Below are 62,998 nucleotides of genomic sequence, written 5' to 3'. Positions count from 1 at the left end.
TCTGTGTGAATGTGTTCTAGTATATTGTAGTAGGTCTATCTGTCTGTTTGTTTTTATGTCAGTACAAAAGATTAAGAGTGTGTGCAACTGTCAGTTGTCCCCTTGCTGGTCAGCTCATGAATAATTTGGCAAAGATAAAAATAAACTTGAATAATGTTACAAAAACGTAGGAAAAGCGTCAATGTACCCCAAGAAAGCTTCAGATTTCAGAGGTCTGAATATTTTGCCGTCATTTGTGTTTTTTGCGAGTCTCACAACAGCTTTATGTCTCTCTAAAAATGTGTTTGCAACGCAAGAAAACAAGCTACTGAAATAGGTGATGAATGTGACACGACAGCAGTGGAAAACTGAAATCACAAACAGATATTGACACAAATGAAAGCATCTCTGGTGAGTGTCCAATAGGCTGTTTTGCATATTGATCCAATGTATAGAATAATGGTGTGCAATAATTCAGAGTCAGACCAAGTCAAGAACGAAGGATACAAACTATGAAATGTACAAAATTCCATTGTTTGCATTTGGAAGAAGAAAAAAAGAAAGCGGTCTGGGTATAATTGTTGTGATTTATGTGATTGATTTTGTGCCTTTACTTGTCTCAACTTAGACAGAACTCAACCTCAACTTATGCCGCCCCTTGTTACACTGAATTCCAGCTACCTTACACTCGGTTGGAGGAGAGTCAACGTACAGGAGGATAGTGCCAAATATTGTGCTTTGCAATTAAAAAAAGAATGTATGCTGTTTGATTCGTTATTGCTTCCACAAACCATCCATAATGCTGTGTTGCCAAACTCCACCTCTTGAAGCAGTAATCAGTATTTTACATTTATATAACACACTTTCTCTTACCCTCTGTATCTCATAACATGAGCACACCTACAGCTGATATGTATAATTGTTATGTGAGTCTATAAGGCAATCCAAGGCTTGTCATGTACTGTATGTTACCTTTTTTGTCATCGTCTATTTTTGGGTATCTGAAATGGTGATGAGAGTTTTATGTGACTGTTACACTCTATCTTTATGTTTTCATAGACAATGTCACTTGCTTGTTGAGTTGCAGTTGCGTGCAAATCATTTAACAAGTGTCAGTAAGATCAATGTACCTTCTCAATCACAAGTTATTGCTTTTAACTGTTTTCTGTTTTTTTTTTCTTTTTTAATTTAAAAAAAAAAAGATTCCAAAAAAATCACAAAAGCCTTGCTTTGGTTTTTAAGGGATATTTGTGTGTTTTTGCATCAATAAACACAAACGGCCATTCCCATTTGCACATGAAATTTAATGAAGATGTAATTATACATTTCTGATAATTTAATAGGGATGCCAAACCAACCACGAGGCCTAGAATATATAAATGGTATTTAATAGCATTGATGGGTTAAGAGCATTTACAACATGTAATTTGCATTCTAGAGCTGTTTGTGAAGGATTATTTGTGGATCTTTATTTTCTATTTGTGTTATGTATGATGTATCAGCGTATAGGTTTTTGTTTTGTTTTTTTTTTTTGTTTTTGTCATACACTCTCCTGCAATAGAATTTGGGTATAAAATGCAATGCACTCCTTTTGATTGAAAATGTTTGTCTGCTTATACAAAATCTACAGTACTTGATTATATTGATATCACATCAATAAAAACCTTTCTTGTACTCTGGTGTCTGTCCTTTAATTTCTACCAAATGTTTGGCTGTGTTAATAAGACATTGTCAGATCTCTTATTGTTAGAGTCAGTTTTAATATACTGTGTGTAATTATATCATAAGTAGATGCAATGATCCATAGTCATTTCTCTATGTAAAGGTAGTGGCATGTCACAGGGATCCTAAACTCCTTTCCTGGAGGGCTAATGTCCTGCGGGTTTAGATATTTCCCTGTCTGACATAACTGGATCTATTTAATATGAATCACAATAGCCCTCCAAGACCTTGGGTCGAAATCCACGGCCAGATGTAGTTTGACAAGCCGATGCAGGTAAGAGGATGAACACTAGAGGGGGATATGGAGCTATTGTTTATACTGTTAAAAGCCTCAGATGGTTCTTTAATAGATTTGACCAGCAGTAAACTTTAAGCCTCATTGATGTCTCTCTCTCTCTCTCTCTCTCTCTCTCTCTCTCTCTCTCTCTCTCTCTCTCTATAGATAGATAGATAGATAGATAGATAGATAGATAGATAGATAGACATAGACATTCATATTAAACTTTTTTCTTTTTCAAAATGTGTAGATTCAATAATGAGCACCAACAATCTATAGTAAACACTTGAAGCTATTTGAAACGGTTTTAGAGGCAACATCTAAATTTATTTTTAAAACCAAAAAAAAAAACCAAAAAAAAAAAAAAAAAACATGGGCGCAGGGATGTTATTAGGATTATGTTGTTCTAACTTTCTGGAACTGTCGTCACCATGGTGAGCTGTCATCATTCCCTCGGATTCTTCTTACGTCGATTGACGCCAGACCACCATGTTACATTTGGTGATCACGGAAAACTGACTAATCTCGTTAAATTTCCCGATTTTAACACGTATGGTCATAAAGAAATGTCGTTGCTGATTAAAGCAAACAAATCGAACCAAAAATCGTTCATGGAATATGTCCAAAACGTATTTTTTTTTAGCTGTCGGTAAAGTACTGAAGTACAAAACTATGTAGTATTTGGTTAAAATTATTTATGAGACTCGTACTCAAATAGTTAGCATTGATTCATACATTATTGTGTTCTTTAATTGTTTGTCTTATGTAAAGTATTTTGTTCGTGCTCCTTGTGCTTACTTATATTCCTAAAAAATACACGGCACTACACTAGTTTCCCTTACTATATTGGTTCCGTTCCGTATTTCCGTAACACATATTTCCTACAATCCCTAAACATCTCGAGGAAGAACCGAAGTGACTCCTCCCCACCAACAGAGCCCGACCTCCAACGAGAATCCAAGCTGCCACATTGAAGAGGAACAAAAAGGCGACCTGACAGCGGTGTCTGCACTCCCTCCACTTTCTCCGGGGTAGTCACGGGATTTCAATGTTTAGCCTGCTCTTTGTAAGTATTTTAATGGAAGAAAAATATATCCAAACTAACTGCTTATTTGTTGTTCTGATGGTGTACGATTATAATAGTACGTACTAGTATCCGATATAGAAGTTTTGTTTAAATTTTTAAGATGATTTCTACAATTCAGTTCTACCAAAGTTGCATGGGGGTTTCGTCTGAGAAGACAAACCAGTATGTAGCTTAGCTTGCTTGCAAAAGAAAGCTTTAACAGCACGAATGCCCTCTACATCTATTGTTTAAATCTTCAGTAGGCATGGATGTTATTTGACTCTATATTCGTTTAGTCTGTATTAGCCACCTTGGAGTGAATTAACAGCAACATTTCGAGTTAACTATCTAACGTATGGGTACTAAACGTTCCTGGTAAAGGCAGGCGAAGTGCGAAGCTGAGCTAACTTGCTAGCAAATGTAGCCTTGCTAGCTTGCTACTGTGGCTGTTGCCCAACAGAATAAGACATTTTAAAACTAGCGACTTTGTTTTATTTATGCTTTATTGTGAATTAAATCACACTAGCTGACAATTATTTCTACAGTATTGTCCAAGCTCATCGTCGTCTGGAGTTTAATATGAGAGTTAACGTTACCCGTAGCTGTACAATGAGCTTGTGTATCTGTGCAGGCAATGTTAGCATGCCTGTCGCACAATATCTAGCTTAAGGATCTAGCTTAAGGTTGTTCAGTGCTTGAGTTAACGTTATAAAAAAAATGTTGTAGCTATCGTTCACGGGACCAGTACCATGGTTATGTGTTTTAAGATTACTCTGGGTTTTGGTGGTGGTGTCTACCATCGTGAGTAGTTTTGAAAAGGGTGGCTAGAGGTAACCAGATGGCGACTGAGCTAGCTAACAGCCTTCCGCCCTTTGTGACCAGTTTTGACCCACGCCGTGGTTGAACTATGGATTTGAAGCCATATATCCGGCAACTATCTTAAGTAGATAATTAAATTGGCCTAGAAAACATTTTATCGTCAAAAGTTATTTTTGTGCTATTTAAACTCGGCCCCTATTGTCATCTAGTTTAACTCTTTTAATTCGACAGGCTTCCATGGAAATATCTTGCTAACGCTGAGGTTAGGTTAGGTGGGTCTGTAATTTATCCTTGTCTGGTTTCCTAAAACGGAAAGCGCCCGTCCATTTAGCCATGTGGGCTGAAGTGAAATGGGGAAATGCACTTTGGGAGGAAGTTGACTTGAGCAGCTGTGACACTAAAGGCCGCGGCACATTCCCATGCGTCTCAGTTTTCAATTTATGACCTCTCAATGATTTCAGTTTCCTTGCCGGTTGTAAATTCTAGTGGACCGCTAGTACAATAGAGTCGCTTTGAACATCCTTGCAAACATGGGCGGATGAGTCAATGAGTAACTGGTGTAACAGGTAAGCTAATTATACATTCCTGCTTATGAGTCACTGCAAGGTGACCTGTCTTACTTAAAGAGACTATAGAAGGTAAGGTATATTGTTGCAGGTGTCAGAACAAACATAAGGCATGGAGTCTTTATCGAATACCTGTTGTTCTTTTGTTTGGATTTAATCTAAGCAACAAATACTCAAGTTTGTTTAATTAAAGGGCAGATTTTCACACCTTATGTCCAATGACAGCTTTAGTCTTCATTCTCAAATTTTACTGTACGTCTTGGTTATTCATAATGGTGACCTGCTTTATCATATAGAGAATAAATTCATGATGTGCTTGCAAGTCTTGACATAGCATTTAGCTAAGCAGTCCCCTTACAGTTCATCCTGCATCTATAGGCAGTCATTCTTGACATACCACACTGCAAGGCAAATACTTAGTACATGTAGGTATAGCCTTTAAGCGATTTGTTTAATCTTAAATAGGCATAGACATAATAAATCTCTGTTGTAAGACAAACTCCTTAGTAGTCTTTTAGCTTCACTTTATCATCCTTTTAGTGTGTTTTATGTTTGAAACAAGATCACTTGCAAGGCTGACCGCATTAGCAATGTACTGTCCTTCTAAGTTTAAATTTGGTATGTAGGGGTTACATTATGATAATTGGTATAAATCTAGCTCTGTGTCTGCATTGTGTTTAACAGTAATGAAAGGGTTGTATACTGGCAGCACAAAAATACACTTTGACAAGAAGGGAAGTTCTCAGCCTTGGTTACTGTAACTGTGAAAGGTGAACCCAGTGTACTGCAACATGATGCCAAATTATCAAGGCGGGTTACTGGGGGAGAAGAACACCTATGTTGTTGCCTGCTGGCATTGAGCCCATCTAGCTATGGGGTTCCCTGTGAGTGTTGAAAGGTAGGCTTGAGGAGGCTTTAACTGATCTGGCCAATTTAAAATGTAGTTATTTGCCTGGTCACTTGTCTGTGGTAAAAATGCAACACATGCTGTGTTTTTTAAACTGTGGGTAAGCTTGCTAAGATCTCTGGCTCCATATAAATTGTGTTGAAATCAGGCCAATGCTTGGAGTATATGCCCAGTCTTGTCTCTTGAAGCCATTAAGTAAAAGGCTGTGTATAATTATGCAGTCGTAGCCATGGGCACTGTTTGTGTGCATCTCGTGTGTTTCTTGTGCAGTGCGTTGGGTAATGAATTGGGCCCTGGTCGCACGGTGTTCGTTTACAGTTGTTGCCACAGCGTTCAAATAAAGCAAAGACGCAGGTCCTCTGGCACTGGCAGTGTGTGACAGCCTGACATTTCTTGTTGATGCTGCTGCAAGGCTGCCTGCTGATAGGAACAGGTAGGAATAGGATCTTGCTTTATTTCTGTGTATACCCTCGTTGTCTTCCTCCATCTGGTAGAGCTGTAGTTAGCAGGGAAAACTTTTTTCATATTCAGAAGGTGTTTGAGAGTTGTAACAGCTGTGGTCCATAAAGTGCTGGGTTATCACACAAAAACAACCATGCTGTGTTTTTCCCAATTGCTTCTGCTCTCCCATGCTTTTCAGGATAGCTTTTTCCCTCTCACTTCTTTAATCAGCTTATTAAATACTTGAAATCTGTCTGTTTCTCACAACATGACTCCAAATCTGCATGTTCAATGTGGGCATAATCCTTAAGAAGAAAAAAAATTTCCACAGGCTAATCTGAGATCACACATTAGTTTTAGTCTTCTGGTAAGGGAGTTGGCTTAGTGGGTTTAAAATGTCCCATCAGTTTTGAACCTTGACCGTAAACATGCACATCTAGTTCCTCTTCTTTGCTTTGTGAATTTTTTAAAAGAGCACCATTGCTCTGCTGTGATCTCTTCACAAGGGACATAAGAATGCCCAGCTGAAGCACTTGTTGCTACCACAGAGGTAATTGTTGATATGGCAACAGACATCGCCTGATGCTGCTGTCAGAAGGCAAAGTTTGTTTCCAAATGTCAGAAGAATTGATGTTGCAGTGTGACTGCACCTCCTGGCAAAAATGTGAGCAGACATTCTCTCGTCTGGGTCTGCCCGTTGCCATGCTTTGGTCTCTTCAGTTTTACACTGCCAGAGAAATTGGCATGTTTTTAGAAAATTTTAAAATAAACATTCCCCTTATTTACTCTTCTATATACCACTAATATCAACCATAACATGGATCTACAGTCCACAAACTAACAAGTTCAATTTTCCTCCTTCAATAACAGATCAGTAAAAACCAGTTAATGGCAGGCACCTGCAGGCACTACTCAAGTCTATCTATACTGCAGTGTTGCTCAGTGACAGCTGTTCCACACATGCACACTATAAGGGAAAACAGCCATTTTTAAAACACAAGGAAGATGTGCTCTGATGATTGCTGAGCAAAAATAGAAAAGAACCAATGACAGCAGTTTAATTTTACTGCCTCATGTCTATTCAAAGTACATACAGATTGTACAGTACTCCTTAACGCAACAGTGGAATAAAAACTTTCTATTTCAACAGAAGCCTTGCGTGTCAACTGCTAGTTATCTGGGGCATGTAACCTATGCATCTCCGCTGATGGCATAAATTCTCTACTTGAAACAGGTTTTGCTTCAACAGACCAAATAACTTAAAGATGCAGCAGCACAAACATGACATGGAGGTCTGCCACTGTTGTGCTTTTCGAGGATGCAAGTGTATGCAAGTGCAAGATGATGTGAAAGACGTCTGGGGGCCGCTGTGAATTCTTTAAGGTTTTATCCACCCAAAACTCTTTTACCGTGTAAACAAGAGGCCAGAAAACAAAACATTTGCGTTTTACTCTTTGTGTTGTGGCGTAGACCTGGCCACCCCTTAGCAAAACCTGTTGTTGCACGTCATTAAAGACAAAAACTTATAGTGGAATGGAGTAATGTGTCTCCAATGGCCTAATGTTTCAGTAGTTATGTTGCATGTCATGAACAAGGTGGAAGAAGGTTGGGGAAAGATTTTTCATGTTATCTGGAACAGCATGGTTGGCTGGGTTTTGTTTGGATGTGGAAAGATCAACAGGTGTGAACCAGAAAGCTGCAAAGCTTTTGCAGGAGTAGTTTTGTTTGCTTTTTTCTTTTTCACTTGTCAGACATTTTGTGAATGTTTCTAGTCATTTTCTGCTAGCTTTATATTTTATATTATTGCACATACATTGCACATGCTATTGAGATTATGCAGGCAGGAATAAAATCATGACTTTTGGATAACACTGAGATGTATCTAGTTTACATACTTTATGTTGGCATACAGGTAGATGTATGGTTTCTTGCCACAGTGCTGTTGCTTAGAGATGTCGTCCAGGAGTAGGTTTAGGATTGTGATGAGATTATGACTTATCAGAGGAGCTCACGTGGCCGAATATAGGCTCATGACCCACATTTTAGATTAAAGCAAAGTGAGTTTTCTTCCCTGCTGGGGGAGTGGTATTGGAAAAGTTTCAGTGCTTTTGGTGCCGTTTTCTTGTAATCACATTTAAATATGCATTCATTGTTGCCTACCAAAACAGGTTTATATACCTTGAGGCTAAATCTAAATCGGCCACACACTGTAGTATGATGAAGTGCATTCTTCATGGTTGTTTAAAGGTTTGAATTCTTTTCTATTAGAATTAAAGTACACTGCTAAATATGTATAGAGGAATTTCTTGCTTGTGAGAAGTTAAAACGTTTCCAGCTGTACCCCCAGCCTGTCAGCGTTTTTTTTTTTTTTTTTTTGTTACTTCTGCATTTTTTTTCTTTTTCATGTTTATCTTAAGGTATAGGTACTCAGTTTTGTGATGTGTAACTAAAAGTGTTCATTGTTCTTCTGTTTTTGCCCTTTTTCATTCCAGTTTCTAAGGTACTGAGCACTGATATCTTTCACACTTTCCAAACATGGATCGGCTCCTGTCCCCCCCACCCTCCCTTTCAGCACTATCGTAGGGCTTTGATCGTCACACTGTTTATCTGTGCACACTCAGACTGCAAAGCAATGTGATAAGTGGGCTTTGCCATGTGCTAGGGTGTCTGTGGTTGGTGTTTTTTCTGTTCATAGAAATAGGTGAGGGGGTTACATCTTCCCTCGCCTTCTCCACCCTGGTTTAGGGTGTTGTTGTTCTGACACACAGAGCCAGAACAACAAGGACTTCTGAGGAAGATTAGCTTCTGTCCTCTGGGAGTACAGAGAAATAACCTGTTGTGCTGAATAAGGAATAGAATAAGGATGCCCGTTCATCAAAATGTCAACAACACTGGGCAATTAAAAACTATGCTGAAAATTGCCTTTATATATTCTAACATATTATTGTAACTTTTGACATTTTCAGCTAATTAGCATTTAGTTTGCATAGAAATCCGACTAGCAAGTGACCAAAAAAAGCCAGGCTAGACTGAACATCAGACACTAAAGGTCGGTGACATTGTAATTGTGTTGCTACTTCAGCTAAACAAAGTGTTTTCAAGGCAAACTCGGGTAAGTATTTGATATACGCTGTTCATGTAAAATAGAAGTTTTGTTACAGCAGATGAATAGAAAATTAACTGCAGCATTAAAGTACAAAGTTAGATGCATAACTTGTGAAAAGAATGTGTATTTTCTGCAATATTTTGCAATTCTGCTTTGGGCAAACCACTAGTATTAAGTAAGTCTTGCGGAACCTGTCTAGCAGTTAACCCACCACCAACATTTATTTTAAGCATCTCAACTCTAAAACGTACTGCACACTGTATTATAACTTTTTAATGCAGAAGTACACTTTAATTTGTCAGTTACCTTTTAATCTTTGAGCTTTAACGTGTGCTTTTTGCAGGTTTTCAGGTGAAATGTTAATATTTTTTTCCCTGTAAAGGAATCTAGTGACAAGGAGATATTTGTGTACTTGGTGGGAGTTTTGCACTTATAGTGGGCCATTCTGCACCCCTCGTCTATTTCTAGACTTGATGAAACACCATCCACCCACAAGGAGGGTGATGGTGTTTTTAATGGTACAAGCAAGTATAAACAGTCTTATTTTTCAAGATTGATAGGTTTTGTGCTCCTTTGGTTTCACATGTAAGCAATATGATATTTTATTGTCTCAAGTTAAAGTTTTTATTTATACATTTCAGTTTTTTTTTCCTCTTTGACTAAGTAAAATGTTAGTGGACACAAAGTCAGGAAAAGACTTAAAAAAGTGCGCTGGTTTGAACCAAAGGTGATCACTATCTTTAAAAGAAGAAATAGGAAAATGGAATGTGGTATATTTGTTTCCCCAACCCTGTCCTTATTATCGTGCAGCTGAAGCAAAGATACTTTGTGCAGAAAAGGCACTTCCCAGTTTCTTGGAAACGTAGCAGATTTCAGTCAACAAAACATGAAGTCGCACTGAATTTTCTGACATGATCCCCATGAGAGGGCCGCTCATGAGAGAGCACAACAACATTTTGAGATATCTGGAGTTGAATTTTGCATACATGCCTCTGTTTCGTAGGGCTGACTTGTTCAGGCGTGTCTGGGGATTTAAGAGTCTTTCTTGTTAAACTAGATAAACCAATGAGGCTCAAAAAAGGAGTAGAGGCTTAACTAGAGTTGCTTATTATAGTTTTGTTTGCCTTCTTGCTTGCCTGTTTGACTTTGTGTTCTTTCAAGCATGATGAATGGCAGGGGAGGGTTGTGTGTACATTACTTCCTTTTATGTGTGTAGTGTTTGCTGAATGCTGTGGTGACCTGTCACCATGCCCTACACTGATGGACGCCTTCAGTACTGGACTATGCCCTGAGAGTCCATGGTATGGGGGGGTCAGATTATAAAATGTATCGTCATTTCTCGGATCCAGACTTATTTGGGGTTAATAAAGGTCTTCCATGTACTAAAACCCTGACTCCTAGATTGATTATGCAACAGAGTACCAAGTTCTGTGTGTCTACAGCAGTGTTTTGCCCTGATGCCACACGCATAGACACGTGCACGCACACACAGGTGAGCACACTTCCATCAACAGAGTTCATGCTTTAGAAAACACGCCAACTAGTTGAAAATGGTGATTATGGATTATTTTCCAGCAAGCAGCGGCTGTGGTATCTCTTGTGCTCTGGTGTTACTCCGAGAACGTCATGTCCATCATGGTAACACACACACCTGAACAAGCTTAATCCACCGTCATTGTAGTAATTTCTAAGCCGTATTACAACTTTAAATGGATTAAATTTTCTTTGTGTCATTAACAAATGCATTATCTTTTTTTTTTGTTGTTTTTTTTTGTTTTTTTTTTTTTTTTTAATCACTACATTTAGGTCATTTAAGTAAAAATTGGTTTGCAATGGATTTTTGGACATGCAGTGTGACTTCACAGCTGAGTGTAGCTCTCACATAATGTTTAAATTATCGTGTAATTATCAGACGTGTCATATTCATACTGTCTTGGTTGCAGCTAGAGTTGACGAATACATGATTCAACAATGACATGAAACTGAAGAGTCAAAACAGACTTAATAGTCTGCTATGGATGGATGGATGTCAGGTTGCTGTTGTCATCAACAGTGACCCATTTCTAAACATCAAGAAGGGGGGGGGGGTTGAACAGTTAATAGTTTTAAAACTTACTATCTGTACAGCTACATGAAAGGGGGGAACAAAGAACTTCCTCTTTTAATTTTAAGATTTTTAAACAATAATTCATCTCGTCTTAAAATAGATAACTACCACCATGAATGATCAACACAACATATTACCCTGTAATTTTACAAACTCCGCAGAAGCAATATTTACCCAATTTTAAAACCTGTTAAGAACCGGATGGATTATGTTTTTGTTTTTTGTTTTTTTCTAATACTTATAATCTCTTGAATATAGTGCCTTGTTATGTTACATGACACTAGTGACTTGAACCTGGTATCTAATCTGAAAACGGGTCTTTGTAGTTATATGGCCAAAGAAAAGTTGGAAGCATCATTTGGATTTGACTAACAGCTGCATGCAACATTTACAAAAACAATGACAGTGTTGGGTGTAGGCAAAAGCCAACTTCACACAGTGTGACATGTTGGTGCAAAAAAAAAAAAAAAAAAAAAACTCGTTATTGAGCCACTGCAGTTCCCCTTATGGTAAATAATATTGACTGAAAGAGAGGTGACTCAGTGCTGCATCATTGTGTGCTTATACACAGCAAGCCAGGGTCATGGAATCACCTGAGTGGTAATGCTGTTGATTGTAAAAGCAAAATTGTTTGAGATGCCAGTTTTTCCTTGACTAGTTTCAGCTTTAATTCCCTCTCTGGCTCAGAAGCAGGATACAGAAGTGTAATACTTAATATTTTAAGTTTCCTTAGCCTGTAAAAATGCTGTTACTCTTAAGTGTATGTGTATTTTTACATTGTGGTTAGGTTAGGCTATTATTAAAATGTACAGATAATTAAATCTGTAATCTTATTTATGTTTATAAATGGTGGGTAAAAAAGACTTTTACAAAGTAGGGGTTGGTATCAGCAGGGTGACTGGTATTAAACTGCCTTTGATTTTTCTTCAGAGGTCCTTGAAAGGAACCATTTGGCCTCCTTGTTGACATGGATTTTAAATGAATGAGTTGTGGTTGGTGTAAATGTGATTAGTTTGAGTTCAATTCCAATTTGAGGTTAGATCCTCCCACCCAGCCTATCTGCAGTAGTGACGTCACTGCAAGGGCCAGCTGGCCTGTCAGGCAGGTGTGATCCTCTCGTTTATCTCTGCGATAGTTTTTTGTTTTAGAGTCCTATCATGTCTTTTACTTTTGTCCTACTTTCTGCCTTTAATTTTGCAATGTCCTCTTCAAGATGTGCGTAGGATGTCACTACATGTCCCCCCTGGCACTGTTCTTTTGCGTCTTATTTGCAAGTATACCAGTGATGTGTTTATTTGGTTTGTACAGAGGCAACAGAATTAAACATTCCTTTCTGACACTTGATTCCAGGCTTATTCTCAGTGATGCTTGCACCTGTATGTGTTTCTCTCAAATTCCACACAGTTTACTCATATGGGACAGTCATGAAGAAGCAATATATCCCTTTGACCCATGTGAGCCATTATGTTTTTCTTGCTATCCTGCTGCTCACATATTTGGAACACGGTCTCCTCTGGCCTACTACCTCCCACCTCGCTATGCATTGTGCCACAGATGACAAGCGCTCACACTGCCACTTGACTCGGATCTTGCACAACAAATTAGCCCTCCAGCTGCTTCAAGGCAGTACAATCTGGTCATGCCCAGTTTGGTTTCAGACAAAACATCAGTGAGAGGCACAACCTCAAATTACCAGACATGAATGCATATAATGCCAACATTATTCACAAGGAGGGATAAGTTGGACTCAGACATTCCACTGTTTGTTAAAGTCTGATATTTGCCATGGTGTCTTTCCAGTCTGTATATCCCATGTCCAGAGCGTTGGACCTCACTTTAGTGTCTCTGTGTATGTGTGTTTTTTCTTTCTAATTTTAGAACACCTCCCTCCCTTTTGACAAATGTGTTACTAAATCCAGCCAGTGGCCATCTACACTGTATGTATATAGTTGTTGGGGTGTCGTGGGGTTGGGCCACCTAATAAGCTATTGGTGCCATTTTAACTTAGTTTTCTAGACTGCTGAATGCTGTAAAAATGATGAGTTTGGCAGTTGTAACACCCATGCCCTGGTTCTTTCTTTTTCCACGTTATCACCTGTTTAGGTTTGCATGTCCTTCTGTTCTAAGACACTACCGCCCTTATCAGTGAGTACTACTACTCCTGCTCTCTCACACTTGGCATCTTAATGTGTCTCCTTCTGTTCTTTTTTTTCCCCAAGTCACTATAGAAGATTTCTAGGAGAGGACCTGCTGAGTTTTGAAGTTCTTCCCATTCCAATCAGTCCCTTTGCCTACTCTTTCTCTCCACCCCGTTGCACCACTGCTTCATCAGTGGAACACGTGATGTCGAACGGGGAACAAGGAAGCCCAGTGCTTGGGCCTCTGCCTCCACTCAATGACCTTTTGCCCAATTTAGCATATATCTTTGTACATAGACATCGAAGAACAAAATAGCAGCTGTTACTTAGTCGGTCTAGTGTTTTTCGTCTGCAGCTCAATAACTGATATCACAGCAAGCCTTAACCCTTGGCCTGTAGCTTTGGTACCCTTTGCTTCAAGTATGATGTGGTACATTTTAATGGTTTAGATTTTTAATGTAGTTCCTGCATTTTCTCAGTTGAAAATAGGCAATAAAATATAATCTGCCTTTGGTTATAGTGTCACTTTATTGGGTTGTTTTGACATTCAGGGTTGTGTAACTCAACTAAGATGTAGAAAATAAAAAAAACTCTTAAAGTGACTGCATAGAGGAGGAAAGTGAGCATTTTTATTTTATATTTTAGAACATATGTTTGCTATTTATCAAAGCAAACTCTATCCTTGAGTTTTTTTTTTCTTCTTTCTATATTAAATGTCAACTTAACTAATTGTGTGTGGCATTGAAAAGCCATCAGTTTCTGAAGAAAATAAAATGCATGACTTGTACTCTTTAAACCATTAATAACACGTACCACTTATTCATGCTAAGCATGGCTGAATGTTGCCAACTTGTTTTCACTTTACAGCTTTCAGTTCTCTCGTCTGCACCTCAACTTGCTTCCTGTGTGGTTGAACATGTTTTTGCTTCTACAAACAAATTTGAATGTGCGTGTGTTTTTTGTTCTTCCTACTTTTTGTGCAGTGTATTAACATGCACAACCAGTTTGCAAATTTAATTGTCATTTGCATTGTCTTCCTGGTGCTGTTTTGATGGCAGGCAGCTGGGCTGGTTTGGTGTTGGCGCAGGTTTACTCGCTTCTCCCTTTAAGGAGTTTCTCAAAACTGAGGCCCACACCTAACCCTCATCTACAGAGGATTTTGTACTGTAGTATTTATCTGTTTTTATACTGTAATCTGTTGTTTAATTTCCTTTGGATGGCAGAGAATGGTGAGATATCTGCTTAAAGGCTTAATTACAGCTGTGTATTTATGGCTTGTCTAATTTCTCCTATAGACATGTCCTATATCTAAATCAGACACATTTCTGAATTTGCCAGTTTTTTACAGCTCCAGTACCTGAAAATGTGAAAGATTGACAGTCTAGTTGTTAATGCAGGGATGTTATTTGATTGAGCTTTTGGTATGTAGGAAGCATGGCGGTCTAAGCTGAAAGCGTTTGACCCATTCATACTCCTGTCCAGTATAAATGCTTCTCTGCTGCTGCACATTCTCCAACCAAACCCAGTCTTGCTTTATTTCACTACAAGTAGTAACTTTCAGTCTGTTTCAGTCAACCCTTTTGTCTCTCAATAACCCTCTAATTGGCCACAATTAAAACTGTATGAGGTACTTTGTGCATCTGGGCAGCCATCCAGTGTTTGGTTGTGTTTCATCCTTTAGCAGAAGCTGTCATTGTGGTGTCCTTGTTGTGTCTGATTCATTTGTTGTTAGACCACAATGCAGGAAAAAAACCAATGTGCTCTTTCTCCACTGTCTGGTCTCACAGGTGAGAAGCTAACGGCCTCTTTTTGTTACTTGTCTAATCCTTTTCATTTTTTGGAGGATTAGTAGCTGATGAAACCAAACCTCTGAAGTCTATTAACTCCTTGTTGAGCTTTAGTTATCTGACGCAGCAATGCCACTCTGGTGGTGCAGCTCCGAGGTGGTAATTAAAGGCGTCGCTGAGGATCTCAGCCATCGCAAAAGAAAAGGGAGGAAAAAGGTATATATATTTCAAAGCTGCTCTGAGTGCTCTTGTAACTGTTGCCAGGCATAAAAGATGGTGGCAGGAGGGTGAATTTAGAGTGGGTTGATGCATCCCTTTGACAGCAGCTGGTTGGCAGTTAACTGTGAGGATAAGTGAGTGTGTTAGATGTTAGGAGTAAAGGAAAGACGAGAATGTTGGTGTGGCTTGAAGAGTGGCATTATGTGGCTGGATGTCTTTTAAACCGGCTCTTTATTTTTTTGCTTCAACCATGTAGTAAAACTTAAATATGACTGAGTGAAATGAAAGGAAGTGACTGAGATCACACAGAATTCTCGTGTCACTCTCAAGCAGGTGTAAAGGGGGAGCGTGGGACTGAAATGCTGGAGCTGTTTGAATCTTTGCCCATTCTTTAATCCTCTACCTTGTGACTGCTGCCTGTGACACGGTGCTAAAGTCCAGAGGCCTTACTGCCCACTGCTCTGTGTATGTAGGCTGTGTTTTGATAGCCTGCTTGCATCTTTTTTTTCCCCCTCCCTTTCTTTCCCCTCAACCCAATAACACCCACACTACCCTCCCCCCCCGTGTTGCTCAGAGACGGTTCCAGCCAGTTTGTTGCGGCTGGATTTAGACTATCAAGGACTTGGAAACAGTCTGACTGACTGCTCCTCTGGCTAGCTGCAGACCAGACATTACTGTTCTGAAGTCTGGTGTGTGTGTGCGTGTGTGCACACTCCCTGCTGTGCCATATTATTAGTTTCCATTTTGGCGGCAGGTGGTGTGTTTACATGGTGATGTAATCCAAACCAGTAGTCATTTCACTGCTAGCAGAAACAGTTGTGATGTTAGAAAATTATTCCAACTGCTGGAATCTCACAAGTTTTGATGTTTAATTAAAGTTGAAAAGTTTAAAATGGAGCTTGTCTTTTCCCATTGTGAGCACAGTTTGTAGCATGCTGCAGGCCATGACTCGTAATAAGGACTGGAATAAATAAAGCTTATAAAATTAACAGCAAAAAAAATGACACTGCAGTTTTAATTGACATTTTATTTAAACTTTTTATATTTTTAAAGGCTATTTGATAATTGTAGGGCATGTATAAGAGTTTGTTTTCTTCGTTAGACATGTATTGGTTATGGAGTTTCCTTTGCGTCTATGTTAGGGCTGAGTGAAAAATTTATCGATTTTAATAGATTATCACACACACACCACAACTGGTTTCCTCCGTCCAAAAATTAGCTTCTCTTGCCGAGATAACGTCACCGTTCAGGTGTTTTCATTCACCAGTGTGGATTCCAGACATGTATAAAACCTTTTGCAGAGTATTACCGCTCACATTAGCAACTAACGCTAAGACCGTGGCACTCAATTAGCAAGCTAATGCTAAATGGACGTCGTCACGTTCAACAACAGGAAGTGATTGTCACCACACATAATTTAAAATGAATCCGATATGGTCATTTAAAGTCAAATTTTCTCTAATACAGGTTTACACTTTTCCTTTCTTCAAACAGTAAACAGTCTAATGCTATTTATCTGATTTACATGACGGCATGACAAAGCTAGCACCTGCTCTCTGTGTCCACGACTGACCGTGAGCACACACAAGGTTTTTGCGCATCTGCGTCACCGTCATAGGTGCTGTGTAGCTCCGTGGATGCCCGATACCACACCTCTTCCAGACCTGACGTGCACCCCTGCTACACAGACTATTACGCTGAAATAGTCACGTATGATTTGGCAATTTGGGATTACGAATTTATGGATTTCTGGATCTTACTCACTGAATTTGTAAACAACACCCAATGGATCAAGATGATGAGAGGCTGTATGAATTATTTTCTCGTTTTCTTCCACAAACTAATAAAGACAGTGAACCACACTGGACTCCACTGTCTGTTTTAAAAACAGAAAATACGTACCGGAACTAAAGTGAACCATCAAAAGAACTCTGACCTGGTGAGTTTACCGGCCGATACCACCCCTGCGACCAACTTCAGATTAGGAGGAGAAACTGCAGTACGACACCAAAACGCTGCACACCCCCCTATGCCAGAGTGCAAGAGCACACTCACCAACGTCAGCTACACCGTAACAGACCGCACGAGTATCAATCCATCTAATCTACGTCATTCTAGGAATTTGAGTCGAATTACAACTTAAAAATGGATCCAGTTTTCTTTGTAGGTTTTATTAACATCAACACTGATCTAAAATGTGGAACTTTAAAAATATTTAGTGACTCCATTGAATGAAACAGTTTGATCTGGACATTTAAAAAGTTTAACTTTGCTGACCTGGTGTTTTTTTATTTTTTATTTTATTTTATTTTCCATCACAGCATTTCTGGCTCTGAATCTGGGGAAACTGTATTGTTATGGTACTTTCAGAATGAATGTAGGTGTGTCAGATCAGATTTAATCTAAATCGAATGAAAAAGGCTGTGCGAATCGGGAAATTAGTGACGATACTCGGGCCTAATGTCTGCTTCTGCCTGTTTTAAGTTGGTGTGCAGTGTGGGGGAACCTCCTGTCCACAACAAACACACGTCTGCCCGGACACATCAGCAGTCTCAGATGTGTGATGCATTGTGTCTAAAATTTCCACTCATCTCCCAACACTTTTTTTTTTTTTTTTTTTCTTTCATGATTAAATGTTAGATAATCAAACAGTATTTATGTCCAACTAAGAAATTGAATGCATACTTATTAGCATGTATAAGAAGTTCTCTATCATTATTATTCCTAATGTAGTGCAGCTCAGTGCATGTAGTGGGTGAAATAAACACATTTAATATAACGGTTACTCTCTTGGTATTTTTGGGAAAAGACAGTTGCTCATCAGTGGATGTGTGATATGAAAGATGAAATCTCTTGATGCCTCCTTCTTCTCTCTTCGCAGGGTTTCTGTGTCGACTTTAGCCGTAGCTATATGCGTGTGTGACCGGAGAATTCTGCCAGGCACAGCACCTCACCTCTCAGAAGAAGTGAATCGGCCGCACACCCTCGGGACTACGCTACCCAGAAACCCCTTGACTGCCAGTAAACTAGGAACTGCTGAGTTTTCCAAAAGGCCCCCTGGGATATTGCGTAGTCCTTGGCCCTGACTGCCCTGCCCCTGTCCGAACAATACGAAAAATCTTTGCTTCCACTTTCTCCTCGAACAGCCAATCACAAACAGCTTCTCTGAATGGGGTAAACTCATTGGATGACTCCTGGATAGTGTCATTTTTTTTTCCTTCTTCTTTTTATGTCTATTATTTTAAGATTTTTTCATTGTGTATAGTTTTTTTTTCTCCTTTTTTCACATCCAGAGTACTGTGGACTGACTAGTTTATAATTTTGTTACCTTTTCTGTGTACCATCCACGGTTGAGACTTGTTGTTTCCTGACCCATCCTTTTCCATATGTCATTTTTATTATTCAACCCCTCCCTGAAAACATATATCTCCTAGCAGTCTTTGCTGACTTCTGAGCCAAAAGTCGCTTTTGTTTTGTAAGAATATTGTATTGTAATTGTTTTTTTTTAAAGCCGTCTCGCCAACATGAACCGCCCCGCTGCAGTTGAGATTGCCTATGAATGCATGAAGTTCCTCATCACCCACAACCCCAGCAATGCCACGCTTAATAAGTTCACTGAGGTACGCCCCCACCCACCTTTAATCTCCTGTTATATACATATTGTATCTGTTACTTGCACTTTAGCTAAAATAAAAAATCTTCTGCAGGAGCTGAAGAAGTTCGAGGTGAACACACTGGTGAGAGTTTGTGATGCCACCTATGATAAGGCGCCGGTAGAGAAGGAAGGGATTCAGGGTCCTGGTAAGAGTCGACTGCGGCTTTACAGCATCCTGCTAAGGTGAGACATGTGATTTATTCTGATTATGTGCCCTCTCCGCTCTAGGACTGGCCCTTCGATGATGGCGCCCCTCCTCCCACACAGATTGTGGACGACTGGCTGAAGCTGCTCAACACCAAGTTTCGAGAGGAAACCCGGCTGCTGCATCGCTGTGCACTGTGTGGCAGGACTGGGCCGGTACGTATGATTCATTGTTAACTTCGCCTTAGGGTTATCATTTAGGCTAACACTGGCAACAAACTGTCCCGAGCAAATTTGTTTCCAATAACAGCAATGTCAGGTTATCTCTGGCATGTTTTCTTTGATTCGAAGCACAAATCCAAAAGGAGTTCAGAGGCTTTTCTGCCTCTGCTCATTTAGCTTCTCCTCTGATTCTTTACTATTATTTGGTTAGTGTGGAGCTTAGGTCGATCAGAACAAGGAAACATTTCTTCTTTTCTCTTTGGCTCCAATGAGACATGGTGGGCGAGTTCTCATGCAGAAGCACAGGAACGGTTTGAACTGTAACAAGTGTCTGAAAAAGTCTTGTCTTCTAGTCCGTCTTTGCGTTTACCACTTGATTCATAAGCTGTGATTACACAGCTAATGGCTGATTGAGTTTTATCCTAACTGCATATCAGCTTCATCTTGGAACTTTAGTTTCTTTCTTCATCGTCTTGTTGGTGCTCTGTAAAATGCAGTCAGCTGATTATATAATGTATCATTGTTCCAACAGTCTGTAGGCTAGTAAAGAAGGCGATTACTCTTTAATGGATCTGTTGGTCATGAGGTTGCAGGAGTCTGTGGAGATATTCACAGTCATATTCACAGAGCAGTGTGACAGCAAATTACAGAAGTTATGTTGAATAACACAAGTGTGAAAACAATGCAGGCAGAAGCACATGATGTGGGCGAACTAGTGCGAAAATGTCCTTTCCTGACCACAAGTGCTCAGTAAGCTCATCAGTTCTCAATAGCTTCGAGTGCTTTGCATTGCTGTGACATTCCAGAAGGCTGGAATAATTCCCAGTATTGGTTAGACTGCATTTTTTTCAGTCCATGAATCCATTTTCCTTTTCTTTTTGTTTTATGCTGTTTTGAAGAGCAGCTGTTATTGTCTTTTTATCTAATATATTCCCAATTCTTTCATAATTTTATTTTTAATTCTTTAAATCCTGCCTTTTTCACATACTTTCCTCTTGAAGTCTGCGTGAAGGACGTACCACTTCTAAGTGTTAGGATGTGACCTGTTGAGTGGTCGAGAAAGTTCTTATATTTATGTTTTTTCTCCCTCAATCTTCCCTCCTTGTGAGAAAGGAGAAGGCTGATTGCTGTAACTTATCATGGTTTTGTGTGTTTTTGTGCCGTGATGCTCAGAGTGTGAGCACAGGTTCCAACAGGGCAACGGTGAACTTGTGTACCCCCTGTTGTTTTCCCAGGCCTGTTTCCCAGGTTTAACCTCCCTCCCTCCTTTCACTACATAATACTATGGGGCCATGTGAACTCTGGCATTTAATCTTCTCCCTCGTCATTCTTGCTCTTACCGACTCCTTCTGTTGGATTTCTTCACATTTGTCAGAGCTCCGGTCTTGGGTGGCCTTAGCCCTCATTGAAGGCGGGATGAAGTATGAGGATGCAGTGCAGTTCATAGGCAGTACGTATTTACTTAACAGACTGTATTGGATAAAATGTGATCTAGATAAGTTAAATAGTTTTCAAAGATAGTGAACAGTTGATTTGAATAGCCTTTTAGATGCTCTGGCTTAGCCAACTAGCTGCTACATTAGTCAAATATTCAGCTGGCAGATGTGAGGTTAAAAAGTGAAACTTTTCCTTGAATTATTAACGTCCTTAGTGACATTACTTCAACTTCCTGCTCTCCTTTTGTCTTCTGCTATCCATAGGAAGAGACGTGGAGCCTTCAACTCCAAACAGCTTCTTTACCCTCGAGAAATACAGACCCAAAATGCGTCTGCGGTTGCAAAGATAACATGTCCACAACTGTTTGTGTCAGTAGGCTGCCTGTTGGTGCATCAGTCTAATGCACATGTAGTTTGGGAATCTTCCAACATGGGTAGATAAAAAAAAAAAAAAGAAAAAATAATGGAGAGTGCTAACAGGTAATATTTGTGATGATTTGTTAACACTGAGTCATGGTTAATTGATCGGGAGAGCAATCGTGTGATCAGATTGAACGAATCCAGATCTGGGGGATCCACCAGCCGTACCAATAAATGGAAGGTCAAAGCACACAGATGGGCCCGCCCCCCGTTCAACCACGGGCCAGATTTTCTTTTTTTTTTCCCCACTCGAGTCCATCCTTTTGTTTTATTTCAGGTGTAATCATTGGGATATCAGTTTCCAATATGTGAATTGCTTTTATTTTTACACAAACATGGCGATGAAAAGATGAAATTTGTGATATTCTGATTTTTATTTCCACTAATTCATATTATTAGACCAACATGACGTACCATTTTAAAAAGCATTTTTAAACTTCAACCACACAATGTGACTGTCATCTTTTTTCTTTTTTTTTCTTCTATATAAATTTGCACAAAACAAAAGGTTCAGCAGTAAATGCAGTAATGTTTTCCTTTTTACCCTTCCACATGTTTAGTCACTTTCAGTTTAGGAGATCACTGAGTCTGAAGTTATCAATATTTATTCACATGAAATGTGTTGGCAAGTGCAAGGGCACTTTGTTATCCAATTGTTTTTTTATTGTTTGAGAGCCATTTTTTTTATCTTGTTAGAGTGCAATAATCAGTCCACCTCAGATAAGCCCATCAAAACCCTGCTGTGCATTTTATACACACCACACACACACACACACACACTCTCAAATGTAAGCTGCATACATTTCAGACACCCATACAGTGGCCAAACAGGAAAACAAAAAACTACACCTGGTACTTTTGCTTTCATTCACTCTACTGAATGTGGTCTCTACAGGATTTCCCAGAATATGCATCTATGAACTTGTACACACAGAGCCTAAGATCCAATCTGACAGGGTGGAGAGGAATGAAAATGGTCAGTGTTTTTATCATTGTTCCCATTTTGAAAACATCCCCAATTCGTATTGGTTCTTTAAAGATGAATAAATTGAAATAAAAAAAGCATTGTTTTGTGTTTTTTTTTTTTTTTTCTTTTTCTATTTGAACTCATTGTAGAAAGACTAAATGGGCTGTCAGTAAAACACTGGATGTGAATACAAGTGTTCTCTTAGAAAGTGTTTGGAGTTTATAGGTAAACCATTAATATTTGTTTATGTAGCTATATGCTTTTTTCTAAGGAAGCACAGGCTCTAAGGTTTACAGCCCTTCTCTCCATACTGTGAATCATTACTTTGTGCTTCTATTAATAATAAATCTTTCATAGATGACATGTGCTCATCAGTGTCATTCAAAAGCCGCCCTTCATGTTCTTCCCTCAATAGTGACTCAGCACCACGTGGAAAGCACAGACACCTCAGTACTGAATAATGACTCACAGCCCTCAACTGGGAATCACGACTCCTGACAGTCCAGGAAACAAACTGAGACTGGCTCCTTCTGCTGGTCAAATGATGTTTATGATCAAGGCAATCCAGGAAATGCAAAGGCCGAGTTCTTCAGCTTCGTGTCCCCAGGGGCCACAGCTTAGATCTCCTCAACAGCTTGTCCTGAAATTCTAACACAAACCTGTTAGTGACTCGTTACTTTGATCCAGGTGAAATGAAGCAGGGAAAACATCAAAAAAGTAAATGCCAGTGTCTCTGAGGACTGCAGATGAAGAAGCTTGTGTGAAAAAGGTTGAAAGCACAAACAAAAACAAATGCGTTGTCAAGGTTGTACTTTTTATGTTTTTTACACCATATTAGTATTACTTGCACAGCATGTTGCATCCATTGTCTGATCATTTGAGCAAATGAGTGGAGTGCTCACAGAGAGGAATATCTGATCAGTCAAGTGTTGAGACATTAAGCTCAGATGCTGAATTTGTCATTTACTGTCACTGCTTTCAGTCGAAGTGCAGAACAGCTGAGTTTCGTGTGTGTTAGCAGCTCATTGCTGCAGAGCCTGCTTTGAATAAAATGAGGGCAATTTACTTAGAAATCTGATAAGTGAAAACCTCTAATTTGCATTTAGCTTGTTATTCGTCGCTTCGGTTGATGTTTAGAGGCTTTGTTGTAGAGCAACAGGCTGAGTTACAGTATAACAGCAAAATAACTCAGTACAAAGGTTCAGGGAGCAGATTGTTTTGGTGCAGTTGACCTTGTAGAAAGCAGAATCTTTCCCCTTTGATATATTTAATTGATCATATTAAATCCTGGGATCAAGACTGGCCAAAGGATCATTTGCAACAGCAGATTAATGGAAAAAGCACGTCATCTTTCCTTGTTTGCCATGTTCCTCACCAGTGGGGTGTCACTAAGAGCTAGCAGGATCTTTATGGTGGCGTAACTTTAGTACATATGACTCAGTATGCATCATACTGACTCACACGCTGAAAATACCACATCAAAGACACACCTTTTGTAAAGACAAAGCAGTGGCTTGTTTCCTCCCTCTGCAGGTGGAAGAACATCTTGATTTTCTCGTTCAGCTTCTTATGTGTGCAGTACTGTTAAGGAAAACAGTAGGGACCTTTTTATACACTGCTCAAAAAAAAATAAGGGAACACTAAAATAACACATCCTAGATCTGAATGAATGAATATTCTTATAAACACTTTGTTTCCTTTACATAGTTGAACATGCTGACAACAAAATCACACAAAAATTATCAATGGAAATCAAATTTATTAACCCTGGAGGTCTGAATTTGGAGTCACACAAAGTGGAAAAACCACTACAGGCTGATCCAACTTTGATGTTAATGTCCAAAAGTCAACATGAGGCTCAGTAGTGTGTGTAGCCTCCACGTGCCTGCATGACCTCCCTACAACGCCTGGCATGCTCCTGAGTGAGGTGGCGGATGGTCTCTTGAGGGATCTCCTCCCAGACCAGGACTAAAGTATCCACCAACTCCTGGCAGTCCTGTGATGCAACGTGGCGTTGGTGATGGAACATGATGTCCCATGTGTGCTCAATTGGATTTAGGTCTGCAGAACGAGCGGGCTGACACACTCCAACCACATGAGTGTCTAGCATCGTCTTGCATTAGGAGGAACCCAGGGCCAACCTCACCAGACTATGGTTCACAAGGGGTCTGAGGATCTCATCTCAGTACATAATGGCAGTCAGCTACCTCTAACTAGCACATGGAGGGCTGTGCGGTCCCCCAAAGAAATGCCACCCCACACCATTACTGACCCACTGCCAAACCGGTCATGCTGGAGGATGTGCAGGCAGCAGAAAGTTCTCCACGGCGTCTCCAGACTCTGTCAAGTCTGTCACATGCTCAGTGTGAACCTGCTTTCATCTGTGAAGAGCACAGGCACCAGTGGCGAAGTTGCCAATCTTGGGTGTTTTCCTGCAAATGCCAAATGTCCTGCACAGTGTTGGGCTGTAAGCACAACCCCCCCTGTGGATGTCGGGCCCTCATACACCCTCACGGAGTCTGTTTTCTGACCGTTTGAGGCAGACACATGCATATTTGTGGCCTGCTGGAGGTCATTTGCAGGGCTCTGGCAGTGCTCCTCCTGTTCCCCCTTGCACAAAAGGCAGAGGTAGCAGTCCTGCTGCTGGGGTTGTTGGCCTCCTCAACATCTCCTGATGTACTGGCCTTTCTCTTGTAGCGCCTCCATGCTCTGGACACTACGCTGACAGACATAGCAAACCTTCTTGCTACAGCTCGGATTGATGTGCCTTCCTGGATGAGCTGCACTACCTGAGCCACTTGTGTGGGTTGTAGACTCAGTCTCATGCTACCACTAGAGTGGAAGCACCGCCAGCATTCAAAAGTGACCAAAACATCAGCCAGAAAGCAGGAACTGAGAAGTGGTCACCACCTGCAAAAACACAGCTTTATTGGGGGGGTCTTGCTAATTGCCTATAATTTCCACCTGCTGTCTATTACATTTGCACAACAGCAATGTGGAATTGATTGTCAATCAGTGTCACTTCCTAAGTGGAACAGTTTGATTTCACAGAAGTGTGATTGACTTTGAGTTACATTGTGTTAAGTCTTCCTTTATTTTTTGAGCAGTGTATTTCTACCCATTATAACAACACTGTAAGCCTTTCTGATTATTCACCTACACTGTGGCATGGATCGCCCCCAAAAACCCTGGGTTAAACATAACATAAGTCCATCAGAGAGACCGTTTTGTTCCACAGAAGGTTCTCATTTTGAATTACATGTTAGCATTTTAACCACTGTGTTGCATCATGATGGGTGACAGGAGTGAACTGAAGCAGGTCAGTTGGTACCTGGACTCTGTGGTCTTGGCCTTGTCTTGATGAAAAAAATCCAGGCTTTCTAGGTGAATGATGTCTGGGTGGCAGCATGTGCTGCTCAAAGCCGACATTGTTCATCATTACTAGGAACCCTCTGTGTGATGATCCTGAAGGTCCTCTTGTGGTTGGTTATGGTATTAACCTGTTTCTGTTTGGTCTACCATGGCTGTTTGGTAGAGTGCATTTTAATCACTAATATTTTAATATTTTATTTAAAATGTTGAAATAATCCTGACTCAGCCATCTCCACCTGTTTAGATATGTAGGTCTAGTTGAAGACAATTTTAGTACCATTAGTTTCCTCCGAGTGGACATGAAAGTGTGATGTAGAACACCTGTGGCACTCAGCACTGGCTTTACTGGTTACTGATGCTTGTGGTTGGTGCTTCCCAAATCCACCCAAAGGTTCCTTTCTGCAACCAGCAGTTGTTGAGCCAGGTGCAAACACATGCCATCATAGATGCTGGCTTTTTCATAACAAGACAGAGTCCCCATCTTCTGCTCAGGGAAGTTTAAATCCAGAATTGTGAAACAGGAATTCACTTGCATTTGATTTCCACTGTTATTTGATCATGCATTCAGTTGTAGTTTTGAACACTGTCCCTTTAATAAACTGGGTTCTGTGAGTCTATTGATTAGATTTTTATCCATATAAACCCCCTTCCTTCCATTTGTTAGATTTACTAGGATGTTTTACCAAACTGAATCATGTCAGGGTTGTTTGTCTCTGTTTTAGCCTGTGATGAACTGGGAACCCATCCAGGGTGCACCCTGCTTCTAGCCTGATTGTAGTTGGACTAGACTTACTTTAGCCCCCCTGGTAACCCAGCATTGGTATAAACAGGTATAGTAAATGAATGGATGAAAAAAAAAACACCTAAATCACATATTCAAGTGGACCTCAAGAGTTGACGGATTACTTTTGTCTTTTAGCTTTAAAAATGCAGGAGAAAGGCAAAAGTGTTTAGACTCCTCTACTAGAAGACCCCTGATCTCCTGCAGCTGTCACACTTCTGCAGAGCTGATCTCGACCATAAGCCTCAAACTCTGCAAGATGCCATTGTGAATCGTGGCCCTTTAAAAATGCATGTTTGCTCTTGGCTCTGTATCTTTAAGGAGGTGTGTTGAAATATTTGATAGCCTTGTGCTCTTTTGAAAAACAAATACGTTTATTTCCATGAATATTTGGTACGGAAATTAATATATGTAAAACACATACATTAATTAGTCTGTTTTGATCAATTGTCTCTGTCGAATGCAGAATGTGTATTTCCGCACGGGTACTCCCCACAGGCTACAACGCTGCATATCCTTCTCCACTGCTGCAGAGCAAAACCATTTAATTTTCAAAGTGGGATTTAACATCTTTGAGATTCATGCACACTCAAAGAAGTTATCAGTTTTCACTCAGCAGCAAGGCGGATTTGTAAAATGAGTGTCACAACACTGATTGTGTGTGTTTGTATGTGTGTCATTTTTTTATGACAGAGGAAAGACAAGTAATTCAAAACTGTGGTGTTTTAGATAATAGTTTTCATAGGAGGTGCTGATTTAGCCATGAAAGTCTAAAACTTAGGTGGGCTTAAAATGGTTCAAATCTTTCTTGCTGTGAACGGTAAAGTGAGTAAAGGCTGATACCCTAAGGGCTTGAAGTTAAAGATGGCACCTCTCTGAGCTATTTGAGGTATGTTTAGGATCATAAACGTGTCATCTTCTCGTCTTCAGCTGTTGAACTAACAGTCTGATATTTGCATCCAGAATTTGATGGTTTCAAGTTGAATCCATTCTTCCCTTTTCCAGTTAAAAGTTGCCTGACTTTGACTAAAGCAAAGCATTATCAAGCAAGATACACTCTAGCAGGTTGTAGCCAAACGCTTAACCTAAGTAATCCAGGAGTCTTTGTTTCCAGAATGCATGAATATAAAAGTCCTATGGTTTTATAATCTGATAAAATCCATCTAAAAAATGAAAAGAAGTTGATGTTTAAAAATTTGTTTAAAAAGCTGACATTAATTTGCTGTACTGTAAGCGGTGTCCATGAGAAATACATTTGTTTGAGACACTCAGCAAGGAAAAAAGAAAAGAATGCTGATTATCCTGACAGTGAGGTGGGCTGAGAACGAGTGCACAGTGACTGTACTGATGCTTAAGTTCTTAACAAGAACTTAAAACAAAATACTTAATGCACCTAAATGAAAAGGAACAGAAAGGAGAAAATCTTATATAATCTGCCCCTCTCTCATAGAATAATTAAACCAATAATGACTTGTGTAACAATAAAAACAGACCGAAAAAACAGCTGCAGACCAACATGCCGCTAATTTGTAACATACACTTCACATTTTACACTTTATTATCTACAAAATACTAAAGAACAAACCAGAGCACAACAAATTAACGTCATTCATTATATTTTCTTACCATAGATCAAAATCTTGTTTTTCTTTTAAATATTTTAGATCCTTTTAAATTATAAGGACTTTTTCTTTTTTCAAATCTTTTTTTGTATATTGTTTGGCTTCATACATAAGCTTCAAAATGCTGTAGTCAACTAGATCACCAAATTTCAATACCTGTAACTTACTAAATAATGGACTGGATGGATCTTGGTATACTTCAAATGATTGTTATTGCTTTTTCTGTAAAATGGCAACAGGATTAATGGATGTTTTACATGTAGTTCCCCACATTTCAATGCAATAGGTCAGATATGGAGCAATAAAAGAATTATATAATAGATATAGAGCATTATTGTTCAATGAGTCCTTGAAACATGTTCAGTTTGGTGCAGATTGGGTGCTGTATATAAGAGATAATGATTTCCGTGCTTATAGGTTAAACATCAAAATTTGAGCAGCAGCCGTGTTGACATTAGTTGGTAATTGTCCTCCTCTGAGGATCAATTGTCACCTCACTGTGTCCATTGATGACATCTGAAGTGTTCATGACCTTTTTTCTAACAAATCATGTCAAATTCACACAAACGGGAGCATGATTTTACACATGGAGAATTCCATGCAACCTCTAGATGGCGCTGAAGTCACTTTCATGTACAAACCTGTTCAGCGTGGGACCCTAACGACAACTGCAAAATACGACATCTTTGTCAACTGATAGTAGAGTTAGTCACTTCCTGTTTCATAGCGAAGGAATGAAATCTCACAGGAAACCATATTAATCATGATGCTGCAAAGAATCTGTTATATATTCAATCCTGACTACATGAAGGAGGAGAAAAATAAGCTTGATTGAGTTGTAAAGGTATTAAAGTGTTAATAGGACTTCCTGTTTCCAGGGGGTGGGGCTATGGCGTTGACAACATCTGGACATGTAGATGCAGTGAGTATGGAACTGTAGTGAAACATGTTCAGTTTGGATCAGATTAGGTGTTGTATGTAAGAGATAATGGAGTCTGTGCCTGATGGCGAAACATCAAAGTTTGAGCAGCCGCCACCACTAAACGCCAACTGCCTTGAGAAAGTTTTTGATAAATTTTGATCACACCTGCCTCTGGAATGTCCAGATCGATTTTGAGGTCAGTATGATACAATCTGTAGGAAGAGATAGTTCAAATGCAAAGCAAAGAAACTGGCAGAGATTACCCCCCAAAAAAAGACACATTTTTTAAAGATGGCCAACTTCCTGTTTTAAAACAAAGAATATATATATATATATATATATATATATATATATTGTTCGTTACGTTGCCTGGGACTTATAACTTTACTTACATAAATAGATTGTATAGCATACTAATTGGTTTTCATATGCATTTGCCCGTTAATTGACAGTTTGGTATGCATGCACAAAGGTTGAACTGTTTATTTAATACTGATATGTGCTTTGTTTTACAGATATCTGCAAAGACAGCTGTTAACAGCGACAAGCAGAACATTGTGTGAAAATTTAAAGTCCATAGGTAATTTTAAGGAGTAATGGATTTTTACTTACCTGGCACATGGCCGCTCCAGGGTGACCGAGCAAATGGGTTGCAGGTGGCCTGGATATCTTTTGATGATTTGGGAGAGACCATGTGGCAGGAAGATTTTGGAGTTTATTTGTATATTGGGTTTTGGTTTAACTTTATGATTGTAGCATTATGTGTTTAGTGTGTAAATACTTTTAGATTTTATTGAAATAATTTTAATAGAGAAAGGCATGTTATAAATGAGGATGCACCTGTTGGGGGAATGGTACAGCCCAATCAGCAGCTGGGGATAAATGAGGTGGATTTGCTCATTTTGAAAGGTGGCTGCTGATGGTGACTGAACTACCCCACAACAGGAGAAGTGAGTTTCGGTTTAAGCCTGTGATTGATTAATAAAACCTTTTGGATTGGATTCTGCGGTCCTCGCCTCACTGTCTTCCAGCCGCACTCAGGCCAACCTGCTCATATATATATATATATATATATTAGATAGATAGATAGATAATTAGGGCTGTCAAAAATAACTCGTTGATACTAATTTAGTGTATGTAATCACTTGCGTTAAAATTTTTAACGCATGTGCGGCATGAGCCCCGCATGTATGGGGGATGGAGCCCCATACATCCGTTATTTCTCTGTTATGACGGCAGGACATGGAGAAGCACGATGCGAAAGGTTCTATGGATAGACTTGAGAATAAACAGTGTTAATAGAGTAACCCGTGGACATCGCCTCCATGGAGAATGAGGGTTTTTCTAACACACACCCTTTACCGATGAGAGAGGGTTCCACACAGGGTCCAAATTAACCCTCTCCAGGCGCCAAATGCGAGTAAATGTTTGTACCAAATTAGTCATGTTTTTCAGTCTTCCTTTTGGTGGATTTCTTTATGTTTTTCTTCTGTCTGCATATATGAACGATGCACACGTGCACAAACATGCACTGACGCAAACACTCGCACGTGACACGAGAATGCACTGCACCGTTTCAGTTCTGTTTATTGTTCAGCTCAGGCTAATGAAGTAGGGTAAATATGTGGAGATTTTTAGCAGGAGCTGGCCAGCTTTTCAAAAGAAAGCACAGTGAACTGGAGGATAAATCAGCAGGGGTGACAGCCCCCAACCAGAAAGTTCAGTAAAAAGTGATGGTTTGGATATAGCGGCGCCTTCTGTCTGCTTCACGGCCCGGTTCCGCTTGCTTCTCTATGGCAAGCCAAAAGGTTAAAAAACATCCTAATTTCCGTGCTATAGCACGTAAAAAACACGCGTTTGTTCGGGAAAAACGTGCGTAAAAAGCGTGCACTCCCGTTTCCCAGTGTCTTTGAACGCGCATAAATTACGTGGGTAAATAACATGCGACCCCGTTTCCTGGTGTCTTTGAACACGCGTAAAAAGCGTCCATCCCCGTTGCCTTTTGCATTGCGCTATCACGTAAAAATGTGCAATGGCGTTCTGTGTTAAAATTATGATAATGAATCTCGCAGTTCCCACCCTGAAGTTTGTGCTCTGGCAGACAAGACTGAATGATCGCTGATCCACAAGAATTGTTTATCAGCAGCCTTCACTAGAACCGTCTTGTCTTTGTGTGTAGGGTGTGGATAGAAGAGGCAAATCATTACAGCATGGATTTGTAATACAGTAGCCATTGCTTTTGTTAACACTTTATTTTCTATGTCCTTTATGGGCTTAACTACTGGTTTTATCACTCACACCATCAGCTCATGCCAGAGAAAGATCAAATTATCTACTGCTCCAATTATGTAGGTGGAGACCACAATGGTAGAAATCCTTGTGCATCTCCAACTGTGACGCCCGCCAGCTTATCAGCCAGCCAGGAGTGAAAGGGACACTTTTGATTTGATTGAGTTTGATTTGTTTGCTTCATTGTTATATTTGCTGGTTAAGGGCTGTTCATGTTTTGGAACCCATTTCTGTTAATAAACATTATTGTATTTTATTTACCCTTGGTCCGGCCATCTCTGTGTTGCTGTCCTTTTGACCCCTGGACAAAAAGGGGAACGTAACATAGTGGGGGCTTGTCCGGGATCTTTTTGTAATATTATATTATATTATTGTATATCACTTTATTAGGTAAGTGTGTGTGACGCGTGGTTGAGCTCATACAAGGTGTAGCGCTTAAGACATAGAAATAGTAGTAAAACTCCAGTTTTTAGTGTGTGCCAAAAGTAAAGTCATGGCAGTGCTGCTTACAGTCATAAATAGTTTAATGGGCATATCTTAGGTAGTTGGCAAACCTTTGTAAGATTTCAAGTGAAAATGGTTGTAGTTTATTTGTGGATTGTTTGCTTATGCCTTTGACCTAATCCTTTTTTGTTTTTTTGTTTTTTTGTTTTGTTTTACCCAACAGTGCAGATGGGTGTCCTCAATGTTTGAGGGACGAGAGAGAGGACTAAATCTGGCTCTTGACAGTGCTGGTAAATGTTTTTTTCATATGTACAGATTTTTTGTTATTGTTGTATTATTAATTGATTTATACCTTTTTTGGGGTGCATTTTAGCTTTGAGAGAAGACTGCTACTTTGTAGCAGGGAGGGCTATAGCAGTCAGCCTTGTTCATGGTGGTCCTCCACCAGGATGCCTTTCAAAAACAGTGTACGAATGGCTAGTCAATGGAATTTCATCCCTGCAGCCAGTGATGGATGACATTTCTGACACTGAATTCATGGCTAAGGTGATAAAGGTAAATATATGCTGGAATAAAGTTTGCACTGTACATGAAGCATTACTTAGTAGGATACATATATTATTGAGGCTATTTTCTTGTCAAAAAAGGCCAAATTGAGGCTTGAGGTTTTTTTGTTGTAGGTGTCTGAAAGCAAAACTCTAGAGGAACTTATGGATGCCACAGAACCCTTGCAAGAATACCTTGCAAATGCAGGGTGTCTGAGGCCTCTGCGGTCAGTCAGTGACAAAGATCTGCTGGTCCAAGATATCCTGATGTTTCAGGGGGTCCATAGAGTGAGTGGACCATTTGAAAGGTATGTAGTCTAAACTCAGTCTAAACCCTATCAAGGCCAGTCTAGACCCTGTGTATGCCTAATCTAAACACAGTCTAAACCCTGTCTTTAGAAAGAAGAAACTGAAAAAGACAATTGAAGTGTAGACTGAAACAAATGTTATGAAATACTGGTTACAGTATTGTAATTTCTCTTTAATGTTTTTATAGATTCAAGGAGGGCCTGAAAACTCTTGGTGTTTTGGAGGCAATGCAAAAGCATCCAAACATCTTCAGGCCTTTAATATGCAACGAACCTGTGCCAGTCACTGCACATGGAATTGAGCAGCTATTCATGATCCGTCTCTCTGAGACAGGAAGCAACAAGAGAATGGCAGAGGAACGTGTTATTGCTTTCTGGAGAGACTACCTGCTGGATGTTGAAGGTAAAAACTAGAAATACGAATCTACCTAATGTATGTGCCACTGCAATAATTGTTATGATTCCATCAACATTTAATAATTGTCTATTATTTGTGCTGTCTCTGAATTATATTTGGTTTAATTTTCCCTTCCATTATGTGTGACAGAACAAGACACACAAAAGCTGGGAAAAATCCTAGCTTTTGCAACAGGTGCGAGCGTTGTGCCTCCAATTGGCTTTTCTCCTAATCCATCAATTGAATTCCTTTACATCTCTGAGAATTCCATGAGCAGCACACGCCATCTTCCATTGGCAAATACGTGCATTAACTGTGTGAAACTGCCGACAGTAAATAGCTATGAAATCTTCAAGAATAACATGGACTTTGCTTTAGCAAATACCCAAGGATTTGGTAGAGTGTAATATTGTGCCAATATGTTTTGAACTAACATGTTTTATATTTGTACTTAAAGGAAATGTTTTGCAATATCGACTTTTTTTAAACTTGCTCCCATGTTATAATGATCTCATCTAAAACTTACCTGGAGGTGTGTTTTGTTTCATTCATGCCTGTTTGAGTAATCCTGTAGTCTCTGTCCCCCTCCACACCCACACCCACACCCCTCCTACCTCCCTTCTACCCCCACCCTTACCCCCCTCCTATTTACTTACTACCCACCACTCTCTCCCTACCCTCTCTGCTGATTTTTTCACCTGTTACTGTATCCTACCAGTAAAGTATTCATTGAAAATGTTTTGTTTTAGATGTTTATTCATAAAAAACTGTTCTCAAAGGTTGCAAAAACTGCTGCTGTTCTAAAGGTGACCAAGACAAAAATATGATCAAAAGTGGAAGACCATTTAACAGTTAATTGTTTTAATATTTCTGAACATTTTCAAACAGAATTGAATGTTCTTAATTGCGTTTTTAAATAAATTTTCACAATTGTAAAAATTGTTTTTGTTTATGTAAGACAGCACATTTAAATGGAAACTTTTCTACAAATACAAATTCTTTCTTTTTAGAAAAGATAAAACAGATTTGATCAATATCTGAATCTATATCCTGGCAGTGCGTTTGAATATGACTGGAGATGTAAGCACACAAGCAGACCACATGGTTACTGGAACAATGCAGACAATCCTTCAGCAGAGATCAGTGATGAACTGGAGTGGTCTGCTCTTATTCTTTACTGATTGGATGATCACGGTTCAATTTTACTGGCTGTACAAAAAAGGGGCTGGGATAATTATAATACAACAAAACGGCGCTTTTTACGCGTGTTTTAGTTGCACAAAACGCCGTTTTTAACGCGCGTTAAAGTGCGACAAAACGGCGCTTTTTACGCGCGTTCATTGAACGCCTCAAAAAGCACCGTTTAATGACCACCAAAAACGTCGTATTTTTCGGCGTTTACCAAAGCTTTAAGAAACCGCGTATTTTACGCCGTTTTTGCCACATAAAACGACGCTTTCAACGTTATTATTTAATTTTTTTTAAACCACAAAACGGCGTATTTAACGCCGATTTATTACAAACACGCCAATAAAGTGGCATATTTTGACCACTTTGGCTTGTCAGAGACAGTAACACACCTGCGCGTGCTGCCCTGTCAGCACAGCAGCACTTTGTTGGACGTGATGTTAGCCTGTTAGCTTAGCTTAGCTGTTTTCAACCTGAAGAGTGAGGACAGCAGCATAACGGGCGTGACGTAACTCCGCGAGACTACAAACAGCTGTCAACCGTTTAACTTATCAATATAATAATGATACTTATTATTATTATTATTGTATTGATCAGTTATTAAGTTCATTATTATTAGAAATCAGCTATTATGATTATTGATAAGCTATTTATATTCAATATTACTGATTTGTCATGAATCAGATCAGTAAGCTTTAAATTTATTTATTATAAATTTTTGTTCAGTTTATTTAAAAAACAAAAATGAAATAAAAAGCAAAAATCAGGGAGTATGATCCCACCAAGGCTGTAATTCTGTGGCACAAGGACTGTTAGGAGCAGGAGGTCAGAGGAAGAGAAGAGAGGGAGAAGTCTGATCAGGTTTTAGTTATTGAATTCAGAGATTAACACTTTTGTCAAATAAAACCATTTTTCTTGTTGCCTTTGTTTAATGTTGCTGTGACTTCCTTTTTCAGTGTGGATACAACACAACATAGTATTATAGAAAATAGCATGTGCGTAGAGATATGTGTGCGTAAAATAATTTAATAATTTGGCCAGTAAAAATATGTTTGGCTGGTGGATTTTTTCATCTACCGGCCAACTTTGTTGGTGAGTCAAAAAATTAATTTCGGACACTGGTTCCACACCAGCTCTTTTCCCACATTTTTTAAAACTTGTGACAGCTGTGTTTTACACCAACATGTCTGCTCTAGTGAATCTCTGGTCTTCTCCGTTTGTGCAGCGACTGCATTTCTCTTGTTGCATTTGTTTATCGTTCAGCTGAGAAAGGGAAAACTAGCGGTTCATGGTTCACATATTTACCCCGAAGTGTTGTTTTTGGCAGGGCCTTCTCTAACACAGTAGCTGACAAAAGGATGTAGCTGTAGAAAGGATTTATATTTCAGCGATGCAAGTTCTGATGGTTTGCCAGGGAGGAGCACTGACCAGGAGAAAAGTGTAAATAAGTGATGAAAAACTAGTAAAAAAAAAAAAAAAAAAAACCCAGCCAATGGCATAGTTATCAACAGGTGTTTACTTTGGGTGATGCAGCTGTAGGACTTTTATCACTGCTGCACAAACACTTACACTTCAATGATAAAAGGAAAAACATGTTTTTATCTAGGTCATCAGATAAATCAGTTTCTTCATCAATGTTGGCTGTTTAACTTCATTCATCACATCTGATGGTTTTATGAAAGAAATTATCACCATGGAGACGGTTGGTGAGATGTTATATGATTTCTGAATTAAGATCCAGAACATAGTAGAGATGATTTAGAACAACGTATAGAAATACATTACATGCTGCATTTACTGACCATTGGACATCTGATGTTTGCCCAAGAGAAGATCAGTTAACAGTAAATATTTGTAGCATTGGCTTGTTCTGTTGATACAATTCAGTAAAAACAAGCAGATTTCAGTCATAAAAATTTGCGAATGGTGACTAATCATTTTGAAATGATTTGAAAGTTGTGATTAATTTGAAAGCTGTGATTAAACTTGTGAATAAAAATTTGAACAGCACACAGTCAATATTGCAACAATCTTTTTTATTTAATTACTTAAAGCATTGCATACATGAAAAAAACCAAAGCCCACAGAATAGTAAGGTAGAAGTTCTAATGCAGTTATGTCATGCATTATATTCAGTTAAAATATAAATAAAATATAAAAATATGTTATGAAAATATAACATATGTTTATGTTTCTCTTACAACTTTTAAAATTAATCAACTGATCAAACTACTGATACTCATTTGAGAAAGAAGATTGAAGGCTGATGTTGATGGAAGAGGGGCACTTTGTTTTGGATGTAGAAAAAAAAACATAATTTAAATATAAATTTCTATATTAAAATATTGACATAAAAGTAATATAATCTAAATGGCTCTACTTTTTAATAAAACTCTTACACCTTGCCATGGCTTCTCAACTGTATAAGAGAAAGCTGTAAAGGCAGCTCATTCCCAGCCAGATGTTTTCAAACTGGTGTTTCACTGAAGTTGTGTGGTTTCCCTGCAGGACCATCTTACATTCTGTGAAGCATCAGCTGTTTGAATGTTTATACTTATCAGTTGCCTTTGGGGTTTAACCTTTCCCTATGAAGTTTTCCTGCACACCAAACACGATTTAAATAAAGAAAAGAAAAACAGAAATTATAATGTATTTCCACTTCTTTTCCATCCACGCTTCTTTCCAGAGCCACACTTCAGTGATCTTCTGTTCACTGCTTACTCTTCAGATCGGCCTTTTGTGGCTCATACACAGGTGCTACTGTATATACTGCACCTCCAGGACTGGGAGCCTTCACCACCAACAACAGGGCTCCAGGCATCTTGAATTTTGGAGCGACCTTTATGACTGCAATCTAAATACTAGATTACTAATACTAAAAATGTGGAGAGCCAAGGACGCAGTGGTCTTCGTTTCCCCATCATGTCTTATCCACAGCTTGACCCTTGCTTCCCAGGCATAAACCAGCACACACACATGCAAAATGCTGCTGAGTACATTTCTAAATCTTAATACTTAAAATATAAGGATTGGTATAAAGTAGATTAAAAAAACAATGATTGCTCCAAAGTGTAATGATGAATCACACATGAAAGCATAACATAATATAATAAACATAATGATAATACTTATGATTTTTCTAGCATTTCCCTCCTGTTTTTCATTATTTTTATCTGATAACACTCTTATCAACATACATAACTTCTTTCAATTTTCTATGCATGCATAATTGAATTATCATTTTTCATAAGTTTGTAATCTGAAAGACCAAATAGAATATTTAGCATCATCACAGCAGTTGTCAGCACTTTTTCAGGAGTTGCAGGTAAATTTCTTCATGTTCATGGAGCAGTGTTTTGGTTTCTGATCCAGACACCAACTTAGTAAACATGCTGCAAAGACAAGGTATTGTGCATTAAACAAACAAAATGAAAAGTAAAAATTGTATTCCAATTGGAATCAAGTATTTTGCAAGGATATATTGCCAGGGGTCCGCAGTCAGCCAGCTCCACAGGTTCTCTCCCATAGTGTGGTCATTCTCCACTGCTTCCAGCTGTAAGATTTGCAATAGCTTTGGAAATAACACCTACATCCTTATCATTAGCAGGGACAAAAGAACAGCATGGAGAGCCGATCACAACACACACACCTCCCAGGGAGCAACCAGTTCAATCCATTCTGTTTTTTATTTCCACTAATCTAAGTGCATGCAGTTAATCTTTAATTCCTGTTAAGGCCATCAGTGTAGTATTTGTAAATCCCCCAAGCCTGTAATTCAGTGTTTCCATTCTTAACATTACTTTACCTTCTCCACTTCTTTTCTGTAGTTTGTTGAGTTGTCCACCAGATAGCAGCATACCCCACAAGAAGGACACACCCCGCCACTTCATTCTTATTTTGGCATTGTGCCTCCTGTTCTCAGGCTTGGACTAGAATTTTTTCTGTCTTTTGCAATGTGACAGTTGTATACAGGAGCATCTCTCAGCTATTTTGACAGCTGTGGGTATGATAAGCAGTACCTGGAAAGGTCCTTCCCACCTGGGTAAGTCCCAGGTTTTCCTTTTAATGCTCTTGATCTAGATCCAATCACTGACTTCAGTGAGGTCACCGGTGTTCTGTAAAGGTAGAGAGGCATCTGGCATTCTATTGGCATTCAGGACCTCCTTTGTTTTTAACATTTTAATCACAAAATTCACTAAATCTTGTTCACTCTGTTCTTCTGAGGAGAGAAGTCCAAACTGAGGACATTTATATCTCAGTCCGTACATAAGTTCAAAAGGAGTTAGGCCTATTAGAGTTTGGTGTTATGTAATATATAGTTTGACCAGATCTAAACAGTATATCCAATTTTTTCCTGCTTCCTCCATGGTTTTCCTCAGTCTGTTTTTTATTATGCCATTATGTCTCTCTACCAGTCCTGCCCTTTGCACAGTGATGTTTTTAGATCTATTTGCAATCTTTAGCCTATTTTGGAAATGACATCATATACAAAGTGAGTTCCATTATCACCGTAAATTTAGCTTGGGATGCCATATCTTGGAATTATTTAAGCATGTACATCTTTCTATGGTCAAATGGCATCATGACAGCAGTGTTGCCATGCTCGACAAACGTCTAGAGGGTGATAAAAAACACTTCTGTTTTGGAGAAGCAATATTGCTACCGCATGAGAAACCAAAACTTTGAGTGATTGAAATAACTAGGGTTATAAAATTCCGATACTGCAACTGGCGACAACGGTCACAAGCCAGAACCACTTGATGCAACCTGTTAAAATCCTTCAATTCAAACCAGACCAGTGAAGTACTGTGTGATTACTAGTAGTTAAACGAAACCTACCTCAGCAGGGATAATCACACAGTGCTGTTTCACCTTTGGCTCAGGAGAAGTGGACCCCCCCCCCCCCCCCCCTTTGCTGAATCCTTGGAGGAGTGTGAGCTTGGAAATTAGCAGTGGTCCATGAAGCAAACTGCAATTCCTCCCTGATCAAATGTGACAATTATGATAGTGTCTCCTTGGTACAAAACTCCCCTCTGGCTCCCCCTTCCATTCCTGTTTATAAACTGTGTATAAACAAATGCCTATAAACCTCAATGAACTGAGGCAAGACTGAAAAGAAGAAGAGTTTCACACTGTAGAAAAGAAGCTAAAATGAAGTGGATAACCTGAACAGTATTATGTTCCAGGTCCTGGTCCAGGTGAACCTGTCTCTCGCCTGCTAGTTGCTGGGATAGGCTCTAGCTTCCCTGCAACCCTAAGTGGTATAGAAAATGGATGGATGGATGGGGAAGCTGTCCAGCCTGCATCTTCTAAGCTACAGAGTAGAATAAGTTCACAGTAAGACAGGAGGTACAAAACAAAACATGACTCTTGTGTTTGTTGGTGTAGCAAATGGCTTATTGCTTAACAACCATATATAATGAAGCTTCCAGTATCACTTTAACATTGTAACATCAGTATTGGCAAAGATGAACATCATAAATCACATGGTTCTCAGTTTCAGACCCAGCAGCAGCAGGTCCATCATCACGTCCAGATGAGGCTGAACTTATTCAGTTTACAATCAGTCATCTACAGCTGGTTCAAACAGAATGATCTTAGTAACGCTGACATTTTTATTCTATTGCATGTTCTGCTGTTAGCAAGTTCAGATAATCTTATCTTATTTTCCACTTGTTGTATTCATTTTCGTACTTTCTCACCACCTTGATCAGCTGATAATTAAGGCCTTTAAAAAAGACCAAAAGCCAGTCCAGAAAGGCACACAGGTCTAGAGAAATGATTATTGTGAAATTCCCTGTGTCTTGTCTCGGTGTCACTTTCTTTGTGTAGTTGAGCTGTTTCCTGTTTTATTTGGAAGTTTATGTTGGTACTTTGAAGACTGTTTGTAAACCCTTTTTTTTACATTTTGTTACTCCTGAGTGCTATGTGTTATGATTAAACCTGCACAAAATGAGTCAAAATGAGTCTTATATCTTGCTGCCGTGTATGCGGCAACATTTTGGTTGGTTCCACAAATCTCACTCCGAGGATTATTGAAAAGTTAGCAGCTCTGTGGCTGTGAGTGAGTGAGCTGTCTGGGGCCCATTTTGTTTCTTTACTGTTTAAAGTATTATTTCTGATGATTTAAATCAGTTTACATTATTCTATCTTTTGTTTACTGGACGAAAAGGAACATTTAAATTTATTTAACTGTTCTAATTTTGAACTTGTCTGGACTCATTCTCATTAAATAGGGTAATGTTGTGAAGTGTTGACATTCATGTTAATGTCAGCACATGGTAACAGGTAAACCATTGTGGAGGCTAACTTAAACCCAAATGAACCCAACCACCCCATCAGCTCATTTTAACACAGTTAAAACTCATACTTGTAGGAGTGATGGGCTGCTACATAAAAATACATCATACACAGAATTTTACAAAGTCAAGTATCAGAGTTTCTATTTAAGAACTCTTAATGACTAGCAGCTCTGTTTTTTTCTGTAAAAGTTGTAGGAAATTTTCTGGTGTGATACAGGTGTAACAGTTTGTTGCCTGGTGATGGTGTGGATTGAAGGGTCGTTGCCTTCTGTCTGTGATGTTTTTGTCTCTTTTGTTCTTTCCCTTTTGCTTCTTTTTGCTATTTTCCATCTTTTTCTGTCCCGTCTGGTCAGGTCCAGCAAGATTACATAGATTCCGTGATTTAAAGTAAATAAATAAATGAATCAGATTATCAAGAGGAGCCTTACCCATAGGCCTCCCCTTGGCAGAGCAAATTTGTTCAGCACCATACAGCAACCAAAAAAAAAAAAAAAAAAAAAACATGCCTGTGACAGGGTACCCAAAAAAGATGAAAAAAAAAAACAAACAAAACAAACAAACAAAAAAAACAAAACAAAACAAACACCCACCTTTCTTAAAAAAAACAACAAGAAACCCCCCCCCCCCCCCTCCCGCTGAATGCATGTAACATTGACAAGCATGTAATATTAGATCAAATTAAAAATGAGCAATTCATTTCAAATCAATATTATTTATAAGCCATTTTGTTTTTTATTATGACCAGCATTTCTTTCATTATTTCTAGAGTGCCTCTAGAGAGAGAGTGGCGCCACCGGAAGCTCAAAACGCTTGCCGATCACGTGGTCCATGTAGCCTCCAAAAGTTCCAGGAAGTGCTTGGCGGCCAATACAAAATAATAAGAAAACTACGATAATCGGTAAATAATGATCAATGAAGGCTTTGCTTTGCAATATTTTTATAGTTGTGTTCATTGATATGAATCATGTTAAGTTTACTAAACCTGTATGAAATCAATAGCAATGTAAATCGTAATATTTTCTGTTTTTTTAACTTTATCTTTCAGACTTGACTGAGGCATACCAACAGGTGACGACAATGATTTACCAAGTGACTACACAATAAATCTAGGCTCACAGCATAATGATAACTGTTCTTACAGGAAATCTGTATCCAATAAATAAAATTTAGATCCCAATTCATTTCAAATAAATGGGTTATCTATTCTTACTTATTAGTATCTACTTGTGTGAATTGCTTTTAAGTCTTAAGACTTATTTTGACTGAGGCAGACTGATAACTACACAAGTCTGGACTCACAATATAATGTGTTCTTACAGAAAATCCATGGCAAATAAATAAAATTTTGATTTCAATTCATGGAAAATACATGGCTTTCTATCACTATTTGTTAACTATCCCAAGACTTACTCCCTACATTTACATAATAAATCAGACAAACACCCTTTGTTTTCCAAATGCATTTAATACCTAAAAGAATTCCTTTACAATAAAACTCCACTAGATCAGCATGTCTAGCCATTTATTTTCTCTGCTATCCTTGAATACAGTCTTCACCATGGTATGCTGTGCTGCATGGGGATGCTCCACTCGCTCAGAGAAAGGCGTGCGTATGTATGGCTTCCCCAAAGACAGGGACAGAAGGAAAATATGGATGGCCAAAGTCAGCAGGATACATTTGACCACCATCAGGGACTGTGAAAACAAAAAAATATGTGAGGTAATCATATTAAAACAATGCATTTACACATTTTCAAAGACCATATCATTGGGAAGTTTAATATTTTTAAATTAAACACAGAGAACACATCACAGGGAGATTTATATGGTTGAGGTTGCAGAATGTAGAAAAAAAGACAGGAAACAACACTTAAAAGTGGCCAAACCAGGAAGGTGAAGAAGAACAGTATCCCAGTTAATGTCAGGCAACCCCAGAACTGCTGAAAGTTCTTCAGGACAATGCTGCACGAGGGAAGAGTGATATACTTCCCTTAAGCATCTCTCTGCTTCTCTGCTCTCATCCTGCACACTGGGAGAGTGCTGAGTGCTGTCTAGTGCAGCAAATGCACTCAAGTACAATCAATAAGACGTCCACTTATTTTGTATTTGTATATTTTGTTAAGTTCTTAAGGTTAACATGTTTGTTACATTTAACAGGTTAGGTTTTATAGTTGCAAAGATTGTAAACATATATACTAAGAGTATTGTGCTATCTAATACTGTGTATTCATTTTCATATCTTTGTCCATAATTCCACAGCCTTATAAATACATTAAAATTAAATAAAAATGTAACTACAATCGCTCTCCCTACACATTAACCTCGCTATCAACGGCATTGGATCAATTTATATTGATGAACAGAATTTACATTCATCAGCCTGTGGCATCTGTTGCTATCGTGTGCTAGCATAAACTTTTATCGGTTTATAATCTCTAAATATATTAATCTAGACGGTGACAATCCGTCAACATATTTAATTACTCCTGTCAAGTTGATTTCGATGCACAACTGATATGGAAATATGACTATTAAAACATCTTACCTTGAAGAAGTGTAGCTCCGACAATCTGCTCCATTGAAATACATTGACTGTCGCTTAGCTTTTGCTAACTTCCGGGAACTTTTGAGGGGCTCCATACGCCGCCATTGCTGTGAAAAAACTGAACCATTGCAGTGAACGGAGATGGCGCCACTCTCTCTCTAGAGGCACTCTATTTATTTCCAGCCATTTCACACCCGCCTCAAAAGGCTATTTTTTTTTAGGCAAGTAAGTTTACAAACATGGGTAATGAATAGAATGAAAATGCAAAGGCTTATTAAGTAATAAAATTCTAGCAATACATTTTCCAGCTTGAGGACAACTGATATTAACCGTGGATCTCTGTATTTTGTTGATCACTGGAGCTGAGATTAATGGCACCTTGTAGTTATCTTTCTTTATTTTGGCAAGCATGTTAAAACAGAGCTTTATTTAGATTTGCTTAGAAGTGCTAACATGTGCATATTAACATATATAATATTTAACATGTTCACTCACTTCGAATGCCATGTAAATGGGTTGAAAATTGGTTCAGCTTAGTCTGATTTTCTTCAAACTTGGAACACTTATAGAGGGGTTTATCGTGGACAACTCGTAGAAATTTGGGGACCCTAGCTTAAAGTATGACCGAGTTATGGCTGTTGAATTAACCTGTACACGTCTAGGACTTTATTATTGGGAGTCAGGTTCGAGGACAGCAGTTATAACTTTGTCATTTCTGGAAGGAACGAGCTGAAACCCACATGACCCACTCTGTGGATGTTGAGGAAGATGTGTGAAAAGTTTCATAATTTTCTGACCAAGGGTTGGCGAGTTATGAGCGAGAGAAATCAGACTGACCCTCGTGGCGCACTCTACCCAAGATAGACGTGCTCTGCTGCTGGGAGACGGCGGAGGAACGCCCTGGTGAACTCGACCGTGCTTTATATCCATAATTTCAGCTTGATATCTTCCGAAATGACCAAGTTATGGCCTGTCTCCTCGAACTTAAACTGAGCCTCAATGTTAAAGTAGCCGTGTACACATTTCTTCAAAACAGCATAACTCCCACATACTTTGAGCTATTGCGCTGAAATTAGAACATGGGGTTCCTAGGGGCCTCAGGAACATGTGGTGTGAAGATGGTGATGATTGGACAAAGTTGAATTTTTCACACTTTTAGCACTTTAAGACAATTTTTAGGCAATTTTTGGCCCTTGTCTGATTCACTCCAAACTTTACACACTTGCAGTACTTGCCACCAGGACCATGTAGTTTAAATTTCACCCCTCTAGACCCCAGGATGGGGTAGTTAAGGACCTGGGAAAGTAGGCCCATGGCAGGCCTTTTGTTTACATGTGTAAAGAAGGCTAGCGTTTTGCACGCAGACTAATTAGCTTCACCGTTCCCTGCGCACGTGTAGGGCATGACGTTAGTGATTTGGGGTCTCTAGCCCATTCCCAGGCCGAGATATTAAGGTGTGTGTTTCTTCCAATACATTAACATGGAGGCCTATGGAGGCCTGCTTTGTAAAGTGAGAAACGGGGTGGCTTTTCGCACACAAATGATTTAGCTCCACTGTTCCACCGCACACTTGTAGGGCATGACATTAGTTAATAGTGACCTGATTTTGGGGTCTCTAGCCCATTCCCAGGCCGAGATATTAAGGTGTGTGTTTCTTTCAATACATTAACATAGAGGCCTATAGAGGCCTGGTTTGTAAAGTTAGAAACGGGGTGGCTTTTCAAACACAAATGATTTATCTCCACTGTTCCACTGCACCCTTGTAGGGCATGATCTCAGTTAATACTGACCCGATTTTGGGGTCTCTAGCCCGTTCGTAGGCCACACAGGACCCCGAAACATACAGTGAATGTAGTCGTCCGTAGGGCTCTAATGCAAAGGTTTTCGGGGTCCTTTTATCCTGTAAAGCACTCTGTATTGCCTTTGGTATGAAAAGGGCTTTATAAATAAAGTTTGATTGATTGATTGAAACTTGAGGGTGCAGTATTTTCACTGCAGACGATTGCCTCCAGAAGACCCACACAGCAGTCCTTTGCTGCGGTGTTGCCTGAGTAGTCAGAACGGTGGCCCAAGGAGTAGCCTCATTTATTGTTTTTTTTTGGTTCGTACACTCTGGTTGTTGTTGTCCTAAATTTATTTGTTGTCTTGTTTGAGTTTTCTCCATGCACTGCTTCATGTTGTGATAAATCTCCGCATTCTCTATTTGAGAACTGATCATCACGAAAATTTTTATGTTCTGCTTCAAGCCTTGAAAACCTCTCTGAGACTTCCGTTTCCGGTAGCAGCAACATGTGGTAGGAAAAACTCCGCTACAAGCCAACTACAAAAAGCTCCCTAAATGCTACTTAAGGCAGCAATAAATACGGAAAACTGATGAATACACGACAGAGTGGGAAAAGAAAAAAGGATAATAAGATGAAAGAAGCGTGTCAAGATGTTTGTGGGCAACAAGCGAAGGATGGCCGGGAGAAACATCAGCCAACACACGAAGAGCTGGATTTACTTGGGGAAATACGTTCACTTAGACAAGAACACAAACAAGCGGCGACGGAGAACAGACAAGGTATTTCGAGAGTGGAAAACAGTATTCAGGAGGTAATAAATCGGATGTCGGTGGTGGAAAAGAGAACGACTGAGTTGGAGGAGCGGGCTGGACTCGCAGAAGAAAGGACGACCAAATTGGAGAAAGCCGTGGTCTATCTGCTCCAAAATGAGGCCAAATTAATGGCAAAATGCAACGACTTGGAGGCGCGCGAGAGACGCAAAAACATTAGGATTTGCGGTGTACCCGAGGGGTCTGAGAAGGACGACATGGTGGGGTTCGTGAAGGAATTGATTAGTTTCAAACTTAAACTTTTAACCGAACTGGACATTGAAAGAGCACACCGTGTCGGCGGGAATATACAGAAGAGGACCACGACACGCTCTACTGCCCCGAGAGCAATTATAGTACGCTTCTGCAACTATCGAGTGAAGGAAAATGTGATACAAGCAGCATGGAAACAAAGGAATGTGTACCAGGGAAGAGATATTTACTTCAACCAGGACTATACAGCAGAGGTACAAAAGGAACGAGCAAGAGTCCGGGAGGTCACCAGAAAGCTCAAGGAACAAAACGTGAAGGCACAGACGCGGTACCCGGCTCAGCTGAGGATTTTTCTGGAGGGAGAGACAAAGACTTTTTTACATCTGAAGGAAGCAGCAGGAATGCTGAGAGAGAGGGGCATCTTCATGGAAGAGGATGATGAGACGGAAAAGTTAAAGAAAGATCTTCTGAGTAGCCGTTGGAATGTGGTGACGTCAAATAGGAAATAGACATCTGGGAAGGAAAGATGGACACTAAGAAAGACACTGATCCCACTAATAAAAAGGTAAAAGAAACTAGCCTAGGTAATTGAGTTAAAAGAATGGGGAAAAAGAAGGGAGCGAGATATGTACTGCTTTTCTTTTTATATAAGGTAAATTATGTTGGATGCAGAGTAATAGTACTGCTCTATTTGAGTGTTTAAGCAACTCGTTGCAAGAAAGTTGCAGTGCACTTAGTGCAGACCTCTGAAGGAGTTTATATCTTTCAGAGGCATCCTTTGTTGGAAGTATAAAAACTGTAATTTTTTTTTTTTTTTTTTTTTTTTTTTTTTCTTTTTTCTATTGTTATCGATATTTTAGTTATTTGTGTAATGAAAAACTCAAGAAGAAGGAATATAACTATTTTAGGTTTTAAGGGTAGGATAAGTAAGAGAGAGGAAATGTGCAGGGAGTGTGAGAATTGTTTCATGTTATGGATAGATTAAAATTTATTTCATATAATGTCCATGGTTTAAATAACCCAATTAAAAGGAAAAAAATTCTAAATCAACTTAAAAAAATGAACTCTTCAATAGCATTGATACAGGAAACTCATTTGGGAGATGAGGAACATAAGAAATTACAGAAGGGATGGATAAATCAGGTTTTTTACTCATCTTTTGGGAAGAGGAGGGGGGTAGCAATATTATTTAAAAAAGGGGTGCAATTTGTACCAGAGAAGATTATACAGGATGAAAAGGGAAGATACATTTTTGTGGTGGGCCATATAAAAGACAAAGTTATTTCAATTATGAACACATATGCTCCTAATGAAGAAAACGAACAGTTTTTTAGAGAGATTGCAAATTTAATTATACAAGAGGGGAAAGGAATTCTGATATTGGGGGGAGATTTTAATACAGTACAATACGGGAAATTAGACAGATCGCCACCAGAAAAAGGAACAACAAAAAGGTCAAAAATGCTGAATAATATAATAAAGGATCTTGGATTAATAGATGTTTGGAGGATGAACAATCCAAAAGAAAAAGAATTTACATTTTATTCCAATCCCCATGACAGCTATTCAAGAATAGATTTTCTTTTTATATCTCAGCAAGATGCATATAAAGTGAAGAGTTGCGGGATAGAAACCATTACAATAAGTGACCATGCACCTACCCACTTTACAATGGAATTGGAGGGAGATTTCTGTTCTCTCAAATACTGGAGGCTTAATGTGTCAATTCTAACCGATAATGTAGTGGTTCAAGAAATTAAACAATGCATTAAGCAATATATGGAAAATAATGATAATGGAGAAATCAACTTAACAACCTTGTGGGAATGTGGCAAAGCAGTAATTCGAGGGAAAATTATTGAAATAACATCTCGAATTAAAAAATCAAGAGAGCGTCGTCAGAGACAGTTAGAGAATGAAATAAAAAAACTGGAAATAGAACATGCTAAAACTTTTAAAAAATCTAGTTTGTTAGAATTGAAAGATAAACGATATGAATTAGATCAGTTGTTATCATGTAAAGCAGAATATGCTCTAAGATCGATGAATCAAATGTATTATGAAAAAGGTAATAGAGCAAATAAATTATTAGCATTTCAAATAAAAAGGAAACAGTCAGAGCGGTCAATAATAAAAATCAGACATCCTGTTACTAAGGAAATCAAGATGAGACCTAAAGAGATTGCAGAATCATTTGCGGAGTATTATAAAATTTTATATGATGATAAAGATAAGGATTATTTAGAGAGAGAAATGAAAACATTTATGAAGAATATTAACTTACCGACACTGACTACGGAACAAGCAATGGAAATGACAGGACCAATTACCTTAACAGAAATATTAGACACAATCAGAAATTTAAGAAATAATAAAAGTCCAGGAACTGACGGGTTCCCTGGGGAATTTTATAAATGTTTTATTGAAGACATTGCACCCATATTAGAAAGAGTATTTAACTATGTTTGGGAGTCGGGAAGTGTACCAAAATCATGGTCAGAAGCTCTTATTTCTGTGTTACATAAGGAGGGCAAAGATCCTGTCCAATGTGAAAGTTATCGTCCGGTAAGCTTACTCTGTAATGACCTAAAGATACTAACAAACATAATGGCGAATAGAATGAAGAAACATGTATCAAAATTAATTAAACCGGACCAAACAGGATTTATACCGGGAAGGCAGGGTACCAATAACATTAGAAAAGCTTTAAATCTTATATCATGTGCCAAAAAAAGCGCAAGTACAAATGTACTTTTGAGTTTAGATGCTCAAAAGGCATTTGACTGCGTGAAATGGAAATATTTGTATCATGTATTGTCTGTGTTTGGTTTTCATCCAAATTTTATAAACTGGATCAAACTTGTATATAAAGAACCGCAATCAAGAATAAGAGTAAATGGATGCTGTTCTGACTTCTTTTCTTTAAAAAGAGGTGTAAGACAAGGTGATTGTTTAAGCCCATTATTATTTGCTTTAAGTATAGAACCTTTAGCGGAATATATTAGGCAAGACACAAATATCAAGGGAATCTTAGATGAAGGGGGAATAGAAACAAAAATCTCGCTGTTTGCTGATGATATTCTCTTGTTTTTAAGAGATCCAGCCTCAACGCTGCCAACACTAAATATTATTTTGAAAGAATATGGGAACATTTCGGGTTATGTGAACAATGAATCTAAATCAGTAGCTATGGTTATTTCAGGTAATTGTCCATCTGATATAAAAGAAAAGGTGAAATTTAGATGGACAGAAGAGGGATTTAGATATTTGGGCATTTTTATTACACCAGAACCATCACGTTTATTTGAAGCTAACTATATAAAGGTTATAGATGAAATTAGAAATGATATGATAAAATGGGAAATACTCCCCTTGACATTAATGGGACGAATAGAAGTAATAAGGATGAATGTTTTGCCAAGGTTATTGTTCTTGTTTCAATCCCTTCCTATCCTGCTTTCCAAAGAAACCTTTATCAAAATAGACAAAATTATGTCCAAATTTATATGGAGAAACAAAAAACCAAGAATAAGGTATACATTACTTCAGAGCCCCAAAGAAAAGGGAGGTTTAAACTTACCTAATATTAAAAAATATTATTGGGCATCACATCTAAAGGTAGTGAAAATTTGGATGGATAGCAATGAGGAGACAGGATGGAGGGAAATTGAGCAAAATTCATGTCCAAGGATACCTTTAGAATCTTTGCCATTTATAACAAAAGAAATTCAAAATAAAATAAAAATTACAAATGAATGGGTTAAAATAACATTGAAAATATGGAGGACAGTGAAAAGAAAATTAAATATGTCTGGTTCAATCAGCAGGGCTACTAAAATAGTTTTAAATCCAGATTTTATACCCTCAATGGAGGGGGTATATGGGAAATGGGAAGAGAAAGGACTATTATACATTGGACAACTTTTTGATAATGAACAGATGAAATCCTTTGAGCAATTGAAAAATGAATTTAATTTAACTGCACAAGATTTCTACAAATTCTTGCAAATTAGAAATTACCTTAATAAACACAAGGAATGGGAAAATATTCAGAAGAAACCAAATGAATTAGAAGAATTGTTAATGCAAAATTTAGGTACTAACAAAAAGGTAATTTCAAAATTGTATAAAGCCCTACAGATTGAAGCAGACAACAACTGGGATATAAGGAATAAATGGGAGAAGGAAAGAAATATAACAATAATGGAAGAAAGATGGGAGAAATCCTTTAAAGATGGATATAAGATATTGAATAGTATTTCATGGCAAGAATTCGAATGGAAATCTAAAATGCAATACTTTATTGTACCAGTAAATACATCCAAATATAGTAAAATGTCCGACAAGTGCTGGAGGGGCTGTGGCCAGACAGGAGACTATATACATATATTCTGGAATTGTCCCAGACTTAAAGAATATTGGGAGAATATAAAGAGAGAAATCGAAAGGATTTGTAAGGAAAAAATAAATTTAGAGTTGCAAACATTTTTGCTGGGTATAATACCAAAAACGGTGTCTAGTAAAAATAAAAAAATTGTTCAAATTCTTATCACAATAGCAAAAAAAGCAATAACAGTCTCCTGGCTAAAGCCACAACCTCCTAGCAGGGACCTTTGGTGGGAAAGGGTTAAAGATGTAATGGGAATGGAAAATGTAACAGCAAAGCTACGGTTTAGAGTTAAGAAATTTCAAGAGATATGGGCACCTGTACTTAAAGAGATGGATAAATTATAACTACCCTTAAATTGCTATTTGATTTTTTTTTTTTTTTTTTTTTTTTTTTTTTTTTTTTTTTTTTTTTTTTTGAGAAAAGAATATTATTAGGATTATTAATTAATTTAAGGTTTTAATTTAATTTTGTGTAATTTAGGGTGTTATATTGTTTTAGTTAAGGGAATTATTAGGTAAGGTTTTGTTAATTGTAGGATCACATGGTATGAACTGTATGTATTGTATGAAATGTTTTCTTCAAAAGAAAAATAAAGATTAGGAAAAAAAGAAAACCTCTCTGAATATCCTCTGTGGCATAGATGGTCAGAAGAGCTTTGACCTCCTGTTAGTCGTAGCTGCAACAGTGTTTATATATATAAACAGATGTTAAAAGATCCCAGTCTTCGCAGGAAGTACAGACGGCTTTGGCCCTTCTTGTACAGGTGATCTGTACAGCATGTCCAGTCCAGCTTGTTATCCAGCCACAACCCGAGGTACCTGTAGTTGTCTACAATCTCCACCTTGTTGTCCCTGATGGTCACTGGACGCGGTTGTGGGCTGGACTTCCTGAAGTCAATAACCAGCTCCTTAGTCTTTGAGGTGTTAAGCTGGAGATGGTTCCTCTTACTCCAGGTGACAAAGTCACTGACCAGATTCCTGTACTCATCCTCTCCATCATCCCTGATAACACCCCACGATGGCTGTGTCATCTGCAAACTTCTGGATGTGACACAGCTCTGAGTTGTAACAGAAGTCTGAGGTGTAGAGTGTGAAGAGGAGGGGGGCCAGCACCGTCCCCTGGGGTGCTCCTGTGCTTCTAATAACAGTGTCAGATGTGGTTTCCTTTAGCCTGACGTACTGCGGTCTCTCTGTGAGGTAGTTACCAATCCAGGACACCAAGCAGGGGTCCACCTGCATCTCCCTCAGTTTGTCCAGAAGCATCAGGGACTGGATTGTGTTAAAGGCACTTGAAAAATCCAAGAAGAGAATCCTCATTGTGCCCCTCCCCTTATCCAGATGTACTTGGACAAGGTGTTGGAGGTAGAGAATAGCATCCTCCACACCCACACCTGCGCGATAGGCAAACTGTAGGGGGTCCTGGGCCTGTTGCACTTGGGGCTTGAGGAGATTGAGGATGAGCCTCTCCATCGTCTTCATCAGCTGGGATGTAAGTGCCACCGGTCTGTAATCGTTCAGCTCACCAGGGCGGTTTTTCTTTGGAACTGGAACAATACAGGATGTTTTCCACAGGGTAGGCACTTTCCCCAGCTGTAGACTGTGGTTGAAGACATGCTGGAGCGGTTCCCCCAGTTCAGCAGCGCAGGTCCTAAGCAGACAAGGAGGCACTCTGTCAGGGCCTGCTGCTTTCCATGGGTGGAGCTTCCTCAATTCTCCCCTCACCTGTTCTGCTGTTATGTGTGGATGGTGTTGAGATGGGGGGAGGGGTAAAGGTTGGCAGAGGGGCTGCACAGGGGATGAAGTCAGGGAGGTTGTGTACTGCAGTGGGGGAGGGGGGACCGTGGGCTGGTCAAAGCGGTTAAAGAAGATGTTCAGCCCGTTTGCTTCTTCCACTGCCCCCCCCCCCCCCCCCCCCCCCCCCCACGCTGTTATGGCCTTTGATCTGAAGCCTGTGATGGTGTTGACACCATCCCAGACCTCCTTCATATGGCTCTCACTCAGTTTATCCTCCACCTTCCTTCTGTAGGTGTCCCTCGCCACCTTCAGGCATTTTTCACCTCCCGCTGTGCTAATTGCATTGCCTCCTTGTCATGGTTCATGAAAGCCACCTTCTTCCTGTTGAGGGCAGCTTTGACATCTTGTGTTATCCAAGGTTTGTTATTTGGATAACAACGGACAGTCTTATTGGGGGAGACTACATCCAGCGAGAAGTTGATGTAGTCTGTCAGACAGTGAGTCTGCTCCTCTATGTCCTCACCATGTTGTCTCAGCAGTACATCCCAGTCAGTGATGTCAAAGCAGTCTCTCAGAGCATCCTCTGCCTCAGGTGACCACTTCCTGATTGAGCGTGTGGGTTTACAGTGTGTGCAGAATTATTAGGCAAATGAGTATTTTGACCACATCATCCTCTTTATACATGTTGTTCTACTCCAACCGGTACAGGCTTGAAAGCCTACTACCAACTAAGCATATCAGGTGATGTGCATCTCTGTAATGACAAGGGGTGTGGTTTAATGACATCAACACCTTTTTCAGGTGTGCATAATTATTAGGCAACTTCCATTCCTTTGGCAAAATTGGTCAGAAGAGAGATTTGACGGACTCTGAAAAGTCAAAAATAGTGACATGTCTCACAGAGGGATGCAGCACTCTTAAAATTGCCAAGCTTTTGAGGCGTGATCATCGAACAATCAAGCGTTTCATTCAAAATAGTCAACAGGGTCGCAAGAAGCGTGTTGAAAAAACAAGGCGCAAAATAACTGCCCATGAACTGAGGAAAATCAAGCGTGAAGCTGCCAAGATGCCATTGGCCACCAGTTTTGTCATATTTCAGAGCTGCAACATCACTGGAGTGCCAAGAAGCACAAGGTGTGCAATACTCAGGGACATGGCCAAGGTAAGGAAGGCTGAAAAACGACCACCACTGAACAAGACACACAAGATAAAACGTCAAGACTGGGCCAAGAAATATCATAACGCTGATTTTTCTAAGGTTTTATGGACTGATGAAATGAGAGTGAGTCTTGATGGGCCAGTTGATGGGCCCGTGGCTGGATCAGTACAGGACAGAGAGCTCCACTCCGACTCAGACGCCAGCAAGGTGGAGGTGGGATACTGGTATGGGCTGGTATCATCAAAGATGAGCTTGTGGGACCTTTTCGGGTTGAGGATGGAGTCAAGCTCAACTCCCAGTCCTACTGCCAGTTTCTGGAAGACACCTTCTTCAAGCAGTGGTACAGGAAGAAGTCAGCATCGTTCAAGAAAAACATGATTTTCATGCAGGACAATGCTCCATCACCCGCATCCAAGTACTCCACTGTGTGGCTGGCCAGAAAAGGTTTAAAAGAAGAAAAAATAATGACATGGCCTCCTTGTTCACCTGATCTTAACCCCATAGAGAACCTGTGGTCCCTCATCAAATGTGAGATCTACAGGGAGGGAAAACAGTACACCTCTCTGAACAGTATCTGGGAGGCTGTGGTTGCTGCTGTACGCAATGTTGATCGTGAACAGATCAAGACACTGACAGAATCTATGGATGGCAGGCTTTTGAGTGTCCTCGCAAAGAAAGGTGGTTATATTGGTCACTGATTTGTTTTTGTTCTGTTTTTGAATGCCAGAAATGTATATTTGTAAATTTTGAGTTGTTATATTGGTTTCCCTGGTGAAAATAAATAAGTGAAATGGGTATATATTTGGTTTTTCTTAAGTTGCCTAATAATTATGCACAGTAATAGTCACCTGCACACACAGATATCCTCCTAAGATACTAAAACTAAAAAAGCCCCACTCCAACTTCCAAAAATATTCAGCGTTGACATTTATGAGTCTTTTGTGTTCATTGCGAACATAGTTGTTGTTCTATAATAAATTTAATCCTCAAAAATACAACTTGCCTAATAATTCTGCACACCCTGTATATATATATATATATATATAGCATAAGATAAAAAGTTCAGTCCAAAAAGAAACTCTGTAGAACTGGTTCTGAAGCGTGTGTCAGCCTGAGTTAACCAGTTATCCAAAATTTAGTTTCATTATGAAAATCCAAGAAAAATAAAACCATAACTAAAAGTAGAAGTATCAGGCAGAAAAGGAATGAACTAACGGAGCTAATCAGTCCAAAAAGGAACTAAATCAATTATGCATCTTGAATGCAGGCCCAAACTTTAGTATCTGATGATGTTCGTGACATCCACTTAATTGTTCATGCCTCATCTCTCTCTCCCTCTCTGGCGTTCCGAAGAGGTGTCCTAAGAAAATGATGTCTCTAGAACCTCTGAAAGATACTTGCCATTTCTGAAGAAGATTCATGTACAACTCCAGGGGAAGTTGAAGACAGACTAAAACTTTGTTCTGAGTTTCACAAGTGTTGGTGTGATGACACAACCCACAGAAGGATGTGGGACCATTATTTTGACCAATAAGCATTCAGAATGTCTGATAGTTTCGTAAAGAGTATCAAATTAAATATTTGTGAATATATCTGCATGCCCAAGTTATTTTAAATTTTATTTTATATTTTAAATTTTAAATTGTCTGTCTTCTTTATTACCCTTTTGGTATGTCAAGAATAAACATTTCTGGGTGTGTTTCCAGATGTACTGTTTACAGTTAAGATTGCTTGTAAGAAGGGGGTTTATCAGTTGAAGAAAAACACAAGTTTTGAAGGACAGAGGTTCTGGTGATGAGTTATATCTGAAATCCATAAAACATTTAGTTTGTTATAAGGCAAATCCTGGTAGATTTATGCTTAAACAAAAGTTCAATCTTTATTTTCCGGTGGTCCGGTGATAGCCGGAACACCATCTGTACCTAATAAGAGCCATCTCATCACTGGTGCATTTTCTGGAAACCACCTTGCCCTAGCTGAGCAGTCTTACCCCAGCCAAGCCCTACAGAGAATTCTCATTTGAGGGGGCTCCCTATCCAGCCATTAAGTAATGCTCAGCCACTCCTCATTGGTGCAGATAACACTCACCTGATCATTGCAAAGGAACCAGTATATCTTGGCAAGGGAGGTGGACCGGTAGCAATTTGTACAGAGCTTGGCTGGCCTCTGCAGGAGCCAGATAAGACATTACCACATTCAGCAACAACTAATTGTTACTTTACCAGTTACAAACCATCTCTTGATGACCTTCTCCATCATGTGGCCTGATTATGGCAGCTTGACATTTTACTATTCAGAAGTGAAAAGGTAGTGACATGCTCACAGCAAGACCAGCAGACCATCCAACTCTTAGAGGAGCGTACTGTATGGATTAGAGATAGAGACACCCTGAGATAGGCAACTCTGCTTCTGCAAGTAAAGAATGCACTCTATCACACAGCCCCCATTGAGGTTGCGGTGCCAACCTTCCACCAAACTGAGAGGAGCTTGGCAAATGACCCTATTAAAGCTCACATCTATGAGACTGAGATTAAGAAACTTCTTGATGCAGGCTATGTCCAGCAGCGCACTGAAGAGGAGATAACCTGAACACAAGAGTCCATCCCTCATCATCTCGTGAAGCATAATGGGAAGCATTTGCTCATGTTCAGCTGTTGCTTCTCATATCAAGATCTCTCTCTGAACAACCAGCTTGCTCCAGGTCCGACTCTAGGGCCATCACTGCTGGGTGTGCTATTAGGGTTTCGGAAACATGAAGTGGCAGTAAGCAAAGACATAAAAGCAATGTTTCGCCAGGTTAGGAATTTTACCCGAGGCCCAGCCCATTACGCCTCATTTGGATGAACCTTTGAACTACTGTTCAGAGTACCCACTCTTGTGCATAAGCACAAACAACAGTCAGGACCCATCCCCCCCACCTGAAAGTGGAGGGAGGCTACCTTTTCATCCACCGGGGGGACCTCAATGTTCAGGTGCCAAGTTGGGAGGCAATGAGCATTCTCCCACCTGCTTGGCGCCTCTCACCTGGAGCAACTCCATAATGGAAGAGGGTCAAGCCCCTCTCGAGGACAGTGGTTCCAGAGCCCAAACTGTGCGTCCAGATGAGTCCAACTATATCTAGCTGGAACTGCTCAACATCGCACATCAGCTCAGGCTCCTAGGGGGCTCATGTCACCCTTTCAAGCTGAGTCAAAGCGGGCCCCATGGGCAAAGCCCAGCTACCAAACACTCACCTCCGTGCCCCACCTCCAGGCCTGGCTCCAGAGGGGGGGCCGGTGGAACCCATGTCTGGACAAGGGAAACCTAAGTTCATGGTATGTCGTCGTCGTAGGGGTGCTTTGAGCCACGCTTTCTCTGGTCCCACTCTAGACACCTGTTTGCCATGAGTGACCCTACAGGGGGCATAAAGCCCCGGACAACATAGCTCCTAGGGTCATCAAGATGTCCAAAGTCCTCCACCACGGTAATGTGGCGGCGCAGGGAGGGCTGAAAATGAGCAATAAAATATAATCTGGTTCGGTTATAGTGTCACTTTATTGGGGTGTTTTGACATTCAGGGTTGTGTAGCTCTACTAAGATGTAGAAAATAAAAACTCTTAAAAAGTGACTGCATAGAGGAGGAAAATGATCATTTTTATCTTTTAATTTTTTAGAACATATTGTGGTACAAACCCCAATGTATTTGCCATTTATCAAAACAAACAGTCTATCCTTCAGTTTTTTTCTTTTTATATTAAATGTCAACTTAGCTAATTGTGTGTGGCATTGAAAAGCCATCAGTTTCTGAATAAAATAAAATGCATGACTTGTACTCTTCACAACATAAATAACATGTACCACTTATTCATGCTAAGCATGGCTGAATGGATTTCACTTTACAGCTTTCAATTCTCTTGTCTGCACCTCAACATGCTTCCTGTGTGGTTGAACATGTTTTTGCTTCTACAAACAAATCTAATGTGCGTGCGTGCGTTTTTTGTTCTTCCTACTTTTTGGGCAGTGTATAACTGCAGAACCAGTTTGCAAATTTACGTGTCGCTTGTATGTCTTCCTAGTACCGTTTTGATTTTGGCAGGCAGCTGGTTTGGTGTTGGCGCAGTTTACTCGCTTCTCCCTTTAGGGAGTTTTCTCAAGACTGAAGCCCACATCTAACCTCACCTACAGAGGGATTTTTTTATTGTAGTATTTTTCTGTTTCTATGTGTAATCTGTGACTAGGTGACTAGCAAGCATATCATTGCCATCTCATTGGCCACATTTAAAACTGTATGAAGGTACTTTGTGCATCTGGGCAGCCATCCAGTGTTCAAGATTCAAGGATTCAAGGATTCAAGGAACTTTATTGTCATACCAGCTCACATTTACATGTTTATGGTACGAAATTAGAACTGAGGTCCCGGTTTGAGCCATAAGAAGGAGGGCAATAAGTGAAATAAAATAAGACATGAAAAAAAAATAGAAATATAGGCTAAATATAAATAGAATATAAGCTAAATACAATAGAATATAAACAGCAAAATTTTAAATAAAAATAACAGTAAACACTAAAGAGCCCAGTTAGCATGTGCAGCCTAGATAAATATGTGCAAGTTTGTATGTGCATGAGGTAGTGATAGTCCAAAGTATAACACTTCTGATATTAATATTAGTGATATTGCACTTGTATGGACAGCAGGTAAACATGTAAACATGTGGACAGGAACTCCCCTGGGGGGGGGTAAAGTGTTTGCAGTGCAGGTCTGTTTGTCGGAGTGGGGGGGTGGATTCAGTTGGGGTGGGGATGGGGGGGTGGGGGCAGGGCAGCAGGGTTTGGGCTGATGTTCAGAGGTGGGGAGGTGGGGTGGGGAGGGGTGGGGTAGGGTGGGGGGGAGTCTACAAGGCATGGCAGGAGTTCAGCAGTCTGACAGCTTCGGGGAAGAAGCTGTTCCTGAACCTGGTGGTCCTGCTCCTTATGCATCTCAGCCGCCTGCCTGAGGGGAGGGGTTGGAAAAGTCCATGTGCTGGATGGGTGGAGTCCTTCATGATGCGGAGGGCCCTCCCCCTGCATCGTGCTGTGTAGAGGTCTGAGGTGGTGGGAAGGCTGCTCCCCATAGTCCTCTGTGCAGCCTTTACCACCCTCTGCAGAGCCTTCCTCTCAGTGGCGGTGCAGTTGCCGTGCCACACGGTGATGCAGGTGCAGAGGACGCTCTCCACCGCGCCGTGGTAGAAGCTCCTCAGGACAGCGCTCCCTAGTCCGGCTCGCCGCAGCTTCCTAAGAAAGTAGAGGCACTGGTGTGCTTTCCTGACCAGCTGGGAAGTGTTGGTGTTCCAGGTGAGGTCCTCGGTTATGTGCACACCCAGGTACCTGTAGCTGGAGACCACCTCCACAGCTACTCCTCCGATGTGCAGGGGAGGAGTAGGGTGCTTATCCTTCCTGAAGTCCACCACCATCTCCTTGGTCTTCTTCGCATTGATGCAGAGGTTGTTTTCTCTGCACCACTGCACCAGGTGTTCCACCTCCTCTCTGTATTCCGACTCATCGTTGTTGTTGATGCGTCCCACAACCGCTGTATCATCTGCAAACTTCACTATATGACAGCTGGGATGTCTCGCCGAGCAGTCAGCAGAGTGAACAGGAGGGGGCTCAGCACACAGCCCTGAGGAGAGCCGGTACTGAGGGTGATGGAGGAGGAGGTGGAGTTATGGATCCTGACAGCCTGAGGTCTGTTGGTCAGAAAGTCCAGGACCCAGTTCCCCAGTGTGTTACTCAGACCAAGGGTGGAGAGCTTCTGCACCAGTGTCTGTGGGATAATGGTGTTGAAGGCAGAGGAGAAGTCCAGGAAGAGCAGGCGGGCGTATGAGTTTCTGCTCTCCAGGTGGGTGAGGGTTGTGTGGACCACTGATGAGATGGCATCATCAGTGGAGCGGTTCTTTCTGTATGCATACTGATGTGGGTCCACGGTGTAGTTGATGGAGTCTTTGATGTGGGCCATAACCAGCCTCTCGAAGCACTTCATGACTACCGGGGTCAGGGCTATGGGTCGGTAGTCATTCAGGCCTGTAACTGTGGGACACTTTGGGACGGGAACAACGGTTGCAGTCTTTAGACAGGTGGGAACAGATGCCAGCGACAGTGAGGTGTTGAAGATGTCCGTCAGCACCTCAGCCAGTTGGTGTGCGCAGTCTTTCAGTACACGCTCTGGGATGTTGTCTGGGCCAGCAGCTTTGCGGGGGTTAATTCCTCTAAGGGTCTTCCTCACATCAGCAGTGGACACACAGAGGGGCGTGTCACCAGGTGGTGGTGTTAGTCTATTGCAGGGAGGGGCTGTGTTTCATCTTTTAGCAGAAGCTGTCATTGTGGTGTCCTTGTTGTGTCTGATTCTTTTGTTTGTTAGACTACAAGGCAAAAAAAAAACCAAAAAACAATGTGCTCTTCTCCCACTGTCTGGTCTCACAGGTGAGAAGCTACTTGTTACTTGTCCATCCTTTTCATTTTTGGAGGATTAGTAGCTGATGAAACCAAACCTCTGAAGTCTATTAACTCCTTGTTTGAGCTTTAGTTATCAGGACGCAGCAATGCCACTCTGGTTGGTGCAGCTCCGAGGTGGTAATTAAAGGCGTCGCTGAGGATCTCAGCCATCGCAAAAGAAAAGGGAGGTAAAAGTGTATATATATTTCAAAGCTGCTCTGAGTGCTCTTGTAACTGTTGCCAGGCATAAAAGATGGTGGCAGGAGGGTGAATTTAGAGTGGGTTGATGCATCCCTTTGACAGCAGCTGGTTGGAAGTTAACTGTGAGGATAAGTGTGTGTGTTAGCTGTTAGGAGTAAAGGAAAGACGAGAACGTTGGTGTGGCTTTGAAGAGTGGCCTTATGTGGCTGGATGTCTTTTAACCGGCTCTTTATTTTTTGCTTCAACCATGTAGTAAACTTAAATATGACTGAGTGAAATGAAAGGAAGTGACTGAGATCACACAGAATCTCGTGTCACTCTCAAGCAGGTGTAAAGGGGGAGTGTGGGACTGAAATGCTGGAGCTGTTTAAATCTTTGCCCATTCTTTAATCCTCACCTTGTGACTGCTGCCTGTGACACGGTGCTAAAGCCCAGGCCCTTTTCTGTCCACTGCTCTGTGTATGTAGGCTGTGTTTTGATAGCCTGCTCTTGCCATAATGTATCATTGGTTCCAACAGTCTGTAGGCTAGTAAAGAAGGCGATTACTCTTTAATGGGATCTGTTGGTCATGAGGCTGCAGGAGTGCTGTGGAGATATGCATGTTCACACAGCAGTGTGACAGCAAATTACAGAAGTTATGTTGAATAACACAAGTGTGAAAACAATGCAGGCAGAAGCACATGATGTGGACGAACTAGTGCGAAAATGTCTCTCCTGACCACAAGTGCTCAGTAAGCTCATCAGTTCTCAATAGCTTCGAGTGCTTTGCATTGCTGTGACATTCCAGAGGCTGGATAATTTCCAGTATTGGCTAGACTGCATTTTTTTTAGTTCATGAATCCATTTTTCTTTTTGTTTTATGCTGTTTTAAAGAGCAGCTGTTATTTGTCTTTTTATCTAATATATTCCAAATTCTTTCATACTTTGATTTTTATTCTTTAAATCCTGCCTTTTTCACATACTTTTCCTCTTGAAGTCTGCGTGAAGGACGTACCACTTCTAAGTGTTAGGATGCAGAGATGGGGACTCGAGTTTGCGACTCGGACTCGAGTCGCACTTAAGTCGCACCTAAATTGACTTCAGACTCGACTCGGACTCGCGGCTTGGGACTCGTGAACAATCTTTATTTTCTGGGCGTATTTTCATTGGCAAAATTGAAATGTCAGAGAAGCTTAATATCATTTCCTCCTTTTGCCACATGGTAACCATGGTAACCAGATGATACAACCCCAGGTGCGCGGCTTGCAGCCCCGCGCATTGATACTTTGTTCAAATGACACTATGGCGACCGACAGAGCAGATGCTGGCGCTGCCGCAGCAGTACCGTTCATTATTACGTTTGGCTTTAAAAACTTCAAACAAGAGAACAATAAAAGAAGCGCCGACTGCAAAGTCTGCAATACAAAGATTAAAGATGCAGGGTCAACCACATCTAATTTCATCAGGCACCTAAAAACTCACCCGGACAGGTGGGTCACGTTAGCCTATATGCACGGTTAGCAAACATGTTTAGTACAGCTGCAGCTATGTTTAGCTTACCAGTTTCGTAACTGAACATTTGAATGCATCAGTGAATGTCAGTTTGCTTGTCACACTAATTTGAACGGAGCAACGTTAACGTGGCGTTTATTATCATTAGTTTATCGTTACTGGAATATTAATTGTTTTCTGGTACTTTAGTCTGTCATTTTTAGCATTCCTCTTAATATTAAGAAATAGAATACATTTTCCTTTTAAAGGAAATCATTCATTGTGTGTTTTCATTTATATTGCACTGCAGTACTCTTTTAAAGTGATCATATAACAACTAATCAGTACTGATATTTTATGAAAGTAGATGAAGGAGGGATAATAATACAGTTGATGCTTTAAATATATAAAATATAGCTGGACAGCGTTCTTATTTCTTAGTTGACCGAATAGCAGCAGATAAGAAGGTTCATTAAAAAAGAAAAGACATGGGAAATTATTTTATCGAGACTTGAGACTTGACTTGGACTCGTGACCAAAGACTTGAGACTTGATCAAGTCTTACCCCCCAAAGACTTCAGACTTGACTTGGACTTGCAAAAAATGACTTGTGAACATCTCTGTTAGGATGTGACCTATTGAGTGGTCGAGAAAGTTCTTATATTTATCTATTTTTTTCTCCCTCAATCTTCCCTCCTTGTGAGAAAGGAGAAGGCTGAGTTGCTGTAACTTATCATGGTTTTGTGTGTTTTTGTGCGTGATGCTCAGAGTGTGAGCACAGGTTCCAACAGGGCAACGGTGAACTTGTGTACCCCCTGTTGTTTTCCCAGGCCTGTTTCCCAGGTTTAACCTCCCTCCCTCCTTTCACTACCATAATACTATGGAGCCATGTGAACTCTGGCATTTAATCTTCTCCCTCTCTTCTTGCTCTTACCGACTCCTTATGTTGGATTTCTTCACATTTCTCAGAGCTCCAGTCTTGATGGCCTTAGCCCTCATTGAAGGCAGGATGAAGTATGAGGATGCCGTGCAGTTCATAAGGCAGTACGTATTTACTTAACAGACTGTATTGGATAAAATGTGATTTAGATAATTTAAATAGTTTTCCAAGATAGTGACCAGTTGATTTGAATAGCCTTTTAGATGCTCTGGCTTAGCCAACTAGCTGCTAACATTAGTCAAATATTCAGCTGGCAGATGTGAGGTTAAAAAGTGAAACTTATCCTTGAACATCCTTAATGACATTACTTCCTGCTCTCCTTTTTGTCTTCTGCTATCTGTAGGAAGAGACGTGGAGTCTTCCACTCCAAACAGCTTCTTTACCTTGAGAAATACAGACCCAAAATGCTGCCCTTCATGTTCTTCCCTCAATAGTGACTCAGCACCACGTGGAAAGCACAGGACACCTCAGTACTGAATAATGACTCACAGCCCTCAACTGGTAATCACGACTCCTGACAGTCCAGGAAACAACTGAGACTGCTCCCTCTGCTGGTCAAATGATGTTATGATCAAGGCAATCCAGGAAATGCAAAGGTCGAGTTCTTCAGCTTCGGTCCCCAGGGGCCACAGCTTAGATCTCCTCAACAGCTTGTCCTGAAATTCTACACAAACCTGTTAGTGACTCGTTACTTTGATCCAGGTGAAATGAAGCAGGGAAACATCAAAAAAGTAAATGCCAGTGTCTCTGAGGACTGCAGATGAAGAAGCTTGTGTGAAAAGGTTGAAAGCACAAACAAAAACAAATGCGTTGTCAAGGTTGTACTTTTTATGTTTTTTACACCATATTAGTATTACTTGCACAGCATGTTGCATCCATTGTCTGATCATTTGAGCAAATGAGTGGAGTGCTCACGAAGAGGAATATCTGATCAGTCAAGTGTTGAGACATTAAGCTCAGATGCTGAATTTGTCATTTACTGTCACTGCTTTCAGTCGAAGTGCAGAACAGCTGAGTTCGTGTGTGTTAGCAGCTCATTGCTGCAGAGCCTGCTTTGAATAAAATGAGGGCAATTTACTTAGAAATCTGATAAGTGAAACCTCTAATTTGCATTTAGCTTGTTATTCGTCGCTTCGGTTGATGTTTAGAGGCTTTGTTG

General features: G+C 39.9%; 1 pseudogene; it reads left to right on the top strand.

The window, feature by feature from the left end:
* The first annotated feature begins 2,890 nt into the window (after positions 1-2,890).
* LOC121628234 lies at positions 2,891-62,288 on the top strand (annotated as a pseudogene).
* The last annotated feature ends 710 nt before the right edge of the window (positions 62,289-62,998 follow it).

Source organism: Melanotaenia boesemani, chromosome 17 (genome assembly GCF_017639745.1).
Source record: "Melanotaenia boesemani isolate fMelBoe1 chromosome 17, fMelBoe1.pri, whole genome shotgun sequence".
Lineage (NCBI taxonomy): Eukaryota > Metazoa > Chordata > Actinopteri > Atheriniformes > Melanotaeniidae > Melanotaenia > Melanotaenia boesemani.
This window is presented reverse-complemented; position numbering and strand designations above follow the sequence as displayed.